We start from the raw sequence: 71,703 nt of genomic DNA, 5'->3' as shown, positions 1-71,703 counted from the left end.
TATCATTGGCTTACCCAATACTTCTCTAAGGCATGACTCTATTTGGGTAATCGTTGATCGATTAACCAAGATTGCACATTTCCTTCCCGTGCATACTACGTATAATGCCAAAAAGTATGCCGAGATCTATTTGGATCAAATTGTTCATCTTCATGGAATACCTAAGACGATCATTTCTGATCATGGAGCACAGTTTATTGCTCGGTTCTGGGAGCAACTCCAACATGCTCTTGGAACTAAGTTAATTCGAAGCTCCGCGTATCATCCTCAAACCGATGGGCAGACCAAAAGGATAAATCAGATTCTGGAAGATATGCTTAGAGCCTGTGTGCTTCAGTATGACAAGAACTGGGACAAATGTTTGTCGCTGGCAGAATTTTCTTACAACAATAGTTATCAGACAAGCATTAAGATGGCTCCGTTTGAAGCATTGTACAGTCGCCGATGCCGAACTCCTTAGAGTTGGTCACAAACCGGCGAGCGTGAAATCTTTGGACCGGACCTTGTCACTGAAGGAGAGGAAATGGTGAAGACTATTCAGAACAATTTAAAGGTAGCCCAATCTCGACAGAAAAGCTACGCAGATATACGATGAAGACCGTTACAGTTTCAAGTCGGGAACTTTGTCTATCTTCGAGAATCTCCTACCTGAGGTGTTCAAAGGTTCGGCGTAAAAGGGAAACTTGCTCCTCGATACATCGGACCCTTTGAGATCCTTGAAATCTGTGGACCCGTAGCTTACTGTCTTCTACTTCCTCCTCAATTAGCGGCCATCCATAACATCTTCCATGTATCTCAACTTAGGAAGTGTGTTAAAGTTCCTACTGAGATCATCGATTCCCAAGCCATCGAAATCGAACCTGATCTAACCTATACAGAACATCCAATTAGAGTGCTAGACACTAAGGAGAGAAGCACTAGGAGAGAAACTATCAGAATGTACAAGATTTAGTGGAACCATCACACAATAGAAGAAGCAACATGGGAAACCGAATCATATCTTCGGCATAATTTTCCAGACTTCCTTCAAGCCAACCTCCAAACTTGACCGTCCAATTCCATCTTGTTCCGGAATCTCAGGACGAGATTCTTTTTAGGGGGGAAGGCTGTGACACTCAGGTATAGTATGGTCACACCCTAGATTTTAGTACGAAGTTGTGTACAAAATATGGTAAAAGTGTGCTTAGAAATTTAAATGCTAAGGGAAAAGGGTTGTTTAAATAGTTATAAATTAATAAAGATCCCTAAGTGTTAAAAGGATGAGAGTGGGAGGTAGAGTTTAAATGTATGAGGGTTGTTTTGCAAAAGTCAAAAACTTGCATTTAAATCGTAAATGTAGGTAAAACTACACCTAGGATGTAAATGTAGTGTAGTTTTTATATAGGATTTATATAAAGTTTAAAAACTTTGCTAAGTTTTATATTAATTTCAAATCTGTTGCTCTTCTGCAGATGAACCTTAACGCAAAGTTGTAGATCTTGAAAAACTCTACACTTTTGCTTTTGGGCCCATCTTCATTTGAGCTCTGGTTTGAAAGTTAATTGTGCATTACAGTAAGGTCCCTGAACTTTTTGCATTTTACAACTAGGTCCTCCTTCGTCTACCTCTCTTCCCCCTCTCCTCTGTTTCTCTGCCGCGCGCCGCTGCTACTCTGGCCGGCCATGTGCTCCACCTCTGCCGCCTATGCGCCGCTCTGTGCCGTCCACGTGCCCTTCCCCGCTCCACCGCCGCCTCCCCCGACCTCGCGCTGGCCACCCCCTGCCCTCGCGACGTCGCCCGCCGTCTGCCCGAGCTGCGCCTCACCGCCGCTCGCCGTCGCAGCATCTCTCACGCCACCTCCTGCCTTCCAACGATTCCACGCGTCATTACCCCGCCTTGCCGCCGCCCTCCCAACCCCATGCTGGCCGCCCTTGCGTCCTCCACGTCATATTGCCTCTGCTCGAACTCCACCGCAGTCGCCACGCGCGCCGCCGAGATGCCAGATCCTGCTTGCGCATGGGCATATCCTCTTCTGGACCCTGAGCTCTTCCTCTAGCTCCTCTAGCACACGCCCGGGCATTTGCATACCTCTTTTCCACTCAATTTTCCTTGCTTCGGCCGCCACCTCCCACCGGACCTCCGCCGTGCCTCCTGATCACCGTCGACCGACGCCCACACCACCTGCGAACCTCGATCCAGTATAGACAAAGCCCCGCCGTGATCCGCTGGTGCTCATCAGCCCCGCCAATTTCGGTTTCCTGCACCCCAGCACCATTCCCCGCAGCTCCGACGAGCCCCTTTCCTCCGCCGCCGCTCGGTCTTCCGCCGACCAGCCGGTACACAGCCACTCCACCCCAACCAACGGCACCATCAGCACCACAGCATCCTTAGGAAGCGATTCCACCCCTCCTTCATCACCCTCTGTCACCCTAGCCTGCGGAACGCCAGTCGCCATCGCCGCCGGTAAGCACCCGACGTCTACCCCATCGTCGAACATCACCCTCCGCTCGGTCTCCAACCAAATAAGGTAGGGGAAAAGTATCCCCACACTTCTACGGTGCTCCTGCACGCCCTTCTTGCCCGCGTTCACTGGCCCCTCGCCAGGAACGACGATGCCCCGTCGCGGCTGCCGCCACACCTCGCCGCCGGCCATGCCTTGCTGTTGCTTGTCAAGCACATCACCCACCTTAAGGACCCGTAGCCTCTGTAGATCACGTAGCACCGGTTCTCCCCCAGTCAATCCCTCACCGCCGGCGAGAACGCGGTGGACAGAGCCGCCGGTCACTGTTGAGAGCCGACAAGGGTCTATGTGTAATTTAAATTGCTGTTCTAAGGGCCTAAGTGCTAGAACCCGAGGACTCCTGTGTAAAACCCTTTGTTATTTTATGTGTATAAGGTTGCTGGCTTGTAAAATCGATAAAAAAATTGTAGGAAAATCCAAAAATTGCCAAACTGGTTTCGTTGGAAACTAAATTTCAAACTCTACAACTTTTGTTAATGAAGTTTAGTGTGAAACTAAATACTTTTGAATCTATTTTAAACTTAAGGCAAAAGGGTATAGCATGCATAACTTCTGCATACTAGCTTAGTTCCTTGTGATTTTTGGTATGTAGCTTCTTTAGGTCATATATGAGCTAGTGTAAAAATTTCATGCTCAATATTGTTTTGTAGTTTAGGTTCTTTTGAATTTGGGAAATTCAATTTGAAATGGTTTGAAATTAATTAAGCATATTCCTAAAACTTATTTAGTTAGATCTTTTTACCATAATCTAATATATTGATAATTAGTTCATCATTAGATTTTCAAGACTTTATAATTCTATTTACCTAGGATTTGAATTTAAACTCGAAATTTGAATTCAGTTTCAAATGTTTTAGTTTCTGTTTTCAGTAATTCTAGTGCTATACCCATAACTTATGTGTAAATAGTAACTTGGGATTACCCCCTCCTGTTTCATGAGTTCATATGTGCTAATTGGTTGGATTGCAACTTTATCGTGAAATGAAATCTTAAACTCAAACACCCTCTCACTTAAGTTATTGCATATCATGTAGAATCAACGACACTCGACGACGGAGACTACGAGCTAGTCCTGGAAAAAGACCAAGGGTTTTCTGAAGACCCATCCACCGTCGCCGAGAATCTAACTGAAGCCCTGAACCAAAGTTCGGAAATCGCTGACACTCCTGCCCCCAACCCCACTCAAGAAGGCAAGCCCCGGTGCATAACCCAGTATTTAAATTTTACTACAATTCTATACTTATATAGTATATCTTGCATTAAGTCTAGGAGTTGTAATGAAATCCTAGGTGCATGAATCTTAGGAACCAATGTATTGAACCTGAGTCCTTATCGCATAGACGCTCTGCTAAATAGGACCGGTAAAAGTCGAGTGATTTCCTGTCACTCGCGTGATATAGGAGTTGAATGTTTACTACTCTGCAATCACTGTAAGGATCATGGACGGGGTCATGTACAATGACATGACCTGGAAGTTTACCCCGTCTGTGTTGATAAAAGTTGATAAGGTCGCAGTGTGTGGTAGTGGTGGCCAAGTGTTTGAAAGTACTAGCCACATGCCGCGAAATATGGTAAAGCGGTAAGCCTAGTAACCAATCGGCCCGGCAAGTGGACATACCTCCCACCACTCGTAATTTGGTTTTTCTCACGCACCGACGTGCGGGAGTACTTTCCGCGCAACGGACAGGAATACGGTCATGTAGTCGCGCTACAGGCGTATGTCCTGCACAATTGGTGTGCGTACGGTCCTATAGTCGCTTGTGGTGGCCCTGTTCCACAACCCGGAATGAGAGGCAAACGGTTGCTTCAGAACCATCGTTGGATGTTCCAAGCGTGTGAGTTAGGTTTACCTTGCAAGGGTGAAATTCGATTCGAAATCGTCCGTTTCTCGCAGAGATTGAGACTGCTTATTCCTTCTGCCACATAGAGTAAGAACGGTAACTATTGTTGGAATAATCATGAGGGATGTTAATCACTACCTTGCTTGTTTAGTGTAGGTGCTTACCTAGATTTGCTAATCAAGTTAGAATCTGAAAGCTAAAATTGGAAAGTAGATCATACTCTTTGTTGCTTTTCAGCTGAAAATAAACCCAGAACCTTTGCAATGCCTCCATGAGTCTAAGTAAGGGCTAAGTATACCCAATTCCGGGTAAAACTTGCTGAGTATTAGTATACTCAGTCTTGCTAGTGTCATTTTTAGGTATGACCTTCGAGAATCCCACAGATAGTTCTACATGGCCAACTTCGATTCTGTTTGGCTGGTCCGTGGAATGGGATCCGTCCCCGGCTGGCAGTGACCCTCCTGAGTGATACCAGGCCTTGGGCTCAGCATGGTGTCTACCTTCGCGACGCGTGTAGTCGCGAATTTACTTTTCTTCCGCTGTGAACCTGGACAAGCCGTGTAGCTTGTCGTGATAAACACTATTTGTATAAATTTACCTTATGTTTGAAAAAGGTTTGTAATAATATGTGTGTTTCTGTAATTTGAAGTTGATGAGCTGTGCTATGATTGTAAACTCACCTTCGGGTGAGGTAAACCTGCTTCAATCCTGTTGAACCGTGGTTGCATCGGGTGGAGACCCGACAGACCAATGAGTTGTTCCGTTTGAAGTGCGTGGAGTTAGTATCGGCTGTGTAGCGATGACTAGCGCACTTGAACCGGAATAATTCAGGCGGTTCTGCACAGGTACCATATAAAATGGGGGTATGAACAACGATCGCCATACCCTGCGTCGAACCATATACTCTCAATATATTCAACCTAAGTTGATATATTGGCAGCATCTCAAGTAGGCCACTGCTTGAGAAACAGCGTTCGGTTCACATCACCGACGGGAAGGCTAACTCCCCAGTTAGCTGAGGATCCTTACCTTCTTACCTTACCATCGAAGGTGTCGTTACAAAATATAAATTTGGATTGTGCATAAATTTAAGTTTTGATAGAAAGTAGTGCTGCAAGTTAGAGCTATACTCTTTACATATATATATTAGTAGCCACCTGATTACTCCCATATACATTCCTAGGGCTTTGCGTTCTAAGCACCAATCTTAACGAATCCAACGTACTTTGCAAATTTGTTTGTTAAGCAAATTTTTATCCTGAAAACACTTTTAAGAGCTGCTGCAATATGTAACTGTAAACCTACAGCTCTGATACCAGCTGTGGCAAAACCGCCTGAATTATTCCAACTCAAGTGCGCTAGTCATCGCTATATAGCCGATATTGACTCAACGCACTTCAAACGGAACAACCCATGGGTCTGTCGGGTCTCCGCCTGATACAACCATGGTTCAACAGGATCGAAGCAGGTTTACCTCACACGAAGGCGAGTTTACAAACGCAAAACAGCTCACAACTTTTAATCTACAGAATATTAAATATTATTACATAACGCTCAAACTTAAGGTAAACTTATACAAACATTGTTTTAAAATGACAAGCTAAACAGCTTGTCTAGGTTCACAGCGGAAGAAAATTCACACGCGACTACACACGTCACGAAAGTTGACATCGTGCTCAGCCCGAAGCATGGCGTCATTCAGGAGGGTCACTGCCAGCCGGGGACGGATCCTATTCCACAGACCAGCCAAACGGAACAGAGGTTGGCTATGCTGTACTATCCGTGGGGTTCTCAAAGGTTATACCTAAAAAATTAACTAGCAAGACTGAGTATACTAATACTCAGCAAGACTTAACCGTTTTATGGTATACTTAGCCAGGTAACTAGACTCATGAAGGCTTGAAATGGCTCTGGATTTAATTTCAGCTGAAAAGCAACAAAGAGTATGAGCTAACTTTCATATTTAGCTTCCAGATTCTAGTTTCATTAGTCATTCTAGGTAAGCACCTATACTAGACAAACAAGGTAGAGATTAACATCCATCCAGATTATTCCATAATGGTTACTGTTCTTACTCTATGTGGCAGAAGGAATAAGCAGTCTCAATCTCCGCGAGAAACGGACGATTCTGAATCGAATTTCCAAACCTTGCAAGGGTAAACCTAACTCACACGCTTGAAACATCCAATGATCGTTCCGAAGCAACCATTTGCCTTTCATTCTGACTCGTGGAACAAGACCACCACAAGCGACTGTAGGACCGTACACACACCAATTGTGCAGGACATACGTCTGTAGCGCGACTACATGACCGTACTCCTGTCCGCTGCGCGGAACGTACTCCCGCATGTCGGTGCGTGAGAAAAACCAAATTACGAGTGGTGGGAGGTATGTCCACTCCTCGGGCCGATTGGTTACTAGACTTACCGCTTTACCATATTTTGCGGCATGTGACTAGTACTTTCAAACGCTTAGCCACAACTACCACACACTGCGACCTGATCAACTTTTATCAACACAGACGGGGTAACCTTCCGAGTCATGATACTGCACATAACCCCGTCCATCATCCTTATAGTGATTGCAGAATAGTAAACATTCAACTCCTATATCGCGCGAGTGACGGGAAATCACCCGACTTCTGCCGGTCCTATTAGCAGAGCATCTATGCGATAAGGACTCAGGTACAATACATTGGTTCCTAGGATTTATGCATCTAGGGTTCCATTTCAACTCCTAGACTTAATGCAAAATATAATATATAAGTATAAAATTGGATAAATGTAGTAATTTGAAATACTGGGTTATGCATCGGGGCTTGCCTTCTTGAGCGGGGCTAGGGGCAGGAGTGTCAAAGGTTTCCGAACTTTGGTTCGGAGCTTTAGTTAGAGTTTCGACGATGTTTGCAGGATCTTCAGAAATCCCTTGCTCAGTTTCCGGGATTAGCTCGTAGTTTCCATCGTCTGAGTGTCGCTGACTCTACATGATATGTAATAATTTAAATTTGGTGGTTCTTGAGTTAAATATTTTATTTCATGATAAAGTTGCAATCCAATTAATTGATGAATACAACTTCATAAAACAGGAGATTTGAATTCAAATTCACTAAGTATGCTTTAATTCAATATCGAATTACTTGATTTAATAGAATTAAGTTAACTAGTTTGATTTTTATTTTGAAACTCACAAAGGTTATGGCCTTGAATTTTTGTGGATAAGCTTATTCCTAGTGGATAAGCTTACTATGAATTTTTTATAATTTTCTGAAAATAGAAGCTATAGTGTTTGAATTAAGTTCAAATTTCAAGTATAAATTTAAACTTTAGGCAAAACAGTGCCATAAATTCTTGAAAAATTAAATATGAACTAATTATCAATAGATTAATATAGGGTAAATAGATCTAAGCATGAAACTCTTAGGAACATGCTTGGATAAATTTAAATCCTTCCAAGCTTGATTTGCACAAAATTGAATTAACTGAAGCTAGTGTGCAATACTGGTGCTGAAATTTTTACACAAGCTTGTACTCACTTTAAACAGACTACACACCAAAAATCATAGGAAAAAGAGCTATCATGCAAAAGTTATGCACAAGATACCCTTTTGCTAAAGTTTAAAATAACTCTACAAATATTTGGTTTCCTACTGTACTTTAGTAACAAAAGTTGTAGACCTCAACTTCTGGAACACAATAAAACTGGTTTGGTAATTTTTGGATTTTTCTACAAATTCCTATAGATTTTACAAGTTGGCTGATTTGATTTATTAGAGGGGGTACTGATTTCCTACAGAAAGGTCCCTGGAAAGTTTTGAATCGTTGCAATTGGGTCCTTGGCCGGGCTACACAGGAAACTTGATCGGTGCCGATCAAATTTCGGCGAGGGGGCTCACCAGCGGCGAGGGGCAAGTGAGGGGAAATGTTCAGGGACTCACGGCGGTCACGGGGGTGGCCGGTGTTGGGGAAGAGAAGGACCGAGGTAACGGCGGCGAACAGGGGTGGGCGGCTGAGGTCCGAGGGACGTCGTCGGCGTTCCGGTGGCCGGAGGGCAGGAGGGCGGCAAGGAAGTGGCTAAACAGCTTCCACGTGATGATGTGGTGCTGGTGGTGTGCTTGGCCGGGGCTAGGAGGCAGTGGATCAACGGGACGACGACGAGGCCGAGTGCGGCGGAAGTACGAGCTCACCGGCGCTGCGGTCCGGTCGTTCTGGTGCAAGAGAATGAAATTGGGCGGGCTTGTGAGCTTCAGTGGGTTGCCGTGGTGCTGCTCGAGCACTGGATCGGGGATGGGGAGCGGCAGCGGCGGCTGTCGACGACGAGCAGAAGCTGCGGCGGAGGTCCGGTGAGGTGGAGAGCTCGGGAAGAGGAAAAGAAGTGCAAATGTGGGTGCGAGAATGCGAGAGGGAGGACACTGGAAGTTCAAGGACGCACTTCAAGTCGAGAAGAGAGCACAGCGAGCGAGAGCTGGTGCTGGCGGCCGACGGCGTGCGTGGCGGCCGCGGGCGGAGCTCGGGCAATGGCGGGGGCAGCGTGGCGCATGGAGAAGAAGACAGCGAGGAGAACTAGGGTGGCGGCCGGCCGGGGAGCGACGCGTGGGGACTGCCAGGAGCAGGAGGTGGCTCCGGTCGGGCTGCAACGACGGCGAGCAGCAGCGGAGAGCAGTTCTGGCGGGTGGCAGAGCGGCGTGGCAAGGCGAGGAGAGGGCCAGCATGGGGTGGGGTTCGGCGGCGCAGACGCTGAGGCGGCACGTGGCGCGAGGAAAGGCGGCGCGGGGGCGGCGGGTGCACAGCACATGGACGGCGAAGGCGGCGGGGCGGCGCAGAGAAGAAACAGAGGAGGAGAGGGCTGGAGGTAGACGAAGTAAGGTCTATTTGCAATTTCCCGAAAGTGCAGGGACTCCACTGTAAAGCCTAGATAACTTTCAAACTATAGCTCAAATGAAAAGGTGCCAAAAAGAAAAAGTGTAGGGTTCAACAAGATCTACAACTTTGCTTTAAGGTTCAGTTACAAAAGAGCTAATGATTTGAAATTATCTTCAAACTTGGCAATGTTTTAAACTTTAATTAAATCCTATTGAAAAACTACGCTACACTTACATCCTATGTGTAGTTTCACCTATATTTGCGGTTTAAAAGCAAGTTCTTGACTTTTGCAAAACAACCTTCTTATATTTTGATTTTTACCTCCCTTTCTCACCCTTTTAACACTAAAGAATCTAATTTTTTTCGAAATTACATAAACGTCCTTTTCCCTTTTGCATTCAAATGTGAACACACATACACAAGATCAAACATGTACACTTTACTAAAATTTGGTGTGTTTATAATCCTAATACCTGAATGTCATAGTATAGGACCGTAGAAGCTCATTACGTTCCTGTTTACATTGGGCAAGATCGTGACGAGTACCTGCACGAGCGATCGCCCCCTGGAAGTTGTCGATGAAGACCTTCTTGAGCCGCTCCCAGGAGTCGATCGAGTTGTTGCTGAGGCTCTCCAACAACGTGAGTGGCGCAGGGTCGAAATCCATCGAGAAGTAGATGACCATGGTGATGTTGGAGCCCCCCGCGACTTCAATGGCTGTGGAGTAGCAACGTAGCCATTGCTGAGGAGCTTGCTTGCCATCGTACTTGGTGATGCCGATCGGCTTGAAGCCCTCAGGGTACTTGTAACTGCTGAACCATGCGGAGAAAGCTGGAAAATGGTCGCTGCAGTCTGTTTCCTCTGTCTCGACTTCTTCGCGCACTTTGCGCCTGGAATCGATCACGGACCGCGCATCGCGGCCTTCATTGATTCGCTGGCGCAGGTCTTCTGGAGGCCGGCGATTGGCCTGTCACGGGTTACCCCCTAGAGGTGGCTGCTGCCTCCCGCCAAGGGTCTGACTCCCGCTGTGGCAGAACCAACCTGAATTATACCGGCTCAAGTACGCGAGTCCTTTCTTGGGGGCTACCTCGTGCTTCAAACGGTATAATCCTTTGGCCTGTCGGGTAACGTCCCGAAAAACCACCGATCACAGGATCTAACAAGGTACCTCACACGAAGGTGAGTCCAGAGACATAATGCCAATACATTTTACACCACAGGCAGTTATATTACAAAAATATACAAAGCATCATTTGCTCCCACTGAAGAGATATTATTACAAAACAAGTTTAGATTTTAAGTCAAAGCAGTGGAGTTTGAAAAGCGTAAAGATTGTACACGTCGTTATTACAGATGTCATGCTAGCCCTGGCACGACATCACTCGGCGGGATCTGGATTGGCCGGGGACGGACCCCACTCCACGGACCAACCATCAGGCAAAGGGTAGGGCCACGGTGTAATGAATGCTGGCTTATCAGGGAGATTACCTGAAGTAAATCAACAAAGCAAGGCTGAGTATACTAATACTCAGCAAGGCTTACCCGGGATTGGGTATACTTTAGCCCATAACTAGACTTATGCAGGCTTTTCAGGTTTTGGGTAGGGTTTTCAGCTGAAAAGCAGCAAAGAGTAGATTCTTATCTTCAACTTTTAGCTTTCAAGTTCTACTTGATTAACCATTCTAAGTAAGCACCTGTATCTACTCAAACATGGTAGAATCTTTAATCCAATCATCATCTTTCATAATTACAAAGTTACTCTTGTTACTCTATGTGATAAAGGGATTAAACAGTCTCAATCATCGTGAGAGGCGGACGATTCCTGAATCGAAATTCAAACCTTGCAAGGATAAACCTAACACACACGCTTGGAACACCAAAGGGTTGTTCCGAAGCAACCGTTTGCCTTTCATTCCGACTCATGGATCAGGGCCACCACAAGCGACTGCAGGACCATACGCACTTCCAAAGTGCAGAACGTACGTCTGTAGCGCGACTACAAAACCCGTACTCCTGGTTGCCCAACAACACGTATTCCCACACGTCGAACAAAGTAACTAAAAGAAGCAAATACATGTGGTGGGGGGTATGTCCACTCCTCGGGCCGATTGGTTACTAGGCTTACCGCTTACCATATTTCACGGCATGTGGCTAGTACTTTCAAACACTTAACCACCGCTACCACACACTGTGACCTTATCAAAATTCATCAATACAGACGGGGTATCATCTCAACCATGATACCTCATAAAACTCCCGTCCGTCATCCTTATAATGATAACAGGAATGTAAACATCACAATTCCTATATCGCGCGAGTGACAGGAAATCACTCGACTTCTACCGGTCCCATAAGCAGAGCAGCTATTCGGACTCAAGTTCTAGTGTTCAATGGAATAATGCAACTAAGGTTTCCAAACAACTCCTAAGAACTTAATGCATAAAGATATATATATATAAATAGTATAGGTTGCAGTGTAATAAAGTAGTGGGTTATGTCCGGGGCTTGCCTTCGCTGGTGGGGCTGGGGTTAGTCAAATTAATATCTTCCGAACCTTGGTTCGGGGCTTCAGAGAAATCCGCGACGAGATTTCCGGGGTCTTCAGAATAACCTTCTTCTTGTTCCGGAATCAGCTGATAATCTCCGTCAGCGAGGGTGGTCGAGTCTACATGATATGCAAGATGAAGTTTAATGGATGCATACATTTTTATTTCAATTCACGATAAAGTTGCAATCCAATTAAAAGAATATTATATTATAACAAACAACCTAACTACCCTGTACTGGGCAGTCATTTATCGAGTACTAACTATCTTACTTAGATACATTAAACAGCAAAATTAACTATGCTAAGTATCTAACTCATGGCATGGGGCAACTGGTTGGGGTGGTTCCTAACAATTATATTAAATGGCCTTATTCATTGATTACACTAATTGTTTATATGAACTTTAAGTTACTATTATATTATGGACTACATAAACTACTCAAGACTAGCATTCCAGAAAAGGTTCATAAGTTTTCATGCATAATAATTATTATTTATGAATTACCTTTAAATTTAAGTTTGAAATTTATAACTCAAGTTATATTAGGTTTCTGATTCTCAAATTTTTATGATGGATCATACTTATAAAGATCAAGTTATGGTAGAAATTTCATCCCTAAATATGCACAGATGCTTTTGAAATTAATTTGTGAATCTTTCATGAACATATAACAAAGTTAGCAAAATACTCTAGCTAGAGAGCTGATCTGAGCTTCAAAAATTTACACAAGGCTACTTACACCACATGTAATACATGCTCCAAAAACTAACAGCAGCAAGGCTATAGATCATAAGATTTAATTAAAGCATTTCTTTACTCGTATTTAAAATACCGAACAAACTATGCACTTTCATGGCATGGTTATGAAATAAAAGTTGTAGAATTCATCACAAGGATTCTAACCCAACAAGTTTCATATTTTTGTGATTTTTCTACTGTTTTCTATGCATTTTTAAAGTTCACAGCAGGAAACTCAAATAAGCTTTACAGAATAGTCCCTAGATTTAGCACAAAACCCCCTGCAATTTACTTGTCTTCTCCAATGGAGCCCCTGGCCGTGGTCAAAGAGGAACGGCGGCATTTGACTGGCCAAATCCGGTGAATCTCGGGTCACAATGGCGAGGGAAGAGAGGGGGATTAGCTAGAGGAGATCTAGGTCTACCCGGGGAAGTGCTTGGTTGGATTTCTAGGGTGGCGTAGCAGTCTGCCCGCGTGGAGCAGGCGGCCGGCGACGGGGAAGACCTCGACGGCGGCACACCGGCAAGCTGGGCGACGAGGGTCTGGTCCAATAGCTTCAGGGGACCAAGGGGAAGCTTCCAGTAGTGTTGGTTTGGGCGGAGGAGAGCTGTAGGGATGGGTCCACGGCGGCGTCGAGCTCGCCGGTGTTACAGGAGCAATGGCGACGGCGTTCTAGGGGCTAGGGGCGAGGAAAAGATGAGCTGATGGCAGGAATGGGTCGAGGAGGTCCTAGTGGTACTGAGGCGCCCACAAGATAGAGCTCGAGGGCTTCAATACTCCTTCCACGCGGCGGGCGGCGAACTGAAGATGACCGGCGTTCAAACGGCGCTGGCACTGCCAGTACCTCGTGGCATTCGGTAGGAAGGCCACCATAGGGGGTTAGGAGCGGTGGTAGGGCTGTGGAGCGACGCGTGGAAGAAAGCTCAGCAGGAGGTGGCGCTCGGGATGTTGTGCCGGCGGTGCGCGGCGGCGGCAGGAGCAGAGCAGAGGGAGAAGCGGCGTGGACAGAGAAAGACGAAGCAAGCAGGAGTCAGAAGGACCCGTTTGCAATTTCCCAAAAAGTTCAGGGATCTCTCTGTAAACTAAAATTTCCCACTGCTACAAAATCCTAATGAGAAAAATGTCTAAAGCAAAGTTGTAGAGAATTTCAAATACTACAAGAATGCTTTAGGGTTCAAGTTCAAAATCTCAAAGGATACAGTTTTATTTTAAACTTTTGAACACAACTCAATTTATAAACTTTTTGTTATAATTCAAACAAAATGCTTTAATGTTTATGGTCTTTTTGCAAGATTGCCTGCAGTAATCATTACTAGTCCTTTTTACATTTTAGCCCTTAAGTAAATCTGAGTTTTACTTTTATCTTTTAACCATTTCACATGTAAACCCTTATACCTTTGTGTTAATTACGCATAGGTCCTTAGTTTCCAACAAAAGTCTATTTTTCTTATGTTTTATTTAACTTTTGCATTGTTCTTCTGTATAATGATTTAGGTTTACCACTTAGGAGTACTTTTACACAATTATACTCAAGTAGTTACATAATTCCTAAATTACAATTATACCCCTAATGTTTTGTACAACTTGTATATACCATAACATGCATACATATAATACATCCAAACTTAGTATCTAGTTGTCTAACTACCTGGATATTACACCCGCGAGCGTTGTCGTTGTTGCTGCGCTGAGGTCGGGGACGGCCGCCAGCCGTTCGACTATGAGCCTGGCTTTGGCTTTCGCCCACGCGCTCCTCCCGGAGGGTAGACGTTGGGTTTTGTTGATTAAGCTGAATGATGAGGACATGATTCGTCTTGATGAAGATGACTCGTATGGATACAAACATAATAAGAACATATTTGGGGAGAGACATGGATGATGAGTATGTGATATACTTATGTACAACCATTCGTGCTAAAGACAAGGTGAGCTTGTTCCTATGTTATTTCTTTACTTATTTTGAGAATAGATTGCTACCTAAAAATATTATTATAATTAGGAATCATGGAGATGATGATGATGGAGTACTCAAAGATAGGCATGGAGGGGGAGAGGAACAGCAAGGGACCTCCAACCCAAGTTAGAGTCCTAAACAATATCAAATTCGAGTCCACCTCGGATTCTAGAATCTTACTTCACGAAAACTGACGCCCTAGCCACATACGGAGTCGGATTTGGACGTTCTATATATGGTTGGAACCAGAATTTCATAGAGCTTCCAATGGCACTGGTCCCACCTCAAAATTCGTTCTGAGTCGACAGGAATCATCAACACAAGTAGACGTCCAGAATCTGACAGGGTGCTGTGTCACCGTCTTTTGGGCCGTTGGCCCGTGTACCGTGTTGAAGCCCGTTAGGGTTGCGTCCAGGGGACTTGCACGCCCCTAACTCCTTTTTATTTAGTAGCCATTGCCACTTTAGGGTTTGGGTTTTTGCTTAGATTATTCTGTCGAGAACAGTTTCGCCGCCGTGTCGGTTTGTGAGACCCCAACTTTGAGATTAATCTTTCATCTGCAGAGTCACTTCAATTGAGCTGCGTTCTTTCGAGTTCTTGCTTGTGTTCTTCGTTGTGCTTGCAGGGATTAGCCTTCTTGGCGAGGTTATTTGTGTGACACGGGTGATAACCAACGGAGCAGTGATGTAGTGATTGCGGGGTTCTGTTCGTTCGGAGCCTTGGATCATCAACATCGAGTTCTCCACCAATCAAGTTTACCATACCTCTCGGAAGATCGGGACTCAACCTCCTATCAAGTGGTATCAGTTATCAGGTTGCCCGTGAGGTATAATCATGTGACCTTTAGATTGATTTTTGTTCCTCGTCCGAAAGTCCACAAAAAAACCTAAAAAGATTTGTTTCCCCATCCTACAACCATCGATTAACCTTTGCACTTTCGCTTTCAGAGTCTGCATTGTTGAATTTGGGCCCTAGTCGTAGTTTTTTTTGGCTGGTTTGGGTCGTGTTTTTGGTTTAGTTTACATTTTGCATGGTCGTATCGTGTCCGTTTCAATCTCGTCGTCGCGTGCAGATTAGATTTGTTTCTATCTAGTTCGATATTTTGATCATAACTCTATCATACAAACTCAGATTTGAGTGTTCTTCTACTCTATGGAAAGCTTGTGAAGTTATCTATAACTTTGTCAATAGTGAGATTATCCAGAAAAATCGATATCAGAGAGTAATATGCATAGGGACAGAATCTGTATGTGACCCAGAAATTGTTGAGCAGTCTGTATTTCGGGGCCCATATCTCTAGCTTCCTTATTTCAAAATAGGTGTTCCATATACTGAAATTGAAGATAAAAAGTAGAGCTACAACTTTGGTATTATGCTTTTTGATATTTGAGGCCGTTAAGAAGGTCAGATAGTCTGTTGAATTTGAACTTAAAAATCTATGTTATACAGACGAGGATTTTGTGATTGTCTTCAATTGTATCTTGTTCTTGCCGCACTTTTGATAAAACAAAGATATTAAAAAAAAGGAAAGTGCAAAAAAAAGAGCTGCACAAAAAAATAAAAAAAATCAAAAGTGCTTGCATCCTTTGTGTCCCTTGTGATTCAGTGTATGGTCTGCTAGCTTGAACTATTCTAGAAATACGTTTAGGCCAGCAACTTTGACAAGTACTTGGGGCACTTATTCATCTTTGCTATCTGTTATCGAATTATGTTCCACCTCATCACTATATTTGGCCTCCAAAAGCTCCACATATATAATCTTCTCTCGACTAGAACAGGTACTCCTTTGCAATCACGCCCACGCTCTACGTGTTATCACTCCTACCACCGTTTGCCACTTGCAGTGCTGGTAAGAACCTTATAAGAGCGGGGTAAGGTGCTTCATATTGTGTGATTTCACATCCACTCGCTTGAGTAGTCGAGGGGTCATATCATTGTTGTCTTCTTTTATTTTCACTAAAATGACAAGAACATCCCGTCTGGAGCTCCACGACATGATGAGAGATCTGTGTGATGCATTCAACATGGGCACTGAAAAGTTGAAGAGAGTTTCAGGACTTGTTGAACGGATAGACACGATGGCGACTCATCTACCACAGCCTACAACTTCTTCCGCAGATTATATACAGGATGTTGAGAGTGAGGATGCGAGAGACAACCCGTTGGAGAAGAACTTGTAAGCAAAGGTAATGATATTGGTGCTACAACTCGAGGTGTGCATAATTTTAATGCGCTCGATTTTCCCACAATTCATGCTACTGTAGAGCAATCTATAGTGAAACAATTTTTTAATTTGTCTTTGTCACAAGATGGTTGTCTTGATATTCCTTGTGATACAGAAAAGTTGTGTGATGATGCTTATGTTATTTCGGTGCCACATCTTATGACAGAGAGTGATATTGTGGTTTCTAAAACAACCACATGTGCTGAAAATAATATTTTTGTTCCTATAACTAGTGCGCAAGATGAGCTCAAATTGTTATCTTCCTTAAATACTTTGGGTTATATTGAATTTGATATGTTGTGTAATCTGAATTATTTGGAGGATACACTTTTTGCATGTTCTAAATTGACACATTTGCATAATCATACATATCATTTTATTGGAAGATATAATTATAATGGACAATATATGGTACATCGAGTTTATATTTGTTCAGATCTAAAAGCATCTTTTGTTGCACACCAACATGGTCATATAGAGAGCTACAGTAACACTAATCTTATAATATCAAGTTCCTCTAGTTTGGTTTTTAAGAAACAGGTTTACTTCCAAGAAGGGGAGCATTGTTGGCTATTAAATAGGATCTCTTCAACACCTGCACTCAAACCGAGGATGGTTTGCTTTCAAGAAGGGGAGAATGATGAGGACATGACTCGTATGGATACAAATATAATAAGAACATATTTTGGGAGAGACATGGATGATGAGTATGTGATATGCTTATGTACAACCATTCGTACTAAAGACAAGGTGAGCTTGTTCCTATGTTATTTGTTTACTTATTTTGAGAATAGATTGCTACCTAAAAATATTATTATAATTAGGAATCATGGTGATGATGATGGTGTACTCAAAGATACGTATGGAGGGGGAGAGGAACAGCAAGGGACGTCCAACCCAAGTTAGAGTCCTAAACAATATCAAATTTGAGTCCACCTCGGATTCCAGAACCTTACTTCACGAAAACTGATGCCCTAGCCACATACGGAGTCGGATTGGGACGTTCTATATATGGTTGGAACCAGAATTTCATAGAGCTTCCAATGGCACCAGTTCCACCTCAAAATTCCTTCTGAGTCGATAGGAATCATCGACACAAATGGGCATCTAGAATCTGACAGGGTGCTGTGTCACCGTCTTTTGGGCCGTTGGCCCGTGTACCGTGTTGAAGCCCGTTAGGGTTGCGTCCAGGGGACTTGCACACCCCTAACTCCTTTTTATTCAGTAGCCATTGCCACTTTAGGGTTTGGGTTTTTGCTTAGATTATTCTGTCGAGAACGGTTTCGCCGCCGTGTCGGTTTGTGAGACCCCAACTTTGAGATTAATCTTTCATCTGTAGAGTCACTTCAATTGAGCTGCGTTCTTCCGAGTTCTTTCTTGTGTTCTTCGTTGCGCTTGCAGGGATTAGCCTTCTTGGCGAGATCAACCGGGTTGTGAGACGGTTGATAACCAGAGGAGTTGTGGTGCTAAGATTGCTGGATTCGGGTCTTAGGATCTAAAGCCGGAACGGTGTGTCTCGCACCGCCTACAACGAGAGTTATCCAGAACCTGACGGAAGATCGGGAACCCACGTCCCCATTACTGAATCCAAGCCCTCTGTGCGTAACGAAGTGCTTGACGCACGTTTGGATCGTTGCTGCGCTCGAGTATGGCCGTAACCCTGGCGATGTTGGCCACCGGAGTCCTGAAGCCCCGCTCGCTTACGGCAGCAAATTTGGCGTCAAGCTCACGATGCATGGATCGCATACGCTCATTGACCTTCCTTCGGCGAGCTGTGCGAGCTCTATTCCAGGTCCTCCGTGCCTCACGATCGGCATCGTTTTCGTCGCCGGCGTTGGCTGTGGCCTCATCTTCGGATACAGCATCGAATTCGACAATGGGCAAGTCGCCATCGTCCTCGCCTTCTTCTGCCATCAGCACCTGGCGTGAGATGAGCTCATCTGAGCTCACGTCGACTAGCTCAGTCAACTCCTCCGCCACGGTAACTAATGGCCTACCCTCCTGAAAAGGCAAAGGCTCGAGGTGTGCCACAAGTCGGTCTTCGGCCTCGAGTAGATCAGAAAGTTTCATGCCCTTCCAATGCACGAAACGCCCCTCCGGAGTGGAGGTAATCATCAGGCCGTTGGCACCGAAACAACCCAAAGCCTCCCGACGTGCGGTGGCTTCAGGCTTTCCGAGTTGGAGTAGAGTGTCCAAGTCCTCCTCCAATGTGGAGAGGGACTCGGAGATGTTGGCCTCCTGGAGATCAGTGGCCAAATTGTGTAGACCGAGTCACGATCAGCTACACGAGTCCTCAGATTGGAACGAGTCCAACCCAAAGAAGGTTGTTGCAGCACTGGATGAAGTCGTGCTGGAAGCAGACTCCTCGGTCCTCGTAGCAGATCCAAGGATTGACAAATCATCGAGATCATCGACGAACTTGTCGAGGTCGCTATAAAAACCCGCCGTAGGAGTTTTCGGCTTCATGTCGATGAGGAACCAACGGAAACTACCCGCACCATCTGCGACGCAGACCCACGAGCCAAAAACAAACGTTGTACTCTGAGAAGGTACTGACCTAGTGAACTGGAAAGATGCAATCGAGTTCGCCGGTGGATCTTCGACGCGCTCCCCTACCTGACGCGCCAGCTGTTAGTGTTTTACTGGCTGCCCACCGAGGGATACACCCGAGGTGGTAAGTTTAGGTGAGGAGACGCCGAGATCAGGAACTCGAAGGTGCAAGGAACATAAGATTTAGACAGGTTCCGGCCGCGGGATGCGTAATACCCTACGTCCTGTATGGTGGTTTGTATTCCCTTGGGTGTAGAAATTGTGTTTTGAATGGGTCCCTGCCCCCCCTTATATATCCGGGAGGTCAGGGTTACATGGATCCTAGCCAATACTAGCAAAGGAATCGTAACCGACTATAACTCGAATAGTTTCCTTCTGTACCGACTAGCTTTATCTCCTACTCAAACGAGTAGAAAACAACATAAATAAGAGATAAGACGGGCTTTGTCTCTTAACCCTGTTTAAACTACGTTATGTACACAGTCCCGTCGCCCCGGGTCTGACAGGTTGGGTGCTAGTTGTTGAGCTAGTAGTGCTGCTTCTGCAATGGTGCCAATCAGTGTACGATACTCCAGATGCGCAGCTGCTGCAAAATTGTTGTTGAGGTTCCTTTGGTACATTGGATTGCGAGCGCGATTTTTCGTGTTCTGCCTGCGCTGGGCGCGCTTGGCGTTCCTCAACCGCCGAATCCTTCTGTGCTACTCCTTCTCATCCTCGGGGATGTCCGCCGTAGGCTCATCTACAGACACGTCCACGAGTAGTTCATCGTCGTACTCGGGACCCGGCTCGTTGTCATCTGCGTTGCGAAGGGAGCCCCTGTAGACTTGACAATCCGACAAGTTGTCAGCCGTATGGCTATACTCTAGTAGCTCTGTGCTACCATCTCCCTCTTCCGCGATGGGAGAGAGAGGTTTGTCCTCCTGGAAGGGAAGTTCCTACATGAAGGCCACAAGGCGGGAGTCATAGTCGAGTAGTTCAGAGGGCTCGAAGCCCTTCTAGTACATGAAACGGCCTTGCAGCGTAGATGTTATGGTTAAACCCAGATGATTGCCCGAAAATGATTTGGGGTAGTCATCGGGTTACGAGTGGTTGTCAAGAGTAGGCCCCCTGACAAGCAGTGGCTCCCTCGTCTCCGATTCCTCCTCGACTCTGGCTTGAAGGTGTAGTACTAATCGATGAGTACTCTTCGTTGGAGTCCGAGTAGTTGTCGAAAACGGGGGCCCCCGATAGGCGGTGGCTCCCACATCCTTGAGCTTGAGCAAAAGATCTAAGTTCTCCTCCAAGTCGGAGAGTGACTTAGATTATGTGGGCCCCTTAGATTGGTTTGAGTCTGAGTCTGATCCGACTAGTTCTGGTGCAGCACGAGTGGAAGTCACGTCGAAAATGGATATCTTTTCAATCTGCCAGGCTAGATTGAGGAACAGCAACTCGTTGAGTTTGTCGATAAACTCGTCGAGGTCGTTGTGTCAATTTGGTGTAGAGGCCTCCAACTTCCTGGAGTCGACTAGGTGGCTGTTGAAACCACCCAAGCTATTGGTGATGCAGATCCAGGAGCCGAAGATGAAAGTTGTGCCCTCATCAGGCTTGGCGCTGGTGAAGCTGAGAGATGCCATCAAGTTCTCCGTGGATGCTCGATGAACACCCTACCGGGCATGCCAGCTGTCGGTGTTTTACCACCACGCCCACCGAGGGATACCCCCGAGGTGGTGAGTTTGTAGGTAGGGTGTCGCCGAGATCAGGAACTCGAAGATGCAAGGAACACAAAGTTTAGAAGGGTTCGGACCGCCGAGAGCGTAATACCCTACGTCCTATGTGGTTTATATTGCCTTAGGTGGTGATCGGGTGATCCGATGTTTGGAGGGGGTCCCTATCCGCCATTATATAGTTTCGGGGTATAGGGCTACATGGAAGTCCTAGTCGGACCCCCTCCAAACATCAGATCCCCCGATCACCACCTAAGGCAATACAAACCACCACGCAGGACGTAGGGTATTACGCTCTCGGCGGCCGGAACCTGTCTAAATCTTGTGTTCCTTGCACCTTCGAGTTCCTGATCTTGGCGACACCCCACCTATAATCTACCACCTCGGGGATATCCCTCAGTGGGCTTAGAGGTTAAACACCAACAAGCTTAGCCGAGTTAGGCTGGCTGAGCCTTTTTACAACGTGAAAACTGGCCAGCCCAACAAGTACAAGTGCAAAGTGATTTTGGGAAAGTTAGTGATCTATTTGAGCTTTGAAACACCTGCAAAACATGCACTTGAGACCCCCTTGATAGTATGGCATCCTATACTTAAATTCAAAATAGAAATAAAATCAAAACTTTGCTTGTTTCAGTAAAGAGCCGCACGCCTTTTTCTCTTCAAATTTGGAGGGGTTGCCAATCATCCTTTACAAATTATAATCTGCGCTCATGCTTGATAAACATAAGAACTTCAACTAGGTTGTCATTGAATCACCAAAACCCACTAGGAGGATGAATGTTCTTTTAATCTCCCCCTTTTTGGTGATTGATGACAACCCAAATTGAAGTGAGATAAAGGATTGAAATGAATATGGCAAGCAAGTTTTGAATCGATGGATATGTGAGGACTTCCCCTAAATGTGTGCATATGAATTGAATTCAATGTCAATGGCTTCAAATGCCTTCAATTTGTACATATTTAAGAAAGTGTGAAAGCCATCACATATACATATATCCGTGGGGTGCAACAATGTGTCAAATAATATCCGTGATGCATATGACAAGTATAAACTAGTAGAAATAGTAGCTTTCGTGATGTTTTTCTGCATGGCGTTTGAAACTTCATCATTGAACATACCACATCTATGATGAAAATTCCAATTTCATCATAGGTCATCGGCGGCAGCCCTCAGCCCCTATGGAACTATGACGAAAGTAAAACGCGCGTCACAGAACAACATCTCATATCGTCAGAAAAATGGTGCGCCATCAACTCCTCGTATCTGTGATGACCGCGACTCGTCATAGAACCGGTGAGCCACATGTAGCGTTGGGACCCATAGGCCACATGTGATCGCAAAGGGTCCAGCGTGTCCACATAGCTGCCACATGTAGCGAACTAGACCCGCCAGTCTACGTGTCAGGCTTGTGGGTCAACTATGTCAACGCGGATCCACTGGAGAGGTGTGACCCGAACATCCATGTGTACAAGTACGGGCCCATCAGGCTGATGTGGCTAACACGTGTAACTGTAGGTCCCAGCTGACTGGTACAACATGTCTACCTGGCAGCCCCGTGTGCTGACTGGGACCCGAAGGTCCGTGTGTTACGCTTCTGGGTCAAATATGTCAACGCGGGGTCAACTAGAGAAGTAGGACCCAGTCGTGTCCACTTGTACGAGGTAGGGCCAGCAGCCCGACGTAGCTAACATGTGTAACTGTCGGTCCCGGTGGACTGATGGAAGATGTCTACATGGTAGCCATGTGCTGACTGGGAACCGAAGGTCCATGTGTTAGGGTTCTTGGTCAAATATGTCAAAGTGGGGTCCACTGGTGAGGTGGGACCCGGCCGTCCACGTGTACGAGTGCGGGCCAGCAGGCCGACGTGGCTAACACATGTAACTGTAGGTCCCGGTTAACTGGTCCAAGATGTCTACTTGGCAGGCACGTGTGCTGACTAGGACTTGAAGGTCCACATGTCAGGGTAATGGGTCAAATATGTCAAAACGGGGTCCACTGCTGAGGTGGGATCCGGCCGTCCACATGTACAAGTTTGGGCCAGGATGCCGTCATGGCTAACACGTGTTAATGAGGGTCTGTTGGGTGGGTCTACGTGTTGCTTGCCTCATCGTGGCCACGTGTCATGGTGGTGCCCGCAGATAATAAGGCCTGGGCCTATTTCAAAGGCAGGCCCAAAATGAAATTGCTGTGGAACTGGCCCAGATTTGAGTGAGACACCAGGATCCAAATTGTGGCCATATGTCTTGGTGGTTCCCGCAGATAATAAGGCCTGAGCCTGTTTCAAAGTCAGGCCCCAAATGAAATTGCTGTGGAGCCAGCCCAGGTTCCCCAGGATCCACTCGATCTAGCCCAAGAAGAGAAAATGGCCCGCTGTGAAAACAGGTGTGCCGAATGCTCCCTAAAAAGGGAGGAAAAATTTTGCTGCACGGGTTCGAACACGGGCCAAAGCCAGTTCGGCAGTTGCTATCCACCACTGCGCTACTCAAGTGTTTTCGCCTAGCTCCACACTTGCATCCTCTTTGACTAAATAAATGTTGGCCTTCCCCGCACGAGGGTTCGTATTCCCACGCACCATCACCATATTGGACCGCATTGACTCTGTTTAAGGTCTAGGATTATTTTGGTTGCCAATGTAAATATATGATTAATGAAGATCTTATCTTTCCCTTAAAAATTAGAAAGTTCAATGTTTCTATTTTGGATGTGCGTTTGATTAATTTCGTGAACGACCACTTCAAAAAGGAGTGGTGTTTTTGTGAATTCCGCCAGCGCCATGGTGGTTCTTATTCCCACGCACCTTCCCGAGACGGTTGCCATCCCCCCGAGACGCGGCGCAGCCTGAACTTCCTGGCGAAGACACGGTCGTTGGCGGCAGTTCCCTAGAGGGGTCTTCAAGAGATCTTCTCCTCCACGTCGTCGCCATTCCCACGCCATTGCGAAGAGGGGATTTCAAGATCAAACTCCTATGCTCACATCGTCCTCAGCTCGCCCCTCCCCCAAAGGGGTTTTTTTCAAAGAAATCCCCAACTGCACTATAGCCCCGCTCGAGCTACAGTGATCCTCTTCAATCATCGAACGTCGCGCCGCTACACCTATTGAGCGTTCCGGCTCGGCGGTGTCCACGCGCCGCAGCTCCATCCACGCCGGCTCGCGAGCTCTCAGGTGGCCTCGTCTCGCACTCCTTGTTCCACGATGTCGTCGATGCCGGCACTCATGGCAGCAAGGCGGCGCTGGTTGTCGCTCCCTATCGAGGTGGCCATTCAGATCGCAGGCCACCTCGCTGCAACCTCGGTGCGGCCAATGGACGAACTCCATGCACTTCGGGTGACCTGCCACTTCATGCGTCGTGTGTGCCGCGACCCTGAAGTCGGCCGACGCATATCAGTAGAGCAATTGGCCCAAGACATGGCGTGGGATGACACCGATGGCTACACAACCATCCTTCCTCGCCTGGCCCAAGTCGGCAAACGGGAGGCCTGCTTCATCACCGGGATGCATGTTGTCTTTCGTGGACCTATGATCACACCCTTGCCAGTCCTCGACAAGAATCTCGAGCGCGCCGCCGCTGGCGTCCACAAAGTGGCAGCCTATGTGGCTGCCGTCCTCCTGTACATGGCCAATGGTGGCACCAACATCGACAATACTGCTAGGCAGTACATGAAACAGGCCGTGGCTGTGGAAGAATCAGTGGCGGCGGCGGCGGGCGGTGGCGGCACAATGTTGAGGGAGTGTTTCAAGTGTCGCTGGAGGGCCGTGAATGTGATCTGGAGAGGGAGGTGGCGCAGGCCCCTGAAGCGCGTGGCACCAGCATCGACGCTCGCTGATGTTCCGTGCGCAGGTGAGAATTGCGGCGCCTTCGTTTGTCTAGAATGGGGGACATGCAGACTGTTTTGCAGCGGGGACTGCCAGATTCGTGGCAAAATCAAGCTGTTCTTGGAGACAATTTTAGAGTGAATTAGTAGTATAACTTTTGCTTTTCTGTTGCTTTTGCTTCATGAATTTTAGAGTGAATTAGTAGTGAAGTAGTGTAGTATATGTATTGCTTTTCTGTTGCTTTAGCTTCATGAGGTCCAGGGACCTTGTGGCCAATGTAAATAAGGTAGCATATATATACACATCTACTTGTTCTTAAGGTACCACAATATTGCCAAGTTCCAATTACTAAACATCTGCTTGTCCATTAACTAGTTGGTTCACACAAAAGCAAAAGATAAATGCTAAAAGACTGGTGTACAAATAACATTTCTTCTTCTTAATACCAGCCAATTCAACTCAGTAGTCGTCGTCGCTGTCGGTGTCCTTAGCGTAGTACTCGTCCGCGATCAGCTTCCGCTTGACAGCAACGCGAAGCTCCTCCACCTTCTTTTGGCAAGACGTTATCAATGTTAGTGCAGTCTCCTATTTGATCATGGTATTGTAGCCCAAAAGGATATTTTAGATTAGAACAAATATAAATTTTATGCACTAAATATTCTCCTTTGATATCATATTTGCCAATTGCATGAAGCGAACAATCATTAAAACTTGGCAAACCGGAATCAAATTTAAGATTCTCTTTTTGATAATTTAGATTACACAGAATATCAAATTTAATATAACCCAAAATATTTAAAGAAAACATCAATTTCAGTTCGTCTTGTGCACAAGTAATAGGATGACAAGGCTTATCTTCAGCATATTCGTATGGTTTGGAACCAAAAGTATCACACTTATTCACTAATTATGGCATATGAGTAAAGAAGTATCAGCACACAAGTCCTCTTTATCACAAGGAACAGCAAGTAATTCATGTTGTAACAAGTTGAATCAATAGCGGGTTCCACTATTTGTTGCTCTTGGTTAGCATGTAGAGTGGATAAATTTTGGACATTATGAGTCACATCATTCTTGCAAGTATTCACAAATGAAAGAATTTCCTTTTCAGCATTGAGAACAAGACAAAACAATTGACCAATATGGCTATATGACTTGCCAATTAACAAGGTTCGAATTTCAGAATTGAGCCCTCTCATGAACCTATTCATAACATCTTCCATGCATTCATTTAATCCACTAAACATGATACGAATCTTAAAGACATGATAGTATTCTTTCACAATTCTACTATCTTGCTTTAAGTTGTCTAATTTTGCAAGCAAATAATCAGCATAATATGCAGAAATGAATGCATCTCTAAAAAAAAATTTGAAATCTCCTCAAGATTCTGGAACTTTGTTTTGCCTATAAATGTGTTTCCATTTTAGCAAAGCATATTTAGTCAAAACATTAGAGGCAATATAAATCTTTTCTTTCTCAAACAGGTCATGCTCGTCAAATTTATTATCTACTTTTAGCTCCCAATCAATGTAAGCTTTAGGATTAAACTTACCATCATATAACGGTAAGTGTTGAATGATATCCTGAATATGAGGGTGTAGTTTCATTAACTCAAAAATCTCCGTATCACCTGCCATGATTAGTAGAAAATAAGAAACACAAAAATAATATGTACCCTCCTTTCAACTACTAGGATGTGTCAGTTGAAATTCTCTCAAACTCAACTTGTTTAAAACAAGCTCTTACAAGTTCTTACCGAGCCAAACACAGAAGATGACGGCAACCAACAAGTCTGCAACCGTGAAACGAAGTGTATCAGTGTCGCAGCAACAAAAACCTGTCAAGTTGTACTCGAATATATGGAGCTGTAGGTGGGCTGAAGCAAGGGAAAGAATACTAGCACCACGTTAGTTATAAAAGTAAGCTGAATAATCATTCAATAGTGGTACTGTGCTGGTCCTAGCTTGGACCGTGCTAGAGACGCGAGTCTGGATACAAAGGAAGTCACAACACACCACTTGAACCAAAAGAGAAAGACAAAGAACAGCCCCTTTCTTTTCCTTTTCTCTTCTTTTCTTCTTCTTCTTCTCTTTTTTGTTCTTTTTTTCATTTTTTTAGGGGGGCAAAACTTTTGCTTGATGCTATGACAACCCAAACAAAAGGTTACTGCATACAATCCCTCCCAATTTAGATGGACAATTCCTTTTTTCAGACACCTAAACGTGCAAATCTCCAAGACAATGTGGAGCGCTCAGAAGGAGTTTGGGACCAAGGTCAGATGTGCTGGACAAAGAATGAGTTAATCTTTCCAGGCTATATTAGAACTTCCAAATCGGAGACTAGAGGCAAAATCTACAACAGTTTTCTTCCTGTGCTGAATTGAAACTCCTAATCGAATTCTAGTCCGAACTGAATTGCTTTCCCTTCGTGGATTGAAACTTGGAAAACACGACAACTTGAACCAAATTGGTCTCTTGATAGATATGAAATCAACAACAAGTAGCTGCAACGGTGGAAGCGATCAAAACGTGATAAGAACTTGAAACTCTAAAAGACTAGACACTAAGACCAGCAACTCGACACAATCGATGCAAGCAAAAACTCAACAAGCCCTAACTAAGTACTAGTAAAGGCTCAAAGGGTCTATTGGATTGCGGGTAAACTAATCTACTAAATATTTTTATTAGCTTTACTTGGACTATAGAAAATTAAAAAAAAAAGTAAAGGACTAGAAGTCCCACACCGAACAATCTTGCTCTGATTACCAACTGATGTGAACCCAGTAGGGTTTGTTCCCAATCTTTCGGTGAGAGGGGATGGATAACTCGATTGGTGGATGGAGACGTTCATGGCCCAACTATAGCCTTCAAGAGACGTAGCAACCGATACACCACCTCCAATGGCTGCCGTGATCTTATGGAGCATGACACCCGGCTACTAGGGCACTCGTCCTACAAGCAATCGAAGAACTAGCAAGAATAAGTAAACAAGTATCGAATTTATAAGATATAGATGAAGGTTTCAAACTCAATCTCTAATGATGTGGGGTTTCAAAGACAAGAAGATGGACGGTGATCCAGCACACGCGCTTACAAGCAAGTAGCGAAGGCTAAACTTGATCTAAACAAAACCCAATCTGTTTGTGGCGGCTATGGAGGTATATGAGAGGGTAGAGGATGACCAAAACGTGGTGGGGTCGTCCCTAAACCCTAGGACACGTCCCTATTGGACCCCACTTGATATACAGCCCATCGGGCTAAAATCAGGTGATGCAGCACCTTGGATAGAAAAGATCTCTATAGTAAATCAACAATTGCGGCCGCCTCTGAGAAGATATGGACATGAGTCTATGAAAGTAGACTTGATAAGGTTTCCATCAAGTACTTGAATGCCCAAAACGGAATCTGGATGAAGTCGTGACGTCCGTCACAAGTTGCCGTGGGCCTGCAGTCCGAATCCAGCCCTGAAACGTGTTGAATTTGATCTTTTTCTTTTCTTGGGCCAAAAGTGACGTGGTGGCCTGGCAGAGGATGTTGGGAATACTTGGACTTGGTCCCCAATCAACTTCTTTAATTTTCCATGCATTCCATGTGTGTTTATTACTCTTTTTGATCCATATATGTATTTTTGAAAATGACAATGAACACACGTCATGACGCAGCATCAATTCACCAAATGTATTAATACAATCATGACAAAGAATTATTTCACCTGAAAAGTCAAAAGTTGCCAATATGTTCTATCCGAGCAGGTGATGTCCTCCTCACTAGTAATCAAGAAAACAAATCTCTTGATGTCGGAAAAAGGGAAACTGCAGCATAAAAACAAGTTGGAAGTCTCACAAAAGAAAAGAAATGCAAGATTTTACAACTATATATCCCTCCCATATCTTTATTCGAAGCTTTTTTTCCATTCCATGAATTTTCTACCAATACCAGTGCTAGTTGCCGCTGAAGTTTCGTAGGTAAATAATAGTCTGTTCTATATGGATGGGTGGTTCACTGGACGGCTACCAGCAGCGCCTTCCTCCTCATATCAACCTACGGATCATCAATGCCTGCTTCCGGTCTCCATCGCTGACGACACACAACGTCCAGGAGTGAGTCAGGGGAGGCAGCTCGTCGGTGAAGTAGCTTGGGTCATAGGTCAACACGGGGAGATCAGGTGTGCTGTTGTCGATGAAGCGCATGATGAAGCCGTTGTGGTACTCGACCCAGCACCGGAACCGGTCGGCGGTGGGGACGGCAATGTCGCCCTGCTAGGGATCCAGGCTTTTGGCGTCGGCGACCAAGGAGCCAAGCCGTTCAAGCTAGCGGCAGTCCAGCAAGACCCAGCGTGTCTTCGGCGGCGGATGCAGCGGGCTGCCAGAGAATCAGTGGGTTCCTCGAACGGCCGCGACCTGCAAACACTTGCCCTACATTGACGAAGTTTTTTAAAAAAAAGGGTTAAAAAATTAAATTCGAAAAAGGGGTGCCGATTTGGAAAATTTCCAAAAACGGGTACCTCCCGCCCGACCAACGAGCAGGAGGCGTGGGGCAGGAGGATGGGCGGGAGGTGCCAAATCTTTTTCTAGACCCCTCCCGAGGGTCTCTTCGCGAATATGAAACTTATTCGCGAAGAGGCCCCTGACGCGGCCGCAGGGGCATCCCGCCCGCCCAACGGGCAGGAGGTGTGGGCCCCTACAGTGCCGAGGGGCATCCCGCCCGTTGGGCGGGTGGGAGGTTCCCTCCCCCTATATAAGCCCCCACCTGACCTCTAAATTCCCATTTTATTCAGCAAAAACCAGGAAAAAAAGAAAGGAAAGAGAGGAAGAGAGGAGAGGAAGTGGCGAAGCCCTGTTCACACATCGGTTTGGAGGTATATTCTCGTTCTAGTCGTATAATTACTTGAAAATAACTATAATCTAGGAAATATTTCTTAGGGTAGTTATATTTTGAATAGTTTTTAGTATTTTCAATTGGTTTTAGTATAATTTATATTCTGAATAGTTTAAAATCTGGAAAATACAATCTGGGAATCCCTAAAACTTAGGGTCGTTGTGTATTAATATGTAGTATAACTAGCTTATTAATAATTGACAGATATGTCTTCCAAGAAGGGTACTTCTAGTATATATTACGGAGAAGGAAATGTGATTTATGGGCCGAATGGGGTAGATTTAAGTGAATTCAATTGTGCGGTCAGAGGAATTACCAGACCGCACGAGAGGATATTTGAATCCCTATGCAACTGGTTAATGAACGGATTAAGGATTAATCAGGAGACACTATGAGTGTTCAGTGCATCATAAATCGTACCACTCACGCTTTGATCTGGGAGCTGATGCCACTTGCAAGCAACGATGACTGGTTAAGTTATCTGCAAAATGCAAGTCATTGGCAATGGCCACTGGTACTCCTTGTCTGTGTGTACCAGAAGCCTTTGATAAACATCGAAGCTACTGCGGGGGATGAAGATGTTGATGAAGAAGTTGAGGAGCCAAACATTGAGGCAGGTGGCACCGTAGCACCTCAATGCGTGGCTGATGAGGGGGAGAACATACCCCGTATTGTTGAACAGCTGCGAGACGAAGATCGTGAGTTGGATGAAGCAATGAATGCCGATTCGTCTGATGATGACGAGGATGTGCCTAAAGAATGGGTGAGCAGCGACTTCAGTCATCTTGTCATAGATGAGGGACCCAGCGTGCCTTGGGATTGTAGGGAGAATGAAGTTATCCAGGGTGCGAGGTACCAGTCAATTGATGAGGTGAAGGAAGCTGTTAAGTGTTGGTCTCTCTCTTATGCGAGAGTTCAAAACAGTCGAGTGCAAGTCTCGTAAATACGATGTGGTATGTGTGAAGGAGGGTTGTCCGTGGCGGGTGCATACCTATAAGGGCGAATGGAAAGATTATTGGGAATGCTCAATTATCACTCAGCACACTTGTCATTTGCCGGGCATGCAAAAGTCCCATCGCAACCTTACATCCCAATACATTGCAAACAAGATGTACGGGATGATAGTAGCCAACCTGTTATTTGAACCAAAGTCTATTATCAGGCATATTCAAGAGAAGTACAAGTATACCATCTTGTACGGGAAGGCGTGGAGTGCAAAACAGAAGGTGTTAGAGATGAAGTTTGGCACGTTCGATGCTGCATATGATAATATTTCTCGATTGTTGGCCGTCATTTGTTAGAGAAATCCTGGAAACTATTATGAACTGAAAAGTCTAGACAGAGGACAAGATCCGCCCTTCATATTGCAGCGGACCTTTTTCAGCTTGGTCCATGCATTAACGCATTCCAACACTGCCGGCCTATCCTGTGCATCGATGGGATCTTTCTCACACGAAAGTATAGATGGCAAATGCTGACAGCCATTGCAGTGGATGGAAACAATCAATTGCTTCTGGTTGCTTTTGTTTTTGTTGAGAGTAAGAACACAGACAGTTGGTACTGGTTCCTGGAATGGGTTAAGGTTGTAGTCGTTCGGGACAAGGAAGATGTGTGCCTGCTACATGATTGTCACGCCAGCATACTAAGGGCAATACTAGATTTGCAGGAGGGGTGTGTGGAGATCGGAGAGCCAGCCAAGTGGCGTGATGTTCGCAGTAGGTGGTGCATGAGACACATCGGTGCAAACTTTTTCAGGCAGTTCAAGAACAAGCACCTTATGGATATGTTCAAGAGACTATGCAAGGAAACAAATCAACAAAAATTTAACAAGCAATGGCGGAAACTTGATGAACTGACCATTATGTGTATTTGTAATATTTGCCGCAGTGACTTTTAACAGATCATTATGTGTGTTTGTAATGTAACTGTGACTTGGCATTTGTATACTCTTAGTTGTATTCGTTAAATATGTTTCTAATATATGTATCGTACTTAATTTTTCATGCAGATATGGCGTAGACACCGGAGCTCCTTGACGTGAGCACCGTTGTACGGCACAGGTCGTACCTGGCAGCGGTGGAGGGGCAGCAGCTTCACAAGTTGCGCCCTCGTGTAGCAAAGGAGTTGTTGCACCTGGACGACCGCTGGCTTGACAGGTGATACTTTGTATTTTTTTTACGGAATGAATGTATTGCTTGTACGACAATTTTAACCATAATGCAAAATATACAGGTTACGTGAGGCTGGTTTGCTGCCACTCACACGTATGCTTCAGGCCGGCGATGGCCAAGATGGTGGCACCAAGAAGCGGATGCAGCTCGACCGCTCTCTACTTGCGGCGTTGACGGACAGGTGGCGTTTGGAGATACACACGTTCCACTTGCCGTGCGGGGAGATGGCCCCCACGTTGCAGGATGTGTCGTACCTGCTCAGGCTTCCCATTGTGGGGGAAGCCGTTGGCCCGATTATCGTGCCACCTACCTGGAGGGTGGAGCTTCAGGAGCGGTTTGCTCCAGTGAACCCGCCACATTTTTTGGACGTACCTAACGCGCCCGGCCCCGTCAAGGGTTGGGTAATACAATATAGGGTACGTACAATTATTTTTAATTAATATAATTGAATCATATGTGACTATCTCTAAGCATTAAACAAATATATTTCAGGCTCAAGATCTCCACCCTCTGGCTGGGCAGTACGAGGTGTCGCGCTGCCTGGAGGCATATCTGTTGTGGCTGTTCGGCTGGGCTCTTTTCTGCAGCTCTAGCGGCAACTATGTGGACAAGGTTCTCATCCAGTACGCGCGCGCGATTGCGGATGCGGAGCCGGGCCAGGTACCTGGGTGGAGCTGGGGATCGGCAGTGCTTGTTGCGACATACCGAGGCCTTTGCCAAGCCTGTTTCAAGACGGAGAGGACCGCCGTCATCACAGGCTGTCCACTTCTGCTGCAGCTATGGTCGTACGAGCGATTCACCATAGCACGCCCCCTAATCAGCGAGGAGCCTTATCCGCCCAAGATGAATGGGCTGTGGCACGAGGACAGACCCACTGTGGGTTCGCTTTGGACCCATCGACGGGTAAGCTCTTTAATTTACTGTTGTACATTTTTGCATATGCAAAGTACCGACGTAGTTGTGTAATTTTGCAGATGAGCTGGGCTCATCAGCAGGTCCGAAAAGCATACCCGCAGTTCATGTCCGAATTTGATCGGTTGCGGCCACAGGATGTCATCTGGACCCCGTACACCGATGCGGCTCTCCAGACACGTGCGCCGTATGGGTTGTCCTCCCTGTGCACGCGTGATGAGGCGTACTGGCTCACAAAGGCGAACCTAGTGTTCAATATTGTCGTGGAGCCGTACTGCGTCGAGCGAGTGACGAGGCAGTTCGGGCGACGACAGCACTTCCCTCTCCTACCCCGAGCGTTCTAGGACGTGCCACGCAGCGTACACGAGTAAGTTTGTGATAACTCATTTTCTATTAATTATATAACCGTTATCATGAAATAATATTGTCTTCCAAATGCTTGCAACAGACATTCGCGCAGGGGATATCATGGCAACGAAGTGAACTGGGTTGTCAAGCTGCAGGAGTACGTGGGAGCGTGGCTAGATTCACCCGACGATGTGTGGGACGAGCCGCAGCCACACACAGAGGCGTCTTATGGTGCATACCTCCGCTGGTACCTCACTCGCTCGCGTCCGTATGTCACTCTTTCACGTATTGATGACGCGGAGCATCAGCACCCGCCGACCATCTCGAACATGTATCCCTTGTACCGTGATCAAGCGCAGCGTGGCGCGGTACGTCTTTCGCAACTTCAATTATTAAATCTTTTTTAAAAAAATCGATAACAATATTACTCTGCTACCCATTACTCATGCAGATCGATCTGATCCACTGCGTGGAGATCGAAGCTGCATCTCAGATCACGTTGTTTGACCCTGGAGTACGTGTACCGGAGGCATAGTACAAAGAGAGCTTTCGTCGGATTCATGAAAACTTGACGCGAGCGTTTCGTGCACTGACGTGTTGCAGCAGAGACGACGTGGGGGCCTCCAGTTCATCTCATGCATCCGCCCACGTGTACACAGCTGGCCCATCAACCTCTGCAGCACCGCACGCAGCGTCCAGCGGTACTGCCGCCAGTTCGAGCTGTAAGTCCTTTATAATTGCCATTTCGATCAACTTTGATTTACATGACTAATTTCGTTTGTTTTTATAGTGATGCACTTGACGGTAATGGGGCCTCCTCCTGCAAGAATGGAGCCTCAGATGTTTGGCGCCTATGCTCCAGGAATGTCTCTCCCGCCGGGTTCGACGCCAGCTGCTCCGTATTCTCAGGGCTTTACTCAGCATGCGTGGTCGATGGGAGCTCCTGCACACGGTGGTCTGTTCGGTGTGCCGGACTGGGACGGCGACTGCGACTGCGTCAGTTTGTCAGAGTTGGAGGGCGGCGGCACTGGGCCAGACATCATTGGCCCCTCCCAGACGTATGACGCTCCACCTCCACAGACCCAGGATGAACCGTTCACGCCGGCGCCTCCTCCACCTCGTCCACACCGTGCTCCAGATGCACTCACGTACTCGGAGGGGCACATACGCCGACGACCTAGGACTAGGGGGGAGGAACAAGAGAGCGCGAGGACCGGGACAGGCGGAGTAGATACTCCTGATTCGGTGGACTCTGTATATTTAAGCTGTTTTTTGTATCATACTATTTTATTTTTAATAGCTTGATGTATCGTACTATCATAATATTTGGATTCTACGTTGCAAAACGTTATCGCTTAACTATCTTCATACGAGTTTTAGATACCGTAATCTTCTTCGTAAAATTGAACTAAAATTTTATATGTATACAAAAGAGTATGGCGAATAAATCTTGTATTTAAAAAAGTATGAATTTTAAATAGTTTATAAAATATAAATTCGAATAAAAAATAAGAAAGACATAAATCCGGGCACCTCCCGCCTGTTGGGTGGGATGGATGCCTTTGCCGCCGTGGGAGGGGCCTCTTTACGAATAAGAAAATTTTTTATTCGTGAAGAAGCCCTCAGGAGGGGCCTAGAAAAAGATTTGCCACCTCCCGCCTGTTGGATGGGCGGGAGGTGTCCGGCCCCACGCCTCCTGGGCGGGAGGTACCCATTTTTGGAAAATTTCCAAATCGGCACATCTTTTTCGAATTTAATTTTTTAAGCCCTTTTTAAAAAAAGTTCCTACGTTGATGATGGGTAGGGAGTGATTAATTGGGCTGAAAAAAACTGTGTTGCCTCGGCCCTTCTTAGCCCAGCCCAGCAAATATGAAGGAAACCATCCAGTCCAGCCCGTCTGAACCGCTTAGCCCAACTTTCCTTTTCTTTTCTTTTTTTGAGGGAATGTTTTTATTAAAACTCATAAATAGAGTTACATTTGAAATTTCTGACCAAATACAATTTCTACTCAATATACACTTAACAACAAATATACCATGCACAGCCTCATGCTTTGTTCGCTTTGCCAAAATAAGCAAGTTCGTGTGCCACTCCGACCTACTCCCTCCTTGTTTGGTCCACGGACCATGCTCGCAAGCTGTTTCTCGCATTTTGAGCAGAGTGAATTGCGCTCGTCATACAACAACTTGTAACCTTGTATCGCTTTAGTCCATCAAATTGCAAAACAATCGCATCTACAAGTAGTCTATTGTGTGCGTATACGGTCTCGTGTACGCCATGTCAACGTATTTCACCATGGTGGCACTGTGATGTGGACTGTTGGATGGTTTAGTTGTCATCTGTAGGCTGTCTTTCGTTTTTCTTGGACCGTCGTCTGTAGGCTGTCTGTCGTTTTTCTTAGACCGTGAGCTGCCTGTCCCAACATATGTGCTACGCTTTTACAAGAACGTGCAATAATCTATGTAGAAAGGAAAGTGCAATCCAGAATTATAAAATAATAATTTCACAAAATGTCATCCAGAATTGACTGAAATACAAATCAAAAGGTCCTAAAAAATAGTAGTGACACAGTATTACTAACATTAACTACAAGCTTATGTCTACCCATTACAATCACATAATAAAAATGAATTATTCTTGATCTTATTAATGACTATGGTAGGCTGGTGCTTTCTGTGACATGACAACCTTCTCGACAACTTGTTCTCCTGTACTATCATCATCTCTTGCAGCTCTTTTGCGACCACGTCCTTTGGTGTTGTTTACCCTACCACTTGTTGTACCCCTTATTTGACCACGCCGTCTGGTGCCCCTAATCCTTGTACCACCTGTATCATCTATTGTCGATCTTGTGCCACCTCTACTCTCTCTTCCCCTCCTCGGTCTGCCTATTGACATTGCAGTGGTCACTCTTAGAGGAGGCATTGCATCTCTCTCTTGTTCAGAAAAAAAAGAGACTGGTAGTGGACCAGGTGCCTAGAGTTGGCTTGTAGTGGATCCTGCGGCAGAGTGCATCAGGAGCTGGCATTCAATTATACATGACAAAAGAAATTATGAGGAAGTGCAAAATGTAGTGATCTCATTCAATAAGTTGGTATTATGTTCTCCAATACCACGATATTCCATCAGTTATGGCAAAGACAAACAAATTTGGCAATGCACACTGTGCACTCATTTTACCTGAAGGATGGTTGGATCATCATCATCTTCCTTAGTTGCATCATTTGTAACCTCTATATTTGCTCCGTCAACACCTTGGTTCTGTTGTGCATATTTGTAGTGCCCCTTCTTGTTGTGGTGAGCAGACTTGCAGATGCTGCAATGTATGGTTACTCCATGTTTGCTGATCTTGGTCCCTCCCTCAAGCTCAACAGGCGCCTTCCTTCTTGTCTTTTTTGGCCTCCCAACCTTCTTCTCATATACCGGAGGGTGCATTTCAACACCATTCATCTTCTCCCAGTGCTCCTTGCCTCTTACTGGCATGATGGAGTACTCGTAAGCTTTCAAGTAAGTGGCAATAGAGTAGCAATCATGCACTCTATTTTCTGGTATACTATTATATAATCTAAAACAAGCTATCAAGCTTCTTCCTCTCATTTCATGTTTTTTGTATAGGGCGTCTATTCTTGATGCTATAGATGTCAACAGCCTGCCTAAGCTCTTTCACATCAGAGAACACCATTCCAACTCTGAAGATTGGATTTTGCATATCAATATCTGCTCTAAAAGTTTTGAAACCAAACTTTATGCTCTCATCATCAGAAATTGGTAGATGTAGGTCCTCATGTTCAAGGGTGTCATCGCCATCTCTATCATCTGGTACAGCTACAACCTCCTTTCCTTTGTTGTCAAACATTTCTTCTTCAACCTGATCATCAATATTGTGCTCATAAAGGTCGTCATTATCCATACCTATGCCATAGTCTTGAGTCCGCAAACTGAAAATATGTTCCATCAGAATCATCTGAAAGCCATTCATTTTCTTCAAGCTCTCCACCATCGCTTGGACCATTGCTTGTTCCCCGTCCTTCAGGAATCTCCTTGTGCCCTTCAACATAGACAACATCCACCATTTTCTTGCGTTGTGACTCCAAAAAACTGTGATGATCAACATACAACAATATGTTCTTCTCAGTCTTGCTGATATTGTTCATTGACACAGTGTGGGCATCACAATTCAAAGGCTGCAACCCTTCTGCAATCGACCTGTTTGGTAACACCAATACACCCTGACATATCCAGCAAAAATAATATGCAATTGCTTCAAAAAATCCTCCATAAAGAGAAGAGACCAAGTATCATTGCTGCAGTGATCAAACCAATCAACCTTCTCATTTAGATATGCCATGTTCTTCCCAATTCCACAAAAAAAACCCTGAGTGATGTATCTCCACAGTGAAAAACTCATCAGAGGAACCTACATACAACAGCACACAACATATATTTATCAGAATCAATTAATGAACTCATATTCCCTACGGATCAAATCGCATCTACACATTGCTAAACCAATCTCATAAACATCCTTACACAACGAACTCATCTCCTTTCCTATCTACCAACATAAAGCCAAAACCACAATTGCAAGGACCTAAAGCGGAGGAACATATATACTATACCAATCTATCAATAGAATGCAAAATCACAAAGCAAGGGCCAAAAGAAGGGGATGGAATAGATACCGTACTCAGGAGGGAGGTCGTCTGGCGCACGTTGCTGTGGTTCCATCACGGTCGCCGGAGGATATGCAGGTGCCTAGTTCTTTGCGATCACCCCACACTGCCGCCGTGGCCGCCGCCGCTTTCGTCGCGTTTGGAGCGATCGAAATATTTGGAGAGGGCCTCAAACGAAGCAACAGAAAGATGTATGGGTTATATGCATAAAACTGTTTGTAACGAGTTATTTGTAAGTTGTAACAGAATTTATCGTTGCAACAACAAACTTCCCCCTTCTATTGGCCTACTAGTTAATCAACGAATTTGGTGATGAAATTAGAGAGCGGAAATAGCAATTACCAAGAAACAACAGCAAATGGGAAGAGAAGGAAACGAAATCGCAATCAAATGGTAGTGCTCACAAGGTGGCGGCGGCCTTGCAGATGCTGTAGTGACGAAGAAGGCAAAGTCAAAGGCCGACTGGGATTGTCGATAGGCGTAGCCAAAGACAATCTCGGGCGTCGGCGGACATGGCGCGGCCTCGCAGGATGCTGCCTGCAGCCGGCTGAGCAGCGACTCATCCCCGTCCTCTTCGAGGGGCCGGACCACGACAAAGCCGCAAACCACCCTGGGGCGCTCGTCGAAGCTGCAGACCCCGTCCACAAATCCACCATGCAAACGCCGGGGGAGGCCTCACAGCCAGCTTTGGCGAGCGGCAGAGGCCTTGCAGGCCGCGGCTTGGCCAGCGGCAGCCCCAACCATATCCACGAGATGGGGAATTGGGAATTGGCAAGCGACAGGAAATAGAAAAAGGAACGTCTGCTGGGAGTTGTCCGTCGGCAGGAAAAAAAGATAGGAGAGGGAAGGTGTCAAATAAATGGAATAGGTAATTATAGGGTGACTCCTTTTAAATAGAAAATGCAAGATGTTACATGAAAAAATGACAGCCCACACATAGCGAATAAGCATCCAGCAGTACACGTCACACTGCCACCATGGCGAAATACGCTGGTATGACGTACACGAGACCGTATATGCACACAATAGACTATTTGTAGCACGCGATTTTGCAACTTGATGGACTAAAACGATACAACATTACAGGTTGTTGTATGACGAGTGTAATTTATTTTTTTGAGCATCCTCTGACGATGAGAGGTATACGAGATTTCAAGCACTTCGTGCTTCAAAGCATCACCTACCACCCGAGACTTGCAATATGTCAAAAACTGTCTTTTTATCCGGCACTAATCTGCACCACGAGCCATCATCTCGATCTTATCCCCGTAGTTGCCTTGTTAGTTTTGTGACGACGATAGCTCCACTTGTCTTGGTCATTATGAATCAAAAGCTCCACCAACATTAATCTTTACCCATTGATCCTGTTTGGCACAGCTTATGGGACAGCTTCTGAGCAAGTTTAAGTCGTGGGCTGGCCAAACGCTCCACTTCTGGGCCAGCTTCTCCCAGCAGCGCTTGCGGATGGCCCATGAAAACGCGGTGGTTTCCAGCAGTCGGAGCGGACCAGCTTCAGCGCAGCTTATCCCTCTCCACCCGTCTCTTCCCCGATCCAATCCTCCCCCGTGCCCGTGACCCCCTGCGCCGCCCCCGCGCCGGCCGGCGCCGCCCCCCCCCCCCCCCCCCCCGCCGGCGCCCCCGCGCCGGCCCCCGCGCCGCCCCCGCGCGCCCCTCCGGAAGGCAAGGTATGCCCTGCTCGGTTCCTCATATACCAGGCGCTCGCTGCACTCTCCAGTTTGAGCACTCGAACATACCAGTTCTTAGTATTATAAAGTTAGTTGTTTATAGCATTATTGGTTTGGTTATTTATTAGCTCAGTAGTACTTAGTTGCATGAGTTTGTCCGAAAAAAAAACTGCAAAGTATATTATCATGATGCCTTTTTCATACGAGGGAGTTCTCAAATCCTGGAGGAAACTCTAAGCTTATCTGAATTATTTCCAATCTTAACTGAACCTTATGCTAAATAGACTGCATGGATGAGTTCTGACTTCTGAGGCTGTTTTTCCTTTCATATGTGCTTTTGATTTGTATCTGTCAATTTCTAATTGCAATTTATCATTGGTTAAAACGTTTAGATGGATGATTTGGCTGTCAAGCGGTGCAAAATTATTGGTCAGTCTGCTAGAGTTTGTGCCACAATGTGCATAGACGCAGTTTGTGCCACAGACCACCTGTCACCTAGGGTCCCTTAGCTGAAAGAGACAAAATTAGGATCCAAACCTTAGGTTCATTTTCCACAATGATAACCAGCACTGTGTAGAACAACTTCTCATGAGGAGAGCCCCTTTTTTCTACCTGTGCACACTGCTTAGGACAAAAACCGCTTGCTTACAGACATAATTAACAGCTCAATTGAGGAACAGGTTCCCATGTTCCTGCAAGTGGTTGTCCACAATTGTAGGTTTAGGTTGATATAGCTTAATTGTAGGTTTAGGTTTGGTGGATATATTTCTAGTTATGCATTAAATCTTCACACATTACCTTTAAAAAAATCCATTAAGAGTTTGGCAAACTTGAGAGTGAATTCCTTTGTTGAATTTGTTGAATGCATAGATGGAAAATATGCCAGTACCAAAGACTAGGAAACCCAATGCACAATGGGATTCAAATGCCGCAAAATTTTTTAATGAGATATGTGTGGAACAAGTCTTGGCAAATAATAGACCACAAGGTTGTTTGAACAACAAAGGTTACGCCAACCTTATTAGCCAATTCAATGAACGGACGGGTAGGAATTACACCCGTGTTCAAATGAAAAACCGATGGGATGCATTGAAAGCTGATTTTACCACATGGAAGACACTACTTTTTATTGCGTCTGGATTGGGAAGAGACCCAAAGACCGGTACAATTGCGGCTAGTGATGATTGGTGGGAAGAAAAAATTGAGGTAAGCAACCTTGTGTTTGATTTTGTTGTATATCTTATTATGTTGTTGTATGATAAATATAAACTTATAGAGTTTTTGTGTTTCAGGCCATGCCATTGTGCAAAAAATTTAGATTTGCCCCTTTGGATAATGAAGAAGATGTTGAAATCATGTTTAGTGGTGCGTCCTGCACCAATGCAAATGCTGTGGCTCCAGGTGCAAGAGAAGGGTCAGCAGATAATGATAGTGAGGATGTTCAAGAGGTACATCCAAGTTCTGCTGAAAAATAACCTGCGAAAAGAGGTGCTGCTTATAAATCTCCAAAGAAGGGGAAGAAAAATTTTAGAGATATGCAGTTCAAGCGTTTTGTGGACTCATTTGTGGAGAAAGCTAGTTCAAGCTCTGCAACTTCTGCACCCACTGATCATATTAGGCAAGAGATAGCAGAAATGTTGCAATCAGTCATTGAAGCTGGGGCATGTGAAGGAAGTGATGAACATTTTTATACCACCCAACTCCTCATCAAAAAGGAATTTAGAGATGTGTTTGTCACTCTTAAAACCTCTAAAGGGAAGCTTGGATGGCTTAAGAGGACTTGGGAGGAGAGGAAGAAACGCTAGAGATTGCTAGTGTATTGTATTTTCAAATTATCATTTGTATTGTATCTTTAATTTAGTGTGTTGTATACGGAACCAGTTTTGAATTTTGAACTTTGACATATGGTTTTCAGTTATCTGTACAGATGGCTTTCACTTCAAGTGAGTCTAATGATTCTGAAATAGCAAGTAATTCAAGTGAATCAAGTGGTTGGATGTATGAAGCAGCAGCAATAGCAGCTTATGCAATGCTTGATTCTGGGATATCTTCATCCGAAAAGAAGTCAAGAAGAGTGCCACAAGAATCAGGTTATCAATTTGTTCAGTGGCAACTTAGTAATGAAGAGAGCTGCTATACCATGTTCAGAATGGGAAGGTTAGTGTTCTGTAACTTGCATGAGAAATTAGTTAACAATTATGGTTTGACATCCTCATATGAGATGTGCTCGATTGAAGCACTTGGTATGTTCTTATAGATGTGCGGTGCACCTCAATCAGTTCGGCAAGCAAATCATATTTTTTCACATTCTTTAGAAACTGTGAGTAGGAGGTTCAATGATGTCTTAGAAGCTGTGAATCTTTTGGCTGCCAAAAATATCAAACCCGTAGACGAGACCTTTGCTGTGGTGCATCCAAAAATCCGAGAGTATAGATCCTGGCCTCATTTCAGAAATTGCATAGGTGCAATAGATGGAACACATATTGAAGTCATTGTTCCACCATCTGAGCACGCAGTGCATATGAATCGATATGGATATTGCAGTCAGAATATTATGGCTGTTTGTGATTTTGATATGAGGTTCATATTTGTGGTAGTGGGATGGCCTGGGTCCGCTCATGATACTCGCATATGGAGGGACACTGTGTTCAATAAATATAAAAATAATTTTCCACATCCTCCCGATGGGAAGTACTATCTTGTTGACTCAGGCTACCCAAATAGAAAGGGCTATCTAGCACCTTGTAAAGGTCAAAGGTACCACATTACAGAATTTTAAAATGCTAGCCAACCAATTGGGTTGAAGGAGTTGTTCAACCATGCTCATTCATCGCTTAGAAATGTTATTGAGCGTTCATTTGGGGTACTCAAAATGAAATGGCGCATTCTTTTAAAAATGCCGAGCTACTTAATGGAGAAGCAATCAAAGATTATAATTGCTTGCATGGCGTTGCACAACTTTATTAGAGATAGCAATTTAAGTGATAATGACTTTGATACACTTGCATCTGATGAGACATATGTTGATGGGATGCGGGAACTACTACTAGTTATGTTGGTAATGAGCAAGATATGGATGATGTACGAGATGCTATTGCGCAAGCATTTGCTGGAGGATATTGATAATGGAATTTGCGCAAAAAATGATGTAATGACACTCTATTATCTAATTTATAATTATGTTATCTAATTTATAATTAAGTTATCATTATCTTATTTAATAGTAATTTATGATTAATTGTTTGATATATTTGTGTTGTTAATAATTCTATTGTTATTCTGTTATAAAAATAAATAAATATATATATCTGTACATAAGAAATACATGTATTCAGTAAACAGTAAGGGTATTTCAGTCATTTCTCACTTCAGACAGGATTTCAGCCCATTCAATAAGCAGTCTGCCAAACATTTAACTTCTGTAACCAACTGTTTCTTTATCACGCTGCTTCTCTGGCCAGCTAGCTACCAGCTGGATTCAGAACAGCTAGCTTCAGAATAAATTTCAGCTGTGCCAAACAGGCCTATTGGACCGGCGGTGACAGCCATCTCACTGCGACACTTCAGCCCTAGGACGTTTACAAGGCATCAGCGTACTAGCCTAACACGTTTACTGCGGCACTAACTTCTTGGAACCTAGTTTAATCCTACATGAGGTACGCTAAAATCAGGGGAAAACAAAAATTCGGACCAAATTTTTACGAGACAAGTGTGCGCTTAAAAACTTAGCATCAGATTTTTTTTTGAAAAGAAAAACTTAGCATCAAATACAGTTGAATTTTGTTCAAATTCTAGCACAAGCCCAAACAGAGTCGAGCGACAGCGCGAGTCCCCGGTCGAGCCGAGCAGCATGCACCACCGTCGCATCCGACGGTCCCGGCCGGGTGTCCGAAACGCTCCCTCGTCCGCCTCGACATAAAAGCCCGGGCCTCCTTTTCTCTCTCCTCTCCTCCCTCCCCCCTTCCCTCCCTCAGATCCCGATCTCCGCCCCGCTCACGCCGGCCCCCGATCCATGGCGTCCTCGTCGCCGTCGAGGCCGCCGCCGCCATTCGCGCCGCAAAACCCTACCCCGGAGCCCGGGCCGCTCGCGGGGCCATTCTCCAACATGCAGATCTCCCGCTCGGGCGCGGCGCCCCCGCCCATCGCCGGCGGCCCTCCCGGGAGCGGACCCGCGCCGCCCTCGGCGATCCGCGCGCCCCAGGGCCCCACGCCGACCGGCGCCCGGCCGTTCCCCGGCAGCCCGCCGCCCCCCTCGCAGCCGCCTCCGCCGTTCGCCCGGCCTGGCGCGCCGTTGCAGCAGCAGCAGTCCCCGCCTCCCTTCGGCGGCCCGCCACCCGCTCTGGCTTCGCAGCCGCAGCGGCCGGCGTTCGGTGGACCGCCGTCCGGCCCGCCGCCGCAGGTGCAGCGGGCGCCCCTCGGTGGGCCGTCCCCGGGAGTATCGCAGCAGCCTCCGCCGTTCGGTGGGCCACCCCCGGGAGTATCGCAGCAGCCTCCGCAGTTCGGTGGGCCGCCCTCTGGAGTGTCGCAGCAGCCTCCGCCGTTTGCCGGGCCGCCGGCCGCTGCGGCATCTCGGCCTGCTCCGTTCAGTGGGCCACCAGGGGTGGCGTCTCAGCCGCCGCAGCCTGCAGCGGTGCCACAGCGTTCCCCGTTCGGCGGCCCTCCTGCGGCAGTGTCAGCTCAACCCCCTCCAATCGGCGGGGGCTCATTTACCGCTGCGCCGCCGGGGTCAGTGCCTCAGACAGCACCCACTGGTGGGCTGAGACCGCCCTTTGGAGGGCCACCAGCGCCTTCGCAGCAGGTCCAGTTTGGTGTGGCGCCGCCGTTTGGCAGACCAAGTGCAGTTCGGCCAGGTTCGCAGCCTCCACCATTTGCTGCGTCACAGGCACCACCATTCATGGGTCCTACAGGGGGTAATGCACCAACCTTTGCGCCTCCGGCCTGGCAGGGCCAGGCACGACCAGTGAGTGTTTTTCTTCATATTAAGTTTCCCAACTTGTTCATGAAGTGAAGAGGTTTTAGTGAACAAACTAATATAGCTAGGCTAGGGGCAAATGTAGCACCACAATTCTTAGTTTCATTCCACGCGTGCTAAAGGAATTAATGAGAAAATTAGGAATAGGGCCTACATTCAATGACAAAGATCCTTCATTTTCTCTAAGATCAATTTAGTGCACATTTTGAGTTCTTGAGGCTGGTGTAGAAGCTTACTGTTGTTGTGGCATGTGTAATTTGGCACGCTTAACTGAATATTGAATAACTGTGGGTTCCTCTAGGCTTAGGAAGAGTGCCATACCTAAACTGCCATTATCGTTCAGTCAAGGTGGCACCTTTGACTTTCATGGAAATAATTAGGTAGTTCTATCAAAATTGTCTCGTAGCAACTAGTATTTCAACTCTGTTTGAAAATTTTTATTGCCGTTCGAGATTATTCCCTAGTGAAGGATTAAAAAAAATGTTTGATTTAAGAAAAGGAAGCATTGTGGCTTTTTGATACTTTGCTAGATGCCTAATAATTTATTCATCTAGAAAGTTAATCATTATCACTCTCATGAGAAGAAATACCTCCTCCGATCTAAAATGTGAGTCATTTTAGGATTCTCGTTGGTTATCTTTTTGGCTTTGACCATCGGTGTATAATGCATTACATAGTTGACAACATAAGATTGTTGTTACTCGACTCATCCTGCAAATTGCTTTCAATAGTCCCAAGCCCGCGATGAGAAAATGTGGAGGGTTGTGTTAGGTCTGGCGGACCAGCGTAAAAAATCAGCCACTCTAATGAAATGAAACCCATAAGAAATGATTTCGTCAAAATGCCACCTTACAGAACATGACATAGCTCAATTCTTTATGATGTATCAGGCTTCACTCAGTAGGTGACTTTTATCCAGGCTAATCATTACTAGTTCTATGAAAAGATTTTCTGTGGATCTATTTGGTGGATGAGATACCAAAAATTTTTGTCCACCTTGTAGAACATGACACACTCAATTCTATGGTGCTTCAGGTTTATTTATGCTGTTGAGGAGTGTTTTGTCCAGACTGATCATTACTAGTCTGATGAAAAGATCTTTTGTGGATCTTTTTGGTGGATGCGACACTTGAAAATTTCCTTAGAACATTGTGGTTAATGCTCTTATGATGATATTCAACTTATTTGTAGGGAGCTGTTTCTGGTGGTATGCAACCATCTATGAGAATGCCTGGCATGCCTGGTGCCATGCCACCCAGTGCACTTGGCCAAGGGATGTCACCTGCATCAACACCCACCATGCCATACTCCCCCCACGCCCAGGTCTCAACCCCATCCAAAATTGATCCTCATCAAATTCCACGGCCAATTCCGGAGACATCGGTCATCATCTTTGAGACCCGGCAAGGTGGACAGGCTGCTATCCCACCGGTATATCATCAGATCTGTACTAATTTATGATTATATCTCTATTTCTAAATGCTTGTTCCATGTGGTTCTAAGTGGAACTAAGTTACTTGTTCTATTCCTCTAAGAGCAGTATTTTTCATTGTAGGCTGCCTCCAGTGAATTCATTGTGAAGGACACTGGCAATTGCAACCCCCGTTTGATGAGATGCACAATGAATCAGGTTGGTTTTGAAATTTATTTTTCTCCTTTCAATAGCATGTTTTCTTTTTCTTTTTTAACTGTATATGTTACATATTTTATCAGATACCATGTACAGGCGATCTCTTGACAACATCAGGAATGCCATTGGCCTTGTTGGTACAGCCTTTTGCTCTTCCTCATCCATCTGAGGAACCTATCCAGGTACTTAATCTCACTGGTTGCACATAAAGAAAATACCTGTTGCATCAACCATATGACATGACTACACCATATGAAGGAACAAGAAAACCTTCTGCACATGATTTCTGTATATTGATCTATGCCATTGTACAACATTAAGGATTCTTCCAAGGAGAATTTGTTTGTTTGTATAAAACCATCGATTGTTTCATCGTATGTGGCCATTGTTATCTACTTCTAAATTTGGTTGGCGTAGTAGTCCCTCAGTCTCTTCTTATAAGGAGCACACACATATTTACTTTTGTGATTTTTATAGCAATGGTCACTTGAACTATATGTAAGTTTTGTGGCACAAAATGGTAATGTTGGATTTGTATTTTAAAGTACATTTCAGTGACCATAATTTTGGTGTTACAAACAATATACTGTTGGAGAATACTAAATGGTGATATTTTGGTTTTGGAGACCACATTGAGGCCCTGTTCATTTCAGCTTCTGGCCGATTTTGAAGGCTTGATTTTGAGAAATCCAAAAGGGATTCTGGATCCTCGATTCTCATTTCTGAGAGTCATTTGACTTTTGGATTTTCCAAAATTGAGCCTTTAAAATTGGCCAGAAGCTGAAACAAATGGGACCCGAGTCAAACCACGCCTTATATTTTGAAGCAGTTATTTATTTGCATTGCAAATGTTTAGTCTGGAAAAAGATCATTCAGTTCATCAGTGCTGAAATGTGATCGGTGCTGTACATTGAGTAGTGGATTCGATTTTCTTTCCTTGTGTGATTTCCCTATGTAGTTCAGTACATAGTTATTAGGATTTAGGACCAGACCGAACATTGAACCGGCCAGGCTCTTGATTCACGGTTTGATTGGTTTGAACGGTTAAACCGCCTGCTCAAAGGGGTTAAATGGGATAAATGTTTACTCCCTTAAGCAACTCCGTAGCCCAATGGTGCACGAGCTAGTTCTCAAGCTTCCGGACCTGTGCTCAAATCCTACGAAATGCAAGATTTTATTGTTTTTCAAACCATATTGCCTCATTCTCACGCACAACTCATGCAATGCTGCCCCGTCGGCCTGATCCAGTTTTGTAGCCTGGTTTCTATTGGTTTCCTTGAAAACTGGGTGGTTCGTCCGGTTTATACAGGATTTTTCTCCAGTTTCCGGTTTTTTGATCGAACCACGGGTCCGGCCCGACCTAATTATCTGGGTTCATGGTTCTTAAGGCGCTAAGGCGACTCGTGGCGACCTACCCCCCTCACAACGCCTAGGCGTACAAGGCGCGCGGCGAGGCGACGCCATAGACATACCCTAAACATACCATGACAACAATATTTAGTAGCATACACATACCTTTATTGAGCTGTTGTACCATACATTATCCCCTTTCAAGACACACAACTACTCAAGCAAGCAGTAGAGGCATAGAGCTGGGCAAGCACAAGCAACAAAGTAGAGGGAACTAGGGAAGGGAAGCACGAGCAGCAGAGGGAAGGGAATACTGGAGATTGAAGATGAATTACGTGGCCGTTGCAGTATTGCAGAGGGCTCCACGGGGCCGAGAACAAGCAGAGGATGCGCACGGGGCCGTGGACCAGCAGAGGCGGGGCCACACGGAGCAAAGGAGGCGGGGCCGCACAGAGGTGTAGATGAGGCGGAGCCGCACAGGGCCGTGGCCTCGCACAGGACAGGCGAAGATGCACAAGGCTGCGGGGGTCGCCGTCGCCGCCTCGCCGGGGATCCGACCTGCCGCCGTGAGTTCTCCCGCCTTCCTCCTCCTTCCCTCTCTCTTCTCTGTTTCCCTCTTCTCTTTTTGCCACTCAATTTCCGCCCAATTCCCTCCCGTCCCTCGCTTTGCCACCCGATTCCCGCCCATCCCTCTATTTCCTGCTGCCCTGCTCGATTTCCTGCGTGCAACCCATGTATGGCGCCCGCCTCATCCTTCAGGACACCCAGACGACGCCTTTGGATGCCCAGGCGGACGCTTTGCACCTAAGGCGGATGCCATAGGAATCTTTGCAAGGCGAGGGGGACGCCTACCACCCTGAGCAAGCCTAGACGCCTAGTCGTTGCCTAGGCGACGCCTTAGGAACCATGCTAGGGTTCAATATATGATTCTGCTATTGCAGTTACAATCTTAAAACCTATCACTTAGTACACTGACAGTTCTGTTGACATACTAATTGGAAAATATATACAAATCTGCAATTACGTATAGATACAAATTGTTAATATCCATGGGTGCCATCTGTGCTGAAGTTAGTACTGACTTTCAGGACGTTTGTGTTTGGATTTGATACAATGGATTGGCAAAACTAACAATGAATTTGTTCATATGTTGAAAAAAAGTGTGTTCTTAGAGCTGTTTCATCCACTGATTTGAGTAATGTCCAGATTATGATATATACTTCATTATTTGCAGATGCTCTTAAAGTTCTCACTACAACAATCTTTATTTCTTTGGTATTGACACTTCTTTCTTATTACAGCTTGTGGATTTTGGAGAGATGGGCCCCATCAGGTGTTCGCGCTGCAAAGCGTACATAAATCCATTTATGAGATTCAGTGACCAAGGGAAACACTTTATATGTAACTTATGTGGTAAGGGATGTAGTTTTAATTCGACTTTTCTGATTTCCTTTGATACACAGTTTATATTAAATCTATGACCTTTTAAAGCCTGATGCATATTTCCCTTTCCATGGAAAGATGGTATCATCTGTAGTCAGGCATCTTTGAAATGCTTAGTTCTTCCCCTTATTTTTTTTAAAAATATATCTATTTTGATTCTTGATGTCATACTATATATGCCACTTGTTTAGCATATTCTATTCAGGTAATGTTACTTCCCATTTAACAAAATACACTGGCTATACAGGATTTAGCAATGATACTCCAAGGGAGTACTTCTGCAACTTGGGCCCTGATGGTAGGCGACGTGATGCTGATGAAAGGCCTGAGTTGTGTAGAGGATCAGTTGAATTTGTTGCTACCAAGGAGTTTCTGGTGTGATTTCACCTGCTCTTGAGTACCCCTAAAATTTTTCTGAGCAAGTTCATTGAGTACAATGCGTAAAACTTAAATGTTTTTATAAACAATCATCTTATAGGTTCCCTTTTGATTGCCATGTTCACCTCATTAAGTGAGTTGTCACATTAATGATGTAATAATAATCATGTTATCATTATCGATTTCAGGTCCGTGACCCAATGCCTGCTGTATATTTCTTTCTTATTGATGTCTCCATGAATGCTGTGCATACTGGTGCAACAGCTGCAGCCTGCAGTGCAATTTCCCAGGCTCTTTCAGACCTTCCTGTAAGTTTAGATGGTTCTTTTGTATGCATTGACTGCTACAAAACATGCTATCAGCTGTTAGCTGAATTCTACTTATATACATAATATGCAGTTGATTTTTATGATTAACTGCAAATGTATTGCTTGTTTGTCTTATCTTTGCCTTGAAATTTCTCTTTCTTGTAATTGTCACCCTTCACGAACTTTCTTCCCGGTGAAGCAGGTTTGGTGGCTTACCTTTTGAATCACTCACCTATTCATGATTATGATAGATCCTGGTTACCAGAATCATGGTTTGTTGGATTTGTGATATAAGTTCATGATTCACGGTTCACCATTTTTTTAATGTAATGTTCGTTAGGAGCATATCTCTCTGGTTGGTGAATTGGGAATTGGGTTCGTTCATAGTACTACCCAGAGAAAAAGAAGGGACATGCAAAGAAAAGTAGACCACACTAGACCCAGCCTGATCAGTAATCATCCAGCCTTAGCATCACAACCTCCCACCCCAAGCTGCCATTCTCCTTACGTTGCCCTAGTGCCCTCCAGTTCAGTTCCACAATGTCGCTCAGCCGATGCCATGAATTCCTCTTGGCCGGCCATCATTTTCTCACCAATGACTATCAAAATGGATAGCTTGTGTCATCCTTGTGTATCTGATACCCATAGTTTTGCTTGGACAGCTGACTGCGCTGCCACGGCGTGCCCCTCTCTGATGCTGGTTGCATCCCCTTCCCGTCTCCATCTTTCCATCCTTATCTTGTGTCCATGGCGGTGCCTCCGATAGCCACTCTCGTGTTGTGGCCTGATGCTGCTGCCATCAGTTAAAGCCTTGATCCTTGATATCCTCAGCTCCTCACTTTTCGTCTCTGTGGATTTGCCTAGGCCTTGTGTACCGCCTGCTGTTTTGGGGCAATTCAGTTTCCATTGCATGCAACGAATTGCGGTTCACAGCCTCCCTGCGTGATTCTGGTAGCTATGGTAGATTGTAATCAATGATGAAACTCAGATATGCAATAGTGCATATATGAGTAAATGAGCAACATCTAATTTCTTGACAAATTGTTTTATTTTTTTTGTTATCATTATTTTGAAAGATGGGTTTGAACTATTTGGTGTGCATAGTTGGCTTTTAGTATCATAGATGACCTGATGACCATATTCCACCATATTTGTTGGTTGGAACAAGTAGACATGATTATTGATTTGATATAGTTATGTTTACATATTTTCTTTTCCATGTTACTTTATTTTTCTTTATTTCTTTAACTATTCACACAAGTTGAAACATAATATATCACTGTGGAGTCACTGACATTACTTTTGTATCTTTTGTAGGAAGGCCCTCGAACTATGGTTGGAATTGCTACATTCGATTCTGCTATTCACTTCTACAGCCTGAAACGTGCTCAACAACAGGTATTTTATGATCTAGTTTGTTGGTATTGCAAGCACTCTATGCATCACAAAGAGTTATTTTGTGCAAGTCAAAATACTGTTGGATTCTCTTACCTGCTGAATTTCTTATCAGAGACTCGTGAAAGTGCTGCTACAATTTTTTTTGCTTATTCTTTTCTGATCTTTTGGGCATTAAATGTTCACCAAGTTGGTTATTAAAGGAGATACGTATAGTGGTATGGCTATAATGGACAATGGCAGCTTGATATAAGGATCTCGCCCTCACGCAGGAGGGTCTGAGAAAGTCCAATTACTTCAAGCTTGGTCCCCAAAACAATCTGCCGGCTTCCATATATAGAGTCCGGCCCTAACAACCAAATCTACTCAACAAACTACTGAATACTTTAAATATAAAGCTATCACCTCAGCCACTAGTGCCTGCTTGATCTTTCTTCTTGTGCTGAAACTTCTTACCAAAGAACTTGTCCACAGCATTTAGACATTTGGTGACACAGTCTAGGCTCAATCCTGCAAACCACATTGTTTTGGGTGTCAAAGCATCTGAAATTTTCCAATTTATCCTACCTCTCTGTATAATCTAAGTTAAGACCAGTAGTTTCCAAATGTAGGTGGAAGCCAAACATTGGTACCAAAAAGAGATCTTTGACAAACCATGAACCTTTTTGATACTAAACAGTTTTTAGATAGGTCAAGTACTGCATTGGCTGTCTTCTGTATTTGTTGAGTGTTCTTGGTGTTGATATTTTTTCTAAAAAGAAGAATGTGAACTACAATGTTATGTTTATTTGTGAACTAGATCTGAAAGTAATACTTGATACCATAACCTTGTTTTCAAATTTTCTGCCTATATTTGGCAGATTCCATTACAAAAGCATATAATGTTTCTTGAAACAAACAAATATTCTATGAAATTTTTAGCTGTCTTGTTCTATTAGTTGCAAGCACTGATCTCGCTTTTTGGTTCCTGCTTTTCTTTTCAAAGAAGCTTCTAAACTGTAACTATTTCTGGCTGCTTGCTGTTTTATGGATCTCAAACGTTCAAACTGCACATTTGCTTTTTGTACTTTGCAGCCTTTGATGCTTATTGTTCCTGATGTCCAAGATGTGTACACTCCGCTTCAAACGGACCTCATTCTCCCAATCTCGGAGGTTTGTACTCACATTTTACATGAATGGCGAATTGATTCTTGTTGTTAGTTTACCAGACCTTCAAATATCTGTTAGAAGCTTCAGTAGAAGTAAGAAATCTCTCCATTCTTGACAAAGCTCTGAATACCTTATTTTTTGAGCTTTTAGTGCCGTGAGAATTTGGAGCAACTTCTGGAGAGCATCCCAATCATGTTTGAGAACAACAGGGTTGCTGATTCGGCATTTGGTGCTGCTATGAAGGTACTGTCATCGTTACAATGTGACCTTTTGTGTTTCTCCTTTTTGTACCACTATTTGTTTTAAGACCATACAATGTTTGATTTACTTGCTAACAGCTGCACTAGCATTTCATCGACTTCACCAGTTTAGTACACATTTACTTACAAAATAAGCTGTTTGATTGTGATTAAGGTGTAACCTGCTTGCAAAATTTTATCGTCATCATTATTCTGTTACCTTTGTCTGTTTCATTGGACCAGTTTATTCTGATCATGTTGTGTGCAGGCAAGTTTTCTAGCTATGAAGTCCACTGGTGGAAAGTTGCTTGTATTTCAGTCAGGTATTTTGATAAAAGAACTTGTCTGTTTGGTGGATGGAAAGGAACCAATTTTATTCCAGCTTTCTTTACAAGTGTTGCCAGATTAATTGTCATTCTCTATTGCTTAGCTGCTGGTCATGGCTTTCCTTGACCAAAAACTACCTGATAGCTGATCGTAGGCATGAAACTGACTTTGAGTGGCAAAATAAAATAGTAAAGCTGTCAGGTGCCACAGATATATATTATTTCTAATTGGTATTAAAGATGGAAACTGTTAATCCTGTATTATTGGTGCTTCGCAGTGCTACCATCCTTAGGAATAGGTTCGTTGTCTGCTAGGGAAGCTGAAGCTAGATCAAATATTTCAACTGGAGACAAGGTATGATTCATTTTTAGGGGTATTATGCATATGTACATGTAACACATAATCATATTTGCCACGTCCCTTCCATTTTTTCTTCGTTAATATTGCACCTTATTTTATTTTATTGATCCTTCGCAATATTTTGTGTGCTCTCCAGGAGGCGCATAAGCTTCTTCAGCCTGTTGATAAGACTCTGAGGACAATGGCACTAGAATTTGCTGAGTACCAAGTGAGAAAACTATAGTTTCTATGTTGTTTGAGAGTTTTGATGTCTTTATAACATATAAATAATAGAATAACATTTACTTGTTTTTCTCATTTATCAGGTTTGTGTCGATGTGTTCCTTAGCACGCAATCATATGTAGATATTGCTTCAATATCAGTTGTTCCCAACACTACTGGTGGCCGGGTATGCCTCTATTCTACAATTGCCTGAGTTTGCTTGAACATGTTTATTTGGTCGATCTTGTTACTCTGCAAATCTGCAACATGCTAGAGCTAAATATAGTTCAGGTTAGATATTATGATGCTTTTATCACTTGAGGTAGACACCGCCAGGAAGAAGGCAAAGCATTGTCGACCTTTCAGGGGTTGGGACTAGTGGAGTCTGTACATGAGCATGACCTTTATTTTTCTTGCTTAATTCCAATACCAGCTTCTACTGTTATCAACTTTAGTGAGAATAAAAATCCTAATATACAATACATTAATACCACATCCTTACAATAGCATATGGCTTATAAATCATAGCTGTCTGTCCCTAGGTTTGCCAATTTCTGCAGTCACCGCGATTTAGCTCAAGTGAGCAGTACCTACTGGGCATAAAAAGAGTAAATAAAGTATCTGATCCGTTTTGACTATGCTTACATTGAAGGAGTTGATCAAGAATGATCTGCATATACTGCGTGCCTTTGTGCCATGCATATGTGCATGTAACCATGGTGGAAAAGATTTGTCAACACTACATGTTGCAATCAGCACCATACATGCATATCGATATTTGTTCTCTTTCAGAATGCCATATGTATGTCGTGATAGAATGGGAACACATATAATTGGATTTTGACAGTCTCAGCTACCGTTCGACACTTAACATGTCCTAAGGACGTTTTTTTGTATCTTATTACACATTGATATGCAGGTTTGTAATTTTAGTCATACTCAATTCGATGGAATTGTTTGATCTTAAAGGGGATCTTCTATAATTTCGCACATAAGGGATTATTTCTTGGTTTCGTCCAGTAATTAGTAACTTGATTATCTTTAGATAATAGTAGATAGTGGAAATGCTCATGAAGAGTCATATTGAAACCAAGGAATATAGACCTGCTTGCCGTCCACACCAGAATAGATAAGAGTTTTCTGAAGAAACCTGCTAGTGGAGGAAGGCCTTCTAGGGATAGGAGACATAGGGGCTAAAGGGAGAGCCAAAAAAGGATATTTTGTGTATAATCGTGAATCCCGGTTCAACATTAGAAGTATAGAACTCCTACTTACACTGATTTTTTCATATCATAGCTGCTCATCTATATGGCATATTCTTGAATACAATCTATCTACCTGTTTATGTGTTGTTTGATCCTAATATCTATTCTTTATTTTGCAGGTTTATTACTATTACCCATTTTCTGCTCTTTCTGATCCAGCCAAACTGTATAATGATCTTAGATGGAATATTAGTAGACCACAAGGTTTTGAGGCTGTCATTCGCGTCAGGTGTAGTCAGGTGAGTATATGTTAAACCTTTTCTTACCCTTTTGTACCATGTTGTGATAGTAACTTCATTTCTCTCTTTTCAATGTGTCATTAGGGGCTTCAAGTTCAAGATTACTTTGGCAATTTCTGCAAGCGTGTTCCTACTGATATCGATCTTCCTGCGGTGAGTAATTAGGATTGATGTGTAATCTAATGCAGTTACAGGCATCATTCATTGCTTGCATAATCAACTTGTCGGTACGAATTGTGATGCATGGGGACATGAATAATAGAACTTTGTTATGTTGCGTTCAGCGTTCATCTGTCTTTGTTGTAGTATCGTAGGGAATGCTCTCTGGTCTCTGAGGCAGTTGTCTGGTGATGTTTTAGGGTAATGTTTGAACACAAGCTTGTCAAAGGTTGGCACATCCAAAATATCCGGGCTGCTTTGTTTTCAAACGAAAATTTTTTGACTTGAAATTCTGGAGCCACAATTATGTTGTATTTTGCTATAATTGTTGTCAATTTGGTAACAGATCATTTTGAAGGTTGAGGAGAAACCAAGACTCAGAAAAGAAAACATGATAAGCTGAGCATGCAAATTGTAGGGTCCACCAGGACATTGGTCGAACTGGTTAATGCAATGCCTTAAGTTTTAACAAGAAAATTTGTAAATATAACACTGGTGGGCATGCCATGGTCCTTACAAACAGAAATGATCTAATGTTTCATATATATGTATATATTTTTGCTGTGCATTCTTTGGCTACTGTCTATTTGTCAGTATCTTAAGACACTCCTTTGGGCTTTGGTGCAGGTTGACTCAGACAAAGCTATAATGGTTACATTTAAGCACGATGACAAATTGCAGGAAAATTCAGAATGTGCTTTCCAGGTAATAAGTTCTGTTAAATTTGCTCAGTACAGAATTTTCTTAACAGAATGTGCTTTCTGGATTTCTTTTTTCCCCCCCGGATACGTGGAAGAGATATTTTTCAATCTTATCTTTGCTCAGTACAGCTTACGACTGGTGTAAATGTGTTTTGAATTAACCATTTGCTATGAGATGTCGACTTATTTTATACAGTTCAATAGCAGTAGTACAGTGGGGCAAGCAAACCTGACATGTGATTTGTGCTGCATTTTCAGTGCGCACTTCTTTACACGACAGTTTTTGGGCAAAGAAGGATACGGGTCATAAACCTTTCCCTTTCATGCACAAATATGCTCAGTAACCTTTTCCGATATGCTGATCTGGAAACACAATTCACATATGTTGTAAAGCAAGGTGAATTTACTGTTAATTCAAGTTCATTAGTATATATACTTTTGTTACTTCTGCAGTAATCATCACAATTTTGCATATGTGATCTATTTAAGTGAAGCAGTTTATACGTATTCCCATGCATCATACAAGAATACCATGGTAGATTGACTTATTTTGCATAACAGCTGCAAAAGGCATTCCATCATTACCTCTTTCTCAAGTTAGGGACCAAGTAACAAGTACATGTATCAATATCCTCCAGTCATACCGAAAGTATTGTGCATCTGTAAGTTCTTCTGGGCAATTGATTCTTCCGGAGGCTCTGAAACTTCTACCGTTGTATACTCTAGGTACGATTATTTGCTATCTAATTCTATCAATTCTTAAATTCTTTGATGCACTTATGATTATGCAACTTCACTAACTATTCTTGAATTCTCAGCTTTAACTAAGAGTGTGGGATTGCGCAATGATGGGAGATTGGATGATCGGTCCTATTGGGCCTCTATTGTATCTTCAATTTCTGTGTTACTAGCTATTCCGTTGGTGTTTCCTAGAATGATTGCCCTCCATGATCTTACATCAAGGGTACCAGAGTCAAGACTTTTTTTTCTACATTTTACATCAAACTGATGAACTATTAATTAATTTTTAGCTGCAACTTGTGTGTAGGAAGATGATGATTCCCTTATACCGAGTTCCCTTACACTCAATAGCGAGAATATACATGATGATGGAGTTTATTTATTAGAAAATGGTGAGGATGGTTTTATTTATATCGGAAATTCGGTCAACCCTGTGACCCTAGAGCAAATATTCGGTGTCTCGTCTTTGGCTGGAGTACCAAATCAGGTCAGTCTTTCACCTCATCTTTCTCCATTTACGTCATGGATTTTAAATTTACTCCAGTTGTGGATCACAGCTAGAATTATTCATTACACTCGTTTCGAGCCTAAAATGTCGCGTCCCCTTGCAGACCAATTTCCTCAAAAAACTGAGCAATTTTATGTACAGCACTTTAGGAAAACCTTTCTTTAGGACACTGAAAAAAATTATTCTTGTCTGTACAAAGAGTGCCCTACGGACCATTGTTTTAGTGTCCTACTGACAAAATCATGGAAATGCTGTACACCTCAGACAAATTTCTCAAGTGCTGTAAAGTTGATCAATGACTTGCTTGTTTCAGTTGGTACTGGAGCCATTTGATAATGAACTCTCCAGGAAAGTAAATGAAGTGGTGAATGAAATAAGGCGTCAGAGATGCTCTTACTTGAGGTATTGCACCTGACTCTCAACTATGTTGACAATACAAATCACTTGATTCCAACACTTGACATTCCAAAAATGTTTTTGCAGATTGAGACTATGTAAAAAGGGTGACCCATCTGGTTAGTCTCATGATTTTCTTATCCTTGGTTACCTTTTCTATGATTCCATTATACTAACACTACACCGTTGCACTGCAGGAGATTTCTTCCGATCACTATTAGTTGAGGACAAGGCACCAGGCAGTCTTTCCTATGTTGAGTTTCTTGTACATGTGCACAGGCAAATCCAAAGCAAGATGACGTGAGATGACCCCCACCTCATTGTTGTAACATTTTGGTCAGTAGGAATCCAGAACAAAATTGATTTTGCATCAGGATAAAACAGAAATGAATGAACCAGGGACTCTCCAATCAGTGCAACCTAGATCTCACCTGGAGAGTTGTCGTAGAATCGACATCATTCTGCAACCACTTACAACATCGGTTTTTGTGTAGGCGATATATGTTTCTGTACAGAGATGAGTGGACTTTCGTGCCTTCAATTTTGAAAGTATTTATTCTTGTGAACAGCGGCTGTATTTTGTCGAGAGGAAGCTTATAGTGGTTGGGCAATAATGTTGTATGTTTAGCCGTGGGAGTCATATGTAAATGAACAGAAGTAATGATTCGCAAGTGACATGTGAATATCATGGTTAACATTCTTTTTGGCCACATCGGTGCACGTCAGTTCAAAAACATCGGCTCACGTCATATTTATAAACATGCTCCCAACTCTTGAGATTCTACGAGTGTTAGCATTCTTTTGAGGTGTTTAAAATTAGCAAATGAATAAGTTGTGCAAGGAGACTCTGGTTGCTTATTCACGATTTCAGTTTTGTTATGAAGCACTTGCAACCAAGTACTACACTATCTGGTTTACGGAAGATACTGGACAAAGTACTCCGGACTTTGCAACTGACATATGTGTCTGAAGAATTGTCGGTACAAGTTACAAATATGTAATTTATAATTTGGCATATTTTGCTTATATCACATTCTTTATATAACGTGTCAAAGTTCATTGTGCTGTAAAAATTGTTGTAAGACGAACAGAACGCAAATGGATAGCACGACAGCTCGTTGGGATCGGTGCCTCATTCTCAGTAAAATTGAACTTCATCAGTCCACCCTATTGGTTCATTTCTTGAAACAAAGAAGAAAAAACACGAACCAATTGTTTCCATAGAATTTAAAATTTAAAATTTAGGACACATACATTGAGATGGCTCATTAGGCATGGCACGCCATTAGCAAAGTTGAACCTAAAAGAAGAAATTTAGCATGGAACGTAACCCATATTACTAATTACTGCAATTGCGCCAAAAAATTCATTTTATAACCCGATGGGTTATCGACCCATGATGGATTGACACCAAGGGCCCTTTGGTTTAAGCTTCTACTTTTCGAAAGCTTGTTTGTGTTGGTTGTTTGGAAAAACTGTTTTGATTTTGCTCACCAGGTGTTTGTCTCCACAGGATGTGGACCTGGTGCTTCTGTAAACCCATGACTCCATGAGGGTGCGTGAACATGTTCAACACTGTGGCCTCTTTTCTTATCCTCTCTTTTTGAATGAATGAAATGTTCAACACACATAATACCCCTTACAACTGCATTCCAAAGCCAGCAAAAGCCCTTCTAGATGCATAGTAAAATCTACGAATCTAGAAATACCAAAACTGAGTAATAATTTGGGACGGAGGGAGTACGCCATAGAGGCTATCACGTCATGGCATTGTATTTATCGGGTCACATAAGGCTAGTGAGGAAATGCTTGAATAGTTAGCTTTTTCATACCCCACCCGATCTGTTATTTGTCATCTCATTTAACTTCCTGGATGCAGGGTCAGAAAAAGGTTTGAGGCACTGAAGAACAGGAAGGACCCAAGCTTAATGAACAAGGTGAGAAAGAAATAGATAATGGTGTCATTACCCCCTTCTACCATTCAAATGAAATAATACAATGGAATAACTCTGCATGGAGAAGGGAGCATAAAAAATACAAGCAAGATCACCCCTTGCTTTTTTCAATGTTTTCAGATTTGGATGAGAGAATACTTAAAGCTAACAAAGAATTATTTTGGACTGCATCATGTATTCGTCCAAAGTTTGGCCTACCTGCGAACTGAAATCCAGATTTACTTTGGACTTAAGAGTCCAAGGAGTCCAAGGAGGAAAAAAGTACAACTGGACATTGGGCAATCCAAATCCATTCCCTCACTTCAGGTAAATACTTTAACGGAAGGCTACAGAGAGAAAAAACCATACATCTGCTACAATCAGAAATCTGGGCCGTTATGTCATTGGCGATGCCGGCTAGATGATTTATGGGACTCCTTACCTTGCCCAACGGTGGGGATAGTCCGCAAGTTTGCTCGCTCTTCTACCATTGCTGTGCATACGCGTGATTATATCAATAAATGGAACAGATGAGGTAAGATATGTATATGGTGTGTTCACGGGAAAAAAAATACATTTTGCCTGCTGTCGAGCTATGTTCTGCATCTGTCCAATGCCAGCCTCCACTGCTTGAGCAACCTTGGCAGACTTGTGGACACCATCTGCTATCTCATGACTGCAAATGGATGTTCCATGAACTAGTTACAGGATGGTATATGCCTTTAAACGAAAATGGCTAGCAGCATTGTCATTCACCAAATAAGAACATCAGTGCCCAACTCATCCTAGGACTACAACTGCGCGGATGAGGAAATTAAACAACATCTCACTATCAGGTTATTGCCCTGTTTCTCCATGCTGATCAGCAAACGTTCATGGTTGCCTTATTTATCATATCTGGCCATATTTTGTGACTTCACTTGTAAGACATCTAAAATCATTTCTGTAGTTACACTTGTGCTGAATAATTCTATGGACTAAAAGCACATCAATGTCATAAATAGTCTATGCAGACATCACTGACTGCTGTTCAAAGATATGAAGCGGAAATTCAAGTCCCTTTGCATTTTTCAAAGTCTGAAATATAAAACTGCAGCAATTTAGAATAACTGTGTTGCAGATTATGTTGGGTCGTTTGAGGAAAAAAAAAAGAGTATGTTAGCTCTTTTAACAGAATCCATTTCCAACAATAAAAATGGATGAACTGCTAAATAAAATGAAAGAATTTTCCCATGTTCACAAGGTATACTAACTGAACCCAAATATTCAGCTAATTTATGCAATAACTAATCCCCTTTTATGCTCTTACCTCAAGTCACTAAGTTCAAGGGTGAGATCACTGATTTCCATGCCAGAGAGCCTTACAGCGGCCATGGTACTTGGTAACTGCTCTAGAGCTGCGTCAGCCAGCATAGAAAATGAATTCGCAGCTCTCCTCATAGCCTGATGAATAAATTGAAGCTCAAAGTTCCATCGGATGAATTTGTACTATGGGACTGTGGGGGATCAGTTCGAAACTTTACAGCAACCAATTTAATATTACAGGCAAAACCAATGGCATGACTGTTGCACTTTCCCGCCTTTTCTCAACCTTTCATACCACCACCTCTTATTTCAAACTCCAGCAATGAGCTCCTCAACTTTCAGAATTTCAGAAAAAGAAAAATGAACTCCTCAACTTTCACAACATTTTTCCTTTTCTTTTTTATCTACTCATTATTTGTCATATTAACTACTGTATGGATAGGCAGCTAGCCATGATATCAAATAAAAGACAACTTTTGAATAACAACAGGCATCATGAGAAATGACCGTAATAATGACTACAAAAAGGTCACGAATTGTAACTGCTACTTTTACTGTTCCTTTTACCATCTCTGCTTTTTCCTTCTTTAAATTTCAATCAAGTTTGAATGCTTAATCATGAAAGGTAATATCCAGCCCCCAAGTGGTATTAAATCTGACAAGACTAACTCTTATATGAGGGGTTATCTTCAGGGTAATATACTGGCTGTGGTTGTGATCCTTGCTGCAAGGGAAAGAAATGCAGAGGAGTGTCAAGAGTAGTGGCGTGACAAAAGGGAGACAGATATCATGGAGATCGCAAACCATGAGATTTAGGGACAAGCTGTGCAATGTTTAGTTCTAACACTATGGGCTTGTTGAGTTTTTCATATTTGGGCATTTGGCTTGTTATTCAGCCTAGTGTTTGAGACATTGTTATACTGAGCTGATATGTCATATGTTTCCTTGAAAGCAGAGGATGGATGTTTCATTTCATCATCTAAAAAGATATCCTTGCCCCCCACCTCCCATATAAATTTGAGAATCCATGTCCACCTATAAGACTGACTGCATGAGTTTTTCACTGAGAAGTTATTTCTCAACGGATAAGCCCTCAGTTGGCACAATGTGTAGACATTTGTCTATAATAAAAGTGATCGAAGGCATGCAAACTATTAACATTGATCTTCATAACAAAAGAGAAGCCACATTATTAACAGTTCCAATGAAAGATGCAATTGTAGCATTGGCCATTTGACAAGCATTGTGAATAAATCAATCACTCCAATACCTACAGTGAGGATCATAGTAACACGTTAATTCAGCATAATGGACTACTACATTTTTACCATTACAGTTCATCATAATTTCACTGAACTGATAAGGTTAACAAGATCTTAAATTCCTGAGTACTTCATTTACTCATGGAATATTTGTAGGATTTAATTGGAGCGATCAGTTCCCAAAAAGTTTAGCTCAAATATTAAGCTATTTTATTTTTGTTATTCTCAAACATATGGCTCTATGCTAAATTGATACACCAATCTCAACAAATATTGCACCCAATGACTTAACAAAAATAACAAATGTCCAACATATGCACATGAACCCATTTCCCATGAATCCAAAGTGGTATAAAGAAAGATGGGGCCATGGTGGCAGAGCTATTCCCCCAATGAACATCGGTACAACAACAACAACAACAACTTAGCCTTTTATCCCAAGCAAGTTGGGGTAGGCTAGAGATGAAACCCACAGAAAACAAGAATAAGGAACATAAAAATGGCACAAACCAAAGGAAGAGTTAGGGGTTAAACAAAAAGTAACAAAGGTCACGGTTCAGGTACGTTAATTGCTAATCTCCAAGTACTCCTATCCATAGCTAATTCCTTAGCGATATTCCACTCCTTAAGGTCTCTCTTAACCGTCTCGTCCCAAGTTAGTCTAGGTCTACCTCTACCTCTCTTTACATTATCGCCCCGCTTTAAAACTCCACTACGCACCGGCGCCTCGGGAGGCCTCCGTTGTACATGTCCAAACCATCTCAACCGATGTTGAATCAACTTCTCCTCGATAGGTGCCACCCCAACCCTATCTCGAATCTCTTCGTTCCGGACTCTATCCCTTCTAGTATGCCCGCAGAACCAACGCAGCATACGCATCTCTGCTACACTCAGTTGCTGGACATGTCGCCTTTTTGTAGGCCAACATTCAGCACCGTATAACATCGCCGGGCGAATCGCCGTCCTATAGAACTTACCTTTTAGCCTCTGTGGCACCTTCTTGTCACAGAGGACGCCCGAAGCCTGCCGCCACTTCAACCAACCAGCTGAAATTCTATGTTTAACATCTTCATCAATGTCTCCATCTTTCTGAAGCATTGATCCTAGATACCGGAAAATATCCTTCTTAGCCACCACTTGACCTTCGAGGCTAACGTCCCCGTCCTAGGCTAAAGTCGCACATCATATACTCAGTTTTGGTCCTACTCAGTCTGAACCCTCTCGACTCTAACGTGTGTCTCCCTAGCTCTAACTTCATATTAACCCCTGCCCTACTCTCGTCAACTAGCACCACATCATCAGCAAAGAGCATGCACGGGCTCAATGCTGACCCCTGATGTAGTCTTATTTTAATTGGAAAATCACTGCTATACTTCACTCGCTTCCAGCACTTACCAGCATCGTCGGAATCGCCACGACCACCATCCCCGTGAACGCCACGCAGGTCTGCACCACACAAACCAACGCAGTCCATCAGCTCCAGAATGCTGGGCGAGAACCAGCCCCGAGAAGCACCACTTTATTCGGGAGATCGGCGAGGCGTCTCACCGTGACGGCGGCAGTGGCCAGGAGGAAGAACACCGGGTCACCGCCCGGCGCCGCGCGGGCCGCGCGGAGCCGTGCTGGAAGGCTGAAGCTGGTGCCCACGCTCGATACGTACTCCCCATCCCCGAACTCCAGCTGCTCCTCCGCCTCGGCGTCTTCATCCACCACCAGTCCGTCCTCCTCCGCGGCCTCGTGGCTGGTGCCGGAGACGCCTTTCTTGGGGAGAGGAGGGGGAGATGGCGGCGGCAGTGGTGGCGGGCGCCATGAGGCAAAGGGAGCGCGCGCGCGACGGAGGTGGCGGGAAGCAGGTGCCGCGACGAGGGAGAGGGAGACGGGAAGGGGAGGAGTGGGAGACTGCAGAGGGCGGAGACAGTGGTTGGCGGCTTCCATGGGGTAGGGGAACGGCGGCGCGCCGGCCGCGAGCCCCTGCGAGCCAGTGAAAACTGTTCAAGTCTGGAACTGCAGTACACTCTTTCTCAGCGACCGTGCCTGACCAAGTTTTTCATTACAAGAGACACGGAACAGTAATATTACAACACCTTATCTCGATAGAGATCACCAGAAAGTAGTAGCGATTACATATTAACCAATTCCTGACCTAAAATGACTACCCTTGCTGGGTCAGTGGTGTCATACGCTAACCAAGGAAACAGTCGAAGAAGATTGTGGGCTGGGACATGAGATTGTTTGCTAAAAAATTGGCAGTTCTGGCATCTTCGCACCAGATCCTCAGCATCTGACACTGCAGTGGGCCACCAGAAACCAGCTCTATATGCTTTCCCAACTAGGGTTGTTGAAGCTGCATGGTTGCCGTATACACCCTCATGTATCTCCCGTAGTATGTCGTAGCCGTCTTCGCCCGTGACGCATTTCATGAGTACGCCTGATCATGCGCCACGCCGGTAGAGTTTAGTGTCGACTAGGACAAAACCTTTGCTTCTGCGCATGACATGAGCTGCCGCTGCGCTTCTTGCATCCATCCCCACTGGTAGTTTTTGGTCCTGGATGAAGTCGATATAAACTTCTCTCCAGTCCTCTCTAAGCATCATAACCTTCCGATCAGGCTTTTGAAGGCCAGAGTCAGTGGTTAACTGAGGTGAAGAGTTGATGGATGGCTGCTTCAGCTCCTAGATGAAAATTTCCACTGGAACTTGTGCACGGGTGGATCCTAGCTTGGATAGTATGTCTGCGCCAACATTGTGTTCCCGTATCACATGATGAACCTCCAGGCCGGAAAACTTATTTTCCAGCTTGCGCACTTGTTGTACATAGGCGTCCATTGTCTCCTTGTTGCAGTCCCACTCTTTGTTAACTTGCTGAACGACCAGAAGTGAATCGCCGTATACAAGTAGTCGCTTGATGCCTAGTGATATCACCAAACGTAGCCCGTGAAGTAAGGCTTCATACTCGGCTTCATTATTGGATACCTCCCAAAAGATCTGGAGGACATATTTCAGTTGTTCGCCTCTTGGAGAGATAAATAGGACTCCAGCACCTCCGCCATCGAGCTTAAGAGACCCATCGAAATACATAGTCCAGTGCTCTGGCTTGTCGACTGGAGTTGTAATTTGGTTCTCTCTCCACTTGGCCATAAAATCGACTAGAGTTTGAGACTTAATTGCAGTGCGTGGCTTGAAGTAGATTGACAGAGCCCCCAGTTCCACTGCCAACTTTGATATATGTCCCGTGGCGTTCTGATTGTTTAGAATATCCGCCAATGGAAAATCCGTAATCATAGTGATCCTGTAATCGTCGAAGTAATGGCGCAGCTTTCTTGATGTGATCAATATTGCATATAAAAGTTTCTGAACTGCTGGGTATCGTACCTTAGATTTGGAGAGTACCTCGCTGACGAAGTACACGGGCCTCTGCACTCCAAATGCATGGCCCTCCTCACTACGCTCGACTACAATGGCGCTGCTGACGACATGAGTTGTCGCCGCAATATAGAGTAGTAGATCTTCTCCCGGCAGTGGTGCTGTAAGGACTGGAGGTGACTGTAGGTGTTGTTTCAGATCCCGCAGGGCCCGCTCGGCCTCCTCCGTCCACTGGAACTTGTCTTGGCATTTCAGGAGTTTGAAGAAAGGTAGTCCTCTCTCCCCGAGTCGGGAGATGAACCTGTTCAGGGCTACCATACATCCTGTTAGCTTCTGGACATCCTTAATTGCGGCCGGAGCCTCCATGTCAGTAATGGCCATGATCTTCACAGGATTGGCTTCAATTCCCCAGTTGCTGATGATGAACCCGAGCAGTTTCCCTGATGGTACTCCGAAAACGCATTTTGTTGGGTTGAGCTTCCACCAAAACTTGCGTAAGCTGCTGAACGTCTCTTCCAAGTCTGCAATCAAGTCGTCAGGATTCCTGATCTTGATGACCACGTCATCCACGTAGGCCTCAACATTCCGATGCAACTGATCAGCGAAGCACATCTGAATGGCGCGTTGATAGTTTGCTCCTACGTTTTTCAACCCGAAAGACATAGTTTTGTAGGCATATGTCCCGAACGGGGTGATAAACGCGGTTTTTATTTGATCTTCCTCCTTGAGCGCGATCTGGTGGTACCCCGAATAGCAGTCAAGGAAGCAGAGGAGTACACAACCTGCCGTCGAGTCGACAACTTGATCAATGCACGGTAACCCGAAGTGATCCTTTGGGCAATGCTTATTCAGATCGGTGTAGTCAACGCACATTCTCCATTCATTGTTCTTTTTCTTTACAAGGACGGGATTAGCTCCACTCTTGATGGATTACTTCTTTAATGAAGCCAGCCGCGAGGAGTTTAGCTATTTTTCGTTTGATTGCCTCACATTTGTCTTGAGCAAACCTTCAAAGGCGTTGCTTTTTGGGCACAGCCTGTGCGTGTACATTTAGACTATGCTTGATCAATTCCCTGAGCACCCCTGGCATATCCGCTGGTTTCCATGCGAATATGTCTCGGTTGGCTCGAAGGAAACTGACGAGCGCGAGTTCCTATTTCTCATCTAAGCCTGCACCAATGACAGCGGCCTTAGATGAGTCGACCTCTTGGAGCTGGATCTCTTGAGGGCCACGTCACCGGTCGACTGGATGCTCGACTTACTGGCCTTCCGTGTAGGGATTTCCAGCCCAGCTTGTGAGAGTTGTTGCGCGACCGCGAGTACTTCTCCTGAAGCATCTGGCACACGCGTAGTCGAAGCGTATTGGATGGCCTCCTGGTTGCAGTCATACAACTTCTTCAAGTCACCTCGAAGAGTGAGTACCCCACTTTGTCCTGGCATATTAAGAAGTAAATAAACATAATGCGGCACTGCCATGAATTTGGCTAGTGCCGGTCTGTCCAGTATGGCATGATATGAGGATTCGAAATTGGCAACTTCGAATTTGATGAACTCAGTGCGGTAGTTCTCCCTCATGCCAAAGGTGACTGGAAGAACCACCGTGCCAAGTGGATGAGCTGCATTGCCTGGGATAATGCCGTAGAAGGGAGACTTGCTTGGGACGAGCATGTACGTTAAGTCCAAGCCCATTTTTCTCAAAGTGCTGGCGAAGATGAGGTTAAGGCCACTTCCGCCGTCAATGAGTACTCTGGTGAGCTTAACTTCTGCTACCACCGGGTCCAGGACCAGGGGGAATTTGCCAGGTTCCGAGAAGCTTGTCCACTGATCATCACGTGAGAAAGAGATGGGGACCTCCAACCACCGGAGTGGTCGTGGTATCGCCGGCTCGACGGACATGATTTCTCGAAGGAGCAGTTTCTGTTCCCTCCTGGAATTGAACTCTTCATCACTTCCGAAGATGACGTTGATGGTTTTCAAAGCATCTTGGAACTTCGCATTGTGCGATTTTGTCCCCTTGGTCGTCCTCTTCGGGTTCTTTGTCCACCGACTTGTTCTTCTTGTTGTTGCTAGGATTGCTGAATGTTCTCCGGAGGTGGTAGCAATCAATCGCCGCATGATTGGCACCTGGATGCCATGGGCATTTCTTCTGCAGGAGCTTTTCAAACTCCTCCTGCGCCGTTGTCTTCCTGCCTCACGAAGGACGATCCACAGCCGTGACGAGGTCATCTGGCTTGCGCTTTCGGGATGGACCCGAGTAGTCTTGCTGGCTCTTGTTGGTATGATTGTTATTAGTGCGCCTCATGTTAATGTCATTGCGCCTCGGGAACCGCTCCCGCATTTTTTCCTGTTGTTGGACCAGTCGTTCATCATGTCACGAAGTCCTGCAATGGTTTTTGGTCTGTTCCGCCCAAAGTCTCTTTAAATGCCTGGGTCGGTGATGCCATTGTAGAAGCAGTCGATAATGTCCTCCTCCAAGATATTCGCAATGGTGGCTCGCACGTTGAAGAAACGGCGTGTATAGGATCGTAGGAGCTTGTTACATTCCAGTTTACATTGAGCAAGGTCGTGACGAGTACCTGCACGGGTGATCGCCCCCTGGAAGTTGTCGATGAAGACTTTCTTGAGCTGCTCCCAGGAGTCGATCGAGTTGTTGTTGAGGCTCTCCAGCCATGTGAGCGGCGCAGGGTCCAAAGCTATCGGGAAGTAGATGACCTTGGTGATGATGGAGCCACCTGCGACTTCTGTGGCGGTGGAGTAGCATCGTAGCCATTGCTGAGGAGCTTGTTTGCCATCGTACTTGGTGATCCCGATCGGCTTGAGGCCCTCAGGGTACTTGTAACTGCTGAACCGTGCTGTGAACGCAGGAAAGCGATCACTACAGTCGATACCTTCTGTATCGGCTACTTCACATTCTCTGCGTCTGGAATCAATTATGGATCGCGCATCGCGTCCTTCATTGATTCTCTAGCGCAGGTCTTGTGGCAGAACCGCCTGAATTATTCCGGCTCAAGTGCGCTAATGATCGCTATGCAGCTGTCAATAACTCAATGCACTTCAAACGGAACAATCCATAGGTCTGTCGGGTCTCCGCCCAATACAACCACGGTTCAACAGGATCGAAGCAGGCTTACCTCGCACGAAGACGAGTTTACAAACATGGAACAGCTCATCAACTTTTAATTTACAGACATTATTACAAAACAGGTTCAAACTCAAGTAAACTTATACAAGCCGAGTTTAAACTAACAAGCAGAACAGCTTGTCCAAACTCACAGCGGAAAGAAAAGCACACGCGACTACACACGTCGCGAAGGTGGACACCACACTCAGCCCAAAGCCTGGTGTCACTTAGGAGGGTCACTGCCAGCCGGGGACGGGTCCCACTCCACGGACCAGCCAAAAGGAACAGACGTTGGCCATGCAGGGTTGTCCATGGGATTCTCGAAAGTTAAGCCTGAAACAGATACTACCAAGGCTGAGCATTCTAATACTCAGCAAGGCTTATCCAGATTTGGGTATACTTTAGCCCGTAACTAGACTCATGAAGGCGTTGTAAAGGTTCTGGGTTTATTTTCAGCTGAAAAGCAACAAAGAGTATGAACTACTTTCAAGTTTTAGCTTTCAGATTTTAGTCTCATTAACCATTCTAGGTAAGCACCTAATCTAGACAAGCAAGGTAGAAATTATCATCCATCAAGATTATTCCATCAATAGTTACACTTCTTACTCTATGTGGTAAAAGGGATAAGCAGTCTCAATCCTCGTGAGAGGCGGACGATTTTGAATCGAATTCAACCTTGCAAGGTAAACCTAACACACACGCTTGGAAGATCCAAAGATCGTTCCGAAGCAACCGTTTCCCTCATATTCCGGGTTATGGATCAGGGCCACCACAAGCGACTGCAGGACCGTACGCACACCAATTGTGCAGGACATACGTCTGTAGCGCGACTACAAAACCCGTATTCCTGTCTGCCATGCAGAACGTACTCCCACACGTCGGTGTGTGTAAACATAAAATAAAAGTCGAGTGGTGGAAACATGTCCATTTGCCGGGCCATTCGGGTACTAGGCTTGCCGCTTACCATATTTCGCGGCATGTGGCTAGTACTTTCAAACGCTTAGCCACCACTACCACATGCTGCGACCTTAACCACTTTTAAGAAAACAGACAGGGTGAACCTTCAGGTCATGATACAGCACATGACCCTGTCCATTATCCTTATAGTGGTTGCAGAATTGTAAACAAGCAACTCCTATATCGCGCGAGTGACAGGAAATCACCCGGCTTTTACCGGTCCTATTTAGCAAAGCATCTAAGCGATAAGGACTCGGGTACAATACATTGGATTCCTAAGATCTTATGCAACTACGGTTTCATTGCAACTCCTAGACGTAATGCAAGATATATATCATATAATAATGAAATTGAATAACTTGAAATACTGGGATGTGCATCGGGGCTTGCCTTCTTGAGTGGGGTTAGGGGCAGGAGTGTCAGAGGCTTCCGAACTTTGGTTCGGGGCTTCAGTTAGTTCCTCGACGGCTTGTGTTGGGTCTTCAGAAAACCCTTGGTCTTGTCCTAAGACCAACTCGTAATCTCCGTCGTCGAGCGCTGTGGATTCTATATGATATGCACAAATTAAGTAAATTGAGATTTGGATTTAAGATCTTACATCACATCAAAATTGCAATCCAACAGAGTCAACACACATGAGTTCATGAAATAAAAGGGGTTTAGGTTTGAATTACCATTTATAATGGAGTCATGATTATAGCACTGAATTTATTGGAAACACGAACTAGAACATTTGAATTTAAATTTAAGTTCCAAGTTTAAATTCAAAACTTAAGTAACTAAGATCATAAAGTCTTGGAAATTTAATTATATACTAATCATCAATACGTTAGATTATGACAAAAAGACCTTAACCAAATAGTTTCAAAGAACATGCTTAGTTAACTTTAAAATATTTCAAATTTGAATTGCCTAAATTCAAAAGAAGTTGAGCCACAACATAAAGTTAAGTTTGAAACTTTTACACAAGGTTGCACATAGCATATAGAAGTTACATACTAAAAATCATGAGAAGCAAAGTTAAAATGTAGAAGTTATGTACAAAACACCTTTTAACCTTAGATTTAAAATAGATGCAAAAGTATTTACTTTCACACTAAACTTCATTAATAAAAGTTGTAGGGTTTGAAATCTAGTTTCCAACAAAATTAGTTTTGCAATTTTTGGATTTCTCTGTGGTTTTCTACGAATTTTGCAAGGCAGCAACATAAACACATGAAATAACAGAACCACTAGAAGGGGGGGTCTCGGTCTTTTTGCGCTCGGGTCCCTGGAAAAGACTTTCTTCTCACAGATGTGCCCCTGCCCGGCCTCGACAACCACTGGCCGCTCGGCCCCGGCGTGCTCTCGCCGGCGGCGAGGTCGACGGCGGAGAGGAGCTGGTCGGGCAGGGCCTGCGGGATCTAGGGAATGCTGTGGAGGTGAACGTGCATGACGGGCAACAGTGGAACGGGGTTAACGACGGGGAGGTGCGGCGGCCGTGGCGGCGCGTCGCCGTTCCCGGCGAAGGGCCGGCGAACAGGAGAAGCTAACGTGCGCACGAGCACCAGGGGGCGATAGGGATACGGTTTCCATACTTGGATCGACCGAGGAGGTGGCGGAGGGTGCTATCAAGGGCGCGGTGAGGCTCGGGCAGCTCCTGTGAGGGGCGGCTCGGGGTGGAGGCAATTCCGGTGACGGGGTGGCCGGGGTTGGACCGAATCAGCTCGGGGGGTTAGGGAAAGAGGTGAGGAAGCGATAGGCCGAGAGAATTTGGGCGGGGTGGCGCGGTTGAGGAGGATCCTGGCGAGGAGGAGCGGCGGCGGCTCGGTGTCATGGGGAGAAGGAAAAAGGCAAAGCAGCCGAGGAGATGGGGCTCGGTCAAGTTTTGTAGCAATGCATGGTTTGTAGGAAAGAAGGAAAGGGACAGGAAGATCACACAGCCAGCGCAGAACGGCAGGCGGCGCCGGCATGCCTGATGGGGCAGCGTGGCGGCCGCTCGGGGCATCTGCCCGACGTGGAGGAATGAGGGCGGCCTGCGCGGGCAACGCGGGCGGTGAGAGGAGGAACAGAGCGACGCGTGGAGCAAGGTGCAGAGGGGCGCAAAGCTGCAGGGCGGCGCTCAGGGCCGGGCGGGGGCGGCGGCGTGCAGCAGAGGAGAAAACAGAGAGAGGAACGGGATTGGGGAAGACGAAGGGGACCTGGTTGTAAAAAAGCAGAAAACACAGGGGCCTCTCTGTAATGTATAGATAACTTTTCAACCAGTGCTCAAATGGAGATGGGCCCAAAAGCAAAAGTGTGTAGTTTTTCAAAATGCACAACTTTGCTTTAAGGCTCATCCACAGAAGAGCAACAGTTTTAAAAATTAAAGTAAAACTTAGCTAAACTTTCAAACTTTATGTAAATCCTATAGATAAAACTACACTACACATATATCCAAAAGGTTGCTTCACCTACTTTTGCGATTTAAACACAAGCTTTGAAATTTTGCAAAATAACCCTCATACTTTTGAAATCTACCCCCCATGCTCACTCATTTAGCACAAAAGGACCCTAATTTAAATGCAATTATATAAACAATCACTTTTCCTTATCATTAACATTTTTAAACACACTTTTG

General features: G+C 44.6%; 2 protein-coding genes, 1 long non-coding RNA gene and 1 pseudogene across 6 annotated transcripts; 2 read left to right on the top strand and 2 right to left on the bottom strand.

The window, feature by feature from the left end:
• Positions 1-35,520: 35,520 nt before the first annotated feature.
• Positions 35,521-38,511, bottom strand: LOC112888020. Of its 3 annotated transcripts, none has more exons than XR_003227686.1 (4): positions 38,121-38,511; positions 37,726-37,884; positions 36,224-37,460; positions 35,521-36,064 (listed from the first exon to the last, which is right to left on the bottom strand). It is a non-coding gene; the product is annotated as an uncharacterized LOC112888020 (long non-coding RNA). The 3 variants fall into 3 exon arrangements; XR_003227685.1 differs by having other exon boundaries at positions 35,521-36,042; positions 38,121-38,510; XR_003227687.1 differs by having other exon boundaries at positions 35,521-36,042; positions 37,731-37,884; positions 38,121-38,509.
• A 1,874-nt stretch (positions 38,512-40,385) lies between these two features.
• Positions 40,386-41,129, top strand: LOC112885478 (annotated as a pseudogene).
• Positions 41,130-43,302: 2,173 nt separating this feature from the next.
• LOC112884872 (protein transport protein Sec24-like CEF) lies at positions 43,303-57,950 on the top strand. The gene is made up of 24 exons (XM_025950489.1): positions 43,303-44,361; positions 45,565-45,804; positions 45,929-46,003; positions 46,087-46,185; positions 48,655-48,766; positions 49,044-49,171; positions 49,363-49,482; positions 50,800-50,880; positions 51,952-52,029; positions 52,177-52,269; positions 52,534-52,588; positions 52,870-52,946; positions 53,089-53,160; positions 53,258-53,341; positions 54,539-54,658; positions 54,743-54,811; positions 55,445-55,522; positions 55,777-55,915; positions 56,080-56,244; positions 56,337-56,482; positions 56,567-56,746; positions 57,081-57,169; positions 57,251-57,282; positions 57,361-57,950. The coding sequence occupies exons 1-24, from the start codon at positions 43,414-43,416 to the stop codon at positions 57,465-57,467; spliced, it is 3,387 nt and encodes a 1,128-aa protein (XP_025806274.1). The 5' UTR covers positions 43,303-43,413; the 3' UTR covers positions 57,468-57,950.
• Positions 57,951-59,256: 1,306 nt separating this feature from the next.
• On the bottom strand, positions 59,257-63,685 carry LOC112884066. Of its 2 annotated transcripts, XM_025949381.1 has the most exons (6): positions 63,213-63,685; positions 63,060-63,110; positions 60,407-60,540; positions 59,673-59,773; positions 59,540-59,590; positions 59,257-59,444 (listed from the first exon to the last, which is right to left on the bottom strand). In XM_025949381.1, the coding sequence occupies exons 1-6, from the start codon at positions 63,597-63,599 to the stop codon at positions 59,434-59,436; spliced, it is 735 nt and encodes a 244-aa protein (XP_025805166.1). In that variant the 5' UTR covers positions 63,600-63,685; the 3' UTR covers positions 59,257-59,433. The 2 variants fall into 2 exon arrangements, with proteins under 2 accessions (XP_025805166.1, XP_025805165.1); XM_025949380.1 differs by having other exon boundaries at positions 59,257-59,590.
• Between the last annotated feature and the right edge of the window lie 8,018 nt (positions 63,686-71,703).

Source organism: Panicum hallii, chromosome 3, assembly GCF_002211085.1.
Source record: "Panicum hallii strain FIL2 chromosome 3, PHallii_v3.1, whole genome shotgun sequence".
In the NCBI taxonomy this organism is placed as follows: domain Eukaryota; kingdom Viridiplantae; phylum Streptophyta; class Magnoliopsida; order Poales; family Poaceae; genus Panicum; species Panicum hallii.
Note: the sequence above shows the minus strand (reverse complement) of the source record. Positions and strands in the feature narration are given on the sequence as shown.

Coding starts and splice junctions, on each gene's coding strand:
- LOC112884872 (XM_025950489.1), top strand. CDS start 43,414: ATGGCGTCCTCGTCGCCGTCGAGGCCGCCGCCGCCATTCGCGCCGCAA. Junction 44,362..45,564: donor GGCAGGGCCAGGCACGACCA/GTGAGTGTTTTT, acceptor ACTTATTTGTAG/GGAGCTGTTTCTGGTGGTAT. Junction 49,172..49,362: donor TTGCTACCAAGGAGTTTCTG/GTGTGATTTCAC, acceptor TATCGATTTCAG/GTCCGTGACCCAATGCCTGC.
- LOC112884066 (XM_025949380.1), bottom strand. CDS start 63,599: ATGGAAGCCGCCAACCACTGTCTCCGCCCTCTGCAGTCTCCCACTCCT. Junction 60,541..63,059: donor TGGCGATTCCGACGATGCTG/GTAAGTGCTGGA, acceptor TTTATTCATCAG/GCTATGAGGAGAGCTGCGAA. Junction 59,774..60,406: donor CTTGAACTTAGTGACTTGAG/GTAAGAGCATAA, acceptor ATCCATTTGCAG/TCATGAGATAGCAGATGGTG.